This window comes from Oryza glaberrima, chromosome 5 (assembly GCF_000147395.1).
Source record: "Oryza glaberrima chromosome 5, OglaRS2, whole genome shotgun sequence".
NCBI classification, from domain to species: Eukaryota; Viridiplantae; Streptophyta; class Magnoliopsida; order Poales; family Poaceae; genus Oryza; species Oryza glaberrima.
Genome location: NC_068330.1, coordinates 13316655 through 13372967, shown reverse-complemented (window position 1 = coordinate 13372967; position 56313 = coordinate 13316655). Strand labels below are relative to the sequence as shown.

General features: G+C 40.2%; 4 protein-coding genes across 8 annotated transcripts in view; 3 read left to right on the top strand and 1 right to left on the bottom strand.

The window, feature by feature from the left end:
• The first annotated feature begins 11611 nt into the window (after positions 1-11611).
• LOC127775061 (protein NRT1/ PTR FAMILY 5.1) lies at positions 11612-20972 on the top strand. Of its 2 annotated transcripts, none has more exons than XM_052301375.1 (3): positions 11612-11827; positions 11913-12130; positions 19118-20970. In XM_052301375.1, exons 1-3 carry the CDS (start codon positions 11716-11718, stop codon positions 20621-20623), a joined length of 1836 nt encoding a protein of 611 aa, XP_052157335.1. In that variant the 5' UTR covers positions 11612-11715; the 3' UTR covers positions 20624-20970. The 2 variants fall into 2 exon arrangements, with proteins under 2 accessions (XP_052157335.1, XP_052157336.1); XM_052301376.1 differs by having other exon boundaries at positions 11718-11827; positions 11908-12130; positions 19118-20972.
• Positions 20973-29024: 8052 nt separating this feature from the next.
• Positions 29025-31055, bottom strand: LOC127773166 (uncharacterized). The gene has a single exon (XM_052299198.1). The coding sequence runs from the start codon at positions 30987-30989 to the stop codon at positions 30315-30317; it is 675 nt and encodes a 224-aa protein (XP_052155158.1). The 5' UTR covers positions 30990-31055; the 3' UTR covers positions 29025-30314.
• Positions 31056-42534: 11479 nt separating this feature from the next.
• LOC127774187 (phospholipid-transporting ATPase 2-like) lies at positions 42535-47874 on the top strand. The gene is made up of 8 exons (XM_052300460.1): positions 42535-42551; positions 42837-42894; positions 45022-45119; positions 45212-45354; positions 46167-46225; positions 46321-46453; positions 46569-46730; positions 47237-47874. The coding sequence occupies exons 1-8, from the start codon at positions 42535-42537 to the stop codon at positions 47284-47286; spliced, it is 720 nt and encodes a 239-aa protein (XP_052156420.1). The 3' UTR covers positions 47287-47874.
• Positions 47875-51669: 3795 nt separating this feature from the next.
• LOC127775029 (uncharacterized) overlaps positions 51670-56313 on the top strand; it is a 4800-nt gene continuing 156 nt past the window's right edge. Inside the window, exons 1-6 of one of the 4 annotated variants that reach the window (XM_052301332.1) lie at positions 51670-51826; positions 52658-52741; positions 53495-53676; positions 53785-53982; positions 55818-55877; positions 56078-56313. The exon at positions 56078-56313 is cut by the window's right edge and continues 156 nt beyond it. In XM_052301332.1, the coding sequence (XP_052157292.1) occupies positions 52663-52741; positions 53495-53676; positions 53785-53982; positions 55818-55877; positions 56078-56230 (672 nt within the window). In that variant the 5' untranslated portion in view covers positions 51670-51826; positions 52658-52662 and the 3' untranslated portion in view covers positions 56231-56313. The other 3 variants (XM_052301331.1, XM_052301333.1, XM_052301330.1) reach the window with 3 other exon arrangements.

Here is a 56313-nt window from a genome sequence, read left to right as displayed (position 1 = left end):
TTGTCATCAACGCATTCATTTTCCCACTGGAATTCTTCAAGGAGGAGTGGGTTGCATCTCTTTCCTTTAGAGCAAAGCTCTCTAATTTTCTGAAATCTATTTTCCATCTTCCAGTTATAGCTAATATACACCAACTTGTTCAACCTTTTGTGCTCTAATCGGTTCCTTTTTTTTGTATGGATATGCACATAAAAGATAAAACAAAGGAAAATCACACATTGGTAATTGATTAGTAACAAAATGCAAACTTTAGCTAGTACTAGTAGTAGTTGTTGTGTTTCACTTACATGAGCAAATGCACTCCAGTTGCACTCACATGCAAAGACTAATAATCCTTTTTGCAAAACTCTAGAGCTCAAATGCTAGGACACCATATGCACCCCACTAGGGCTTGAGCTCGCAAACTGCTCGAGCTCGATTCAAGCTCGTCTCGAACTCTAAACGAGTCGAGCCCGAACCTACATCCAGGCTGGCAAGCCTCACAGAGCGAGCTTGAATAGCTCGACAAGCTCAGCCACTCACATTTGCTCCAAAAATCCCACATGTTTCTGTGCTGCCACTGAGACTTTTCGCCTGTTCCACCAGCTAGCTCTCACTAACTTCACGTAGTAGGCATACAAACCAAAGCACACTTATCAACAAAGGTTGCATGCTTGGTATAGAGTGCACCTCCATCAATAGTGCACTTATTTCCCGTAAAAGTTGCATTTGTAAACTGCAAAGTATGGTTGCTAGCATGTACTATAGCATATTCTAGTAGTACTACTACTTCAAATATTGGCTTTGTAGTAGCGTGGGACAAGGCTTGACTTCCCACTATATAACATACTCGAAGCTCGGCAAAAGCTCGAAGCTCGAATGAGACGAGCTCAAGCCTGTCTTGAGGCTCAAAGTTTGACGAGGCTCGCCTTGAGCTCGGTTCGAGTCTCTATCAAGCTCAAGCCTAGATTGGTAAGCTCGCTCGAGCTCGGCTTGTTGATAGCCCTACACCCCACCAAAGAACTGAAATACAATAAATATAGTTACCCAAAACAAGGAATAAACATAGTTACCCAAAGCAGACAAAAGGAGAAGGAATAAGGAACTATAGATAATTAGTTATACAAAACACACTAGGAATTTTTTTATCTCTATCTCTTGTTGCCAACGGTTTTGAAAAGCAATCACCTTCTGATATGTCATAATCATTGGCTTGCCTAAGAATATTTCATTTTCATCAATCACCATCTTCCATACAACATCAATGAACATGGACCTCGACCTTGCAACTTTTGCTCCATTTGGTTGTTCCACCTCTTGTCGTAGCACTCTAGTATCTCTTTAAGTAATGTAGGCTTGTCTTTCAAAGCTTCATTTATGCAACGCCTTGCATGATCCATGGCTGCCATGATCTCTAGAGCTATCGGTGTCTCATCTCCATCTGCTATCCTTAGAGCAACAAGAAGTGGTTGTGAAGCTTTCAAACAATTTTCCATTCTGCCCCAAAATGCCATTGAAAGGACAATACTCTTAATTTGTTGGCTTTCATGGGTACTAGAAAAATTGTTAGCATGTTGTTCTTCACTAACAAATAAACTTCTCAGCCCTTGCTTGTGCTCATACATACTGGCCAATGTGAGAAATAAAGTGGCAAAGCGAGTCACAGCCGGTCTCACAAGATCTTCACCTATCTTCTTCATCATTAGATCAAGAACCCTCCCATGCTTGTAGATAAACCGGCACACCTTCTTTGCACAATTGATGCAACTATTGAAGGCCTTTATCTTCCCAATATCCTCCAATAGCAAATCCAAGCAATGTGCAGCACAAGGTGTCCAAAACAAGTGTGGGATCCTCTCCATAAGAAATTTTCCCGCTGCCTTCTAGTTGGATCCATTGTCTGTGACAACCTGAACCACATATTCCTTCGCAATCTTGTCAATTTGCTTCTCTAACAAATTAGCCAACATAGTTTCATTAGCTATCTCACTTGAAGCATCCACTGATCCTATAAAGAAGGTTCATGCTGGACTATTGACAAGAAAGTTGATGAGGTGGCAGTGGCACATGTACGTCCACCCATCGGACATGAGTGTGCAACCATATTCCTTCCAAGCCTCTTCATGACAGCATGTAGAGCAACTTATCTCATATGTTGTTTTACTACCATGATGAGATTGCCTACACCTGTGACGTTTCCTTTGGCTACTTTGAGAAAGTTTTGTTGTCCAATATGGTACTAGCATTTTACCATGGCGTCTCTGGCTCAATTAATAGCTGTTCAATTTGCCTACACCCGTGACATCTTCTTTGGCTAATGGCTACTGTGAGAGTTTTGTTGTCCATTATGTTTCTTTTGTGGCATAGCATTTTACCATGGCATGGCTCAATCAAAAAAGTAGAAATGCTTCATTGTTTCAGGAGAACCCGATGTTCTAATTCTTCTGCATGGTTTGCCTTAGCAAGCTTTGTATTGGCGACGGGACTGTTCTTCTTAAATTTAAATCATCATCATGAAATTGTTTTGCTTCGCTTAGCACATGTACTCATGATTATTACCTTTTAAGCTTTTTTAGCTGTAAAATTGTTTGGGCTGACTGCTGAAAGGCAACAGCAATAGCACATGACACATGAGCCACTGCAACTGGGTCCACTCCATTTGCTCCTTTTAGGCTGTTACGAGAGAGAGAAGGGTGAAACGTGTAAGATAATAACACATGTAAAAAATACTCCTACGGCTAATGGCTTTCCAAATCCCAAATTAACCTGCGTTCACCTGACGCTGGCACGTTTCAGCAACTTGCAAGCTGCAAACCTGTTGTTCTCTGCTGTGATAACCAAACCCAATAAAAAAGGCACCTCTTTTTGGCACTTCCTCAATTATGCTGCCCTATTCGTAGCCCTTTCAAGCAATTGCTCCCTAATTTCATGATATGTAGGTGAACAATACCCAAGACCATATTGACCTATGGACTCAAGCATAATCTCCCAACTTCTTGAGTTAATGGCGTTGAATGGTATACCATTCGCATAAAAAATATCAGCAACATGGTCATCAACAATTGATTTGGCCCTCTTATCCTTCTTTGTGCAGTGCTCAAGATAGGCTGAGAGGTCCTGGAAGTATGCCTATATGCCATTACTTTTGGTTTTTTCGAAAGCATGGAGCTAACTGACTTGGGGTACTTTTGGTGTTGTGGTTTTGGTGGAGCAAAATATTGAAATGGAGTGATGTCAACTTTTCTCTTTGCTTACTTTCCCTTTACCGTAGAACTTCGTTTTTACTGGGAAAACTACCAGGACTTTGACTAGTAGTATATTTTCATTAAAGAGAGAAAATATGAATAAAGTTACAAGGAAAACACAAAAAGATTACAAAGTTTGTAACCAATCAAATACTATTTGTTTTAAAGATACCTTCATTCTACACATATGCAGAAGAACTTCATTCTTGAAAAGGCTTCTCCAAGATTGAAAAGAGGGAGAAATATTCTGAAAAATGAGCTCATTCCTCTACTTCCAAATGTGCCAGGAGGCAATGAAGAGAATTTCCAAGAATCCTTTTCTGGAAAAATTCACCCTTGCTAAGATAATCATTTGAAAGAACTCCAGGTCTTGGTTCTAAACATTTCCCATATGCTGCCAACATCTGCTACTAAACGGGCAGGTAAAGAAGAGGTGGAGTCTAGTTTCCTTGTGTCCACCATTACACAAAACACATGCTAGATTATCATCCTCCTTCGCACAATACCTTCTGTCTAACATATCTCTGGTATTGAGCCTGTCACTAAAAAGGAGGCATGCAAACACCTTAATCTTCATAACACATTTTGTCTTCCATAGCTAAACAAAATGTCTGGGAGGCTGTAAAGGCATAAAGTTGAGCCTGTAGAATCTCTTAGATGTGTAGATGCCTGAATTCCAAATAAAGTTCCAACTATCCCCTTGCACAGACTGCAATTGCAAATGACTCAGTTCTTTTTCCAGAAACAAAAATTCCTCATAGGCCTGAACTAACAAGGGAAGGTAAAAAGAGTCTTCTAGTGGTCTTGAGCACATGCTCTTCAAAAATTCCTCTTTATGAATTGCCATGCTAAACAGACTAGGGAATCTGATGCTCATGATATACCCATTCCAGATATCTTCCCCAAAAAGGGCTAAGGTTCCAGATTAGATGGTGCATTTTGCAATACCTCTAAAAATATCAGTAAGGGAAAGTATGTCTCTCATCCAGAAAGATCCCTTATTCAAGTTCATGTGGGGAACCTTTGCAGAATAGCAGGAATTCCAAACCAGGTCAACCCAGGGCAAGTTGTCACCATTATAGAGCTTGACCAAATGTTTCATAAGAAGAGCTGTGTTCTGGATCTTCAAATTAACCACTCCCAAACCCCCCTTCTCCTTTGGTCTGCATACCATTTCCCAAGAGGCCAAAAACTTTCTTGTGGAGGTGGGTTTATTTCCGCTCCAAAGACAGTTCTTCCTTGCAGTATCAATTGCTTTAACCACTGTGACTGGGAGCTGCAAAGAACACATGTAGAAAGTTGGAATGGAGCATTAGACTGAGTTTATCAGAGTGAGACATCCCCCTTGAGGAAGAAACTTAGAGCTTGCTGTTAGTTTTCTCTCCACTCTATCAACCAAACGGGCAAAATCCACAACTTTAGGTCTTGTTGTTCCATGGGCAAACCAAGATAGGTGTAAGGTAAAGTTCCAATGGAACAACCAAGTAAACTAGCAAGCAGCTCTACATTTTCTGTTGTGAGGTTCAGAGGATATAAACTGGACTTGTTGAAATTGACCTTGAGCCCAGTGGATTGAGCCAAATTATTCAAAAGAGCTTTGAGGCAGAAGATCTCTCTCTGTGAGGCTTTAAGCAGAATCAGTGTATCATCAGCATTTTGGATTATTGGGAAACCTTTACCATCAGATTCATTGATGGGCTTGGACTACAACCCCATACCAAAAGCTTTGTTAACAATTCTCTGAAGCAACTCTGCTCCTAGCACAAACAGCAAAGGGGAGAGGGGGTCTCCCAGTCTTACCCCTCTCTTATAGCTAAAATTGTTTCCAGGAACCCCATTAAGCAGGACTGCAGTACTGGCTGAGGAAAATATCATCTGAACACATTGGAGCCACTGCATTGGAAAGCACATATTCTGCATGACAAAGATGATGGCTAAATGCTCTTTGTATCAAAAGCCTTCTCTAAGTCCAATTTCAGAATTATGATTTCTCTTTATTGCTAACATTGGTGGATATACCCAAAAGACCAGGCCAGACAATCCTGGATTGTCCGTCCTTTAATGAAACCATACTTATTTTCACTTACCAATTTTAAGATCACCCCCTGCAATCTATCAACCAGCAGTTTTGTTATAAATTTTAGGCTGACTCGCATGAGTGAAATAGGCCTAAAATCATTCATTGTTTCAGGAGAACTTTTCTTTGGCACCAGAGTTATGAAGGAACTATTTAATGTCTGCAAGTCAGTGCAGCCAGAGTGAAAATAGAGCAGCCAGCCTATAGTAATCTTGGGCAATAATGTGCCAACATTTTTTTTGAGGAAAAACCCATTAAACCCATCTGGACCAGGAGCTTTATCAGCAGGGATTATTTTAATGAGGCTGTCAATTTCCTCTGTAGAAAAAGGGTCCACAAGACTGTCAAGATTTATCTGAACAGGAAAAAGGTCTCTCAGACCAAGAGCCATTGTGGGATAATTGGACACACCCATTCTGTCTTTGAAGCTTTTATAAAAGAGAGCAGCTCTCTGCTCATGCGAAGAGACCACCTGACCCTCATGGTCCAGAATCTGAGAGATAAAATTGACTCTATATCTTTTAGTTGCAATGGAAGTATTTTCCTCTCCAAGAAACATCCATCTGTTGGTACATCTTTTCTTCCAATAGATTTTCCTAAATTCAAGAAGCTTAATGACTTGGCCCTTAACAATTTTCCTGAAATTCCATTCCTCCACTGATAACAACCTAGCTTCTTCAATAAGATAAAGAAAATCAATGACCCGGTTGCAATTTGTAAGAAGCGAGTTCAATTTAGACAGATTTTTACTCCAATTGAGCAACTTTTTCCTGAGCATTTTAATCTTGAAAGAAATACATTTTGTAGGATCATCAAATCCAGGATCCAAAGCCCAAACCATACTGACTATCTCATAAGAGCCCGCAATATCAAACCAATAGTTTTCAAACCTGAAGATTGGAGAATTAGGAATTTGAGTATCAATCTTAACCACACAAGACACATGGTCTAAAATATTCCTTCTCAGGGGAACCACAATTGTGTTAGGAAAGACAAGGGTCCAAGGGGCTGAAGAGAAGACCCAATCAAGTCTTTCTAGGAGAGGACTTTGCTGCATGCTGCTCTAAGTAAATCTTCTTCCTTTCAGAGGGATTTCTAGCAGGCCCAAAGAGTTGATGATATCATTAAAAATGATAATATCATTCATATCATCTCCAGATTTATTCCTATCCTCCACTGATCTGTAAAATTAAAGTCCCCTAGGAAAAGCCAATTTTGTTGTGCCCCTCTCTGAACATTCTTTAACCAAGTAACAAAGTCATCTCTTGCAAGACCATTACAAGGACCATAAACACAGGTTAGGGACCAAAGTTGGGAGGATTGCCTTGAGATGAAGTCTACAGTCACAGAGAAGTGGTGAACTTCTTTTATGGTTCCCAGAAAAACATTAGAGACCCAGATTATCAGGATACATCCAGAAGCACCAGCAGAAGGTGCAAAAGCAAAAGAGTCAAATCTCTTAGGAACAAATTTTATGACATCAGAAAGAATAAAAGATTATTTTTTTAGTCTCCTGAATACAAGCAACCTGACAGCCATTGCCATCTGTCATCTATTTTTTGCCTCAAAGAGAGTAATTTGGAGTCGGCATTCATACCCCTAATATTCCAACACAGCACATTCCAGGATTTAAAACTGTTACTCATGAGGAGACATCAGAGCAAAAGAAATAGCAGAGCTAATCAAATTAGCATGAGACACAATAGGTCCAAACATGCAGCCATACATAGTAAATAACAGAAAGATGACAGTCATCCAGGTTATATTATAGACGCAAGGAGCAAAGTTCAGATCACAAAACAGACACATGGCTGCCAAAAGATTCATGTAATCTAACATTAAGCATCTTCCATTTCAGGCCTGGGCATCTTCTTTCTTCTCTCACGACCCAGGCTTGATTCAGCTACCTCCTCAGGAGATAGCCCGCACATGTCCAGTTGTCCACTCCCATCTTTTGCAAAACAGAAATGGAGCAATCAGATGGAGAGGAATCAGAATGCAGATCATCATTAAGATTCTCAGAAAAACCTGACTCCTTGATACTACCATCAACAAAAAGTTTTACTATACCTGCAAATTCCTTCAAATTCTTTGCAGATTTGCCTCTTGGCTTACCTATCCCCATCCTGGGATCCACCTTCAGATCTTCGTTGCTCATTTGAAAGCCTTGAGCTTTGCCTTCTATAAGGATTAAAAAATGATGTCTTGCCATCTCTTTTCTTAACATGGGCTTTTGGTAGCTTCAAAACAGGAGGGGCAACACAAACTAAACTTGAGGGAGGTTGAATGTCCAGGGGAACAGCATCTACAATTTCCATTTCTGCATGGGCCTAAGAGCCCTCCTGAGGAGAAGAAACATACTCTATTGGCCACAAAACCCAAACATCATTTTTCTGGACCACTGAGGGTGTGGAATCAAAGATGGACTTCTTTGGTAAAACCAGAGTAGTGAGGGATTTGCTACCTCAAAAGCAGTTGGAACCCTGCTAGCTTGCATGAAAGAGCCATAAAGTCCTTGGCTTTGCAGAGTTTCTCAATCCTATCATTTAGACCGGTCATTGGATAGAAGTATGGGTGCCTAGGGCTTTCATTCCTGGCCAAGACCTCCAATGCCTTCAAAAAATTTTCTACCTGTGGTTCATGAGCTGGCTGTTGGATTTGAGTGTTGTTGTCTACTGTGGGCACTAGAGCCAACCTTTCATCCACATTAACCTCCATTACTTGACCCATTGGGTGGTCCTGCCCCCAAGCTTCCTCAACTGCAATATCAGCAGCTTGCTGCTATTGTACCAAATCATCCCGGTCACCAGGCTGGGCCGGCTGACCCATCTACCAAATGTTATCCTCATCAAGGTCATTAGCATCTACATTATCACCATCCGGATTTGGCTGTGGGCCCGCAAGGGGGCATGTCTTCTTCAGGAGGCATATTTATGAAGTCCCCTTCTAGCAAAAAGACAGATACAGTCCAAGATTCACCACCCCACCCGAGCCAAGCGGGTCATTGTCCTTGAACTTAGCCCTAATGAGAACACGGCCCTTCATTTGATCCCTTTCCAGCCAAAAAGTAAGCTGACCAAAAGAGGCAGTTGCCAGGTTCAGGTGATCCCAATCAATGAAGTCTAGAGGGCAGTCCAAGAATAAAAACCTACCCTCTCTATTGTATTGAGTGGCCCGCCAATTCGGCCCTTGATCATGCCGCACAAAGGTGACAGAACGTATTCCTTTACATTTTTATTATGCAATAATGCTCCCGGACTATAGTGTATAATAAACGTTTCAAAATTTGCTCAATAAATGTGATCACTTTTTCACTCGTATATACATTGAAGGAAACAAATAATTGTTTACAGAAGTTACATATATTCCAAGTAAAATGATCATATACAAGATTTTTTTGGGAAAAAAAGTAATGCTAATCTTCCATCCCTTTATGCATCTGTCTGCGGTCTGCCTCCCATCCATATTACTGCTCGATTGACAGCACATCTGACAACAAAAGGAACAGAAAGATCATAATAAATATGTTGGGCTGTTGGGACTGCTACAAAAATCAATTAGTAAAACGTGAAAGAAAAAATCAATGACTTCAAACTAGGATGAGAGCAGCTTTGTTTTCAGCAAAATGGATCAGAATATCATCTATCAGCAAAATGAACAGAACACCGTAATTAGATGGGACTGGCAAATTGCCCACGGGTAGTACTGACCCTGAAAACGAGAAGCAAAGTAAAGGGATTAGTTTAGCAGCAAAAGGATTAAGGCACATTTTGTTACCACGAGCAGGTAGATTGAGATCGGAGAACACACTTGTGGCAGTGACACCTCATTACCGTTGATCAGAGGGATCATCGATGCACCCAGTTGCGGCAGCACGCGGCGTGGTTGCCTTTCCAGCGGCATGGTGCGTGGACTAAAATCTTGATCCTGCAGGATAGAGACCTTGGATCGGAGGAATTTTTGGATGGGGAGAAAGAACGGATCAGACGAGAAGATACTGTCGGCTAGGTTACACTAGGTCGTTCTGTATATGTAGGTCTTTAGAATCCATGGAACGAGATTTGGGCTTAATTATTTCACGAAGGCCCACGAAAACTAGGTCAACGCGGTGATTTTGTGAACTCTCGGTGATTTTGAGTACTCTCAGCCACTAGCGGCTGTTACCGATGGGGTAAGAGCAAACCTTCGGAGATAAACAAAACCATCGGCCATTACATCCAATACCCGAAGGTAGTGGCATGTACACTCAGTTAGATATAGCACCGTTGCCCACTTGATAGGTTCCTGAGTGGCCTTCGGCTATTCCCTAAGGACTCTCAGACAAAATTACGATTCTTGCAGTGGCAGAGACAAAAGGGGGACTATTCACTAAAGCATCTCTATACACGGCCGAGCGCATTTGAAACATACCGAAAGCATAAGCATGACGGAAGCTATTATGAACCTTAAAGAGTCTCTCATCTAGGATGTGGTCAAGAATCAACATACTTTGTTGTTGATGACTTTTTCAGTTGAAATCATTTAGTATTTGAAAATGTTTTTTGAAGTTGTCATATTTACAAATTCAAATTCAAACTGTTCAAAAAATGTTATATAGAAAAATTACCAAAATAAAAGTTATAGATCTTGATGAGTTATACAACTTTATTGTTGATGAATTTTTCAGTTGAAATCATTTAGTATTTGAAAATGTTGTTTGAAGTTGTCATATTTGCAAATTCAAATTCAAACTATTCAAAAAAATGATATATAGAAAAATGACCAAAATAAAAGTTATAGATATTAATGAGTTATACAACTTTGTTGTTGATGACTTTTTTAGCTTGAAATCATTTAGTATTTCAAAAATGTTGTTTGAAGTTATCATATTTTCAAATTCAAATTCAAACTGTTCAAAAAAAGTTATATAGAAAAATGACCAAACTAAAAGTTGTAAATCTTGATAAGTTATACAACTTTGTTGTTAACAATTTTTCCATTTGAAATCATTTAGTATTTGAAATATTGTTTGAAGTTGTCATATTTTCAAATTCAAATTCAAACGGTTCAAAAAAAAGTTATATAAAAAATGACCAAACTAGAAGTTGTAAATCTTGATAAGTTATACAACTTTGTTGTTGACAATTTTTCCATTTGAAATCATTTACTACCCGAAAAAATATTTTGACTCATAAAATTAATTATTATACTGCAGTTAATTATTTTGCTACAGGTCAACTTACAAATATAAACATTTTATATGAAAAATGGAAAAATACTCATCGGTGACGAACATTAGTTGAAACCCACTAGAGATTATGTCATCTCAATCAAGCATTAGTACAATGTCCGTCACGAATGAGTCATCTATGACAGGCCTAGTGGTTATCTCAATCGGGTCCTAAGTTGGTGCCCGTCACAGATGACCATTATCTATGACGGGCTCCAACTTGGGGCCCGATTTAGATATGGAATGTTATCTCAATCGGGCCTAAATTACGGCCAGTCACTGATAGGTGTCGTCATTCATTACGGGCCTGAGTTTTATGCCCATCTAGCATGTCTGTGCGACCATATCTCTATCGGGCGTTTTTTCGGTCCGATTGAAATGACTTTCTTGTAACGACCCGCTAATTCCAGACATGTTAGAGGCCGTCACAGATGGAAGGGTCTGTAATAGTGCGTGTCCTCTTACTTCTCACTCTCCGTGTATTTTTCCAATAAACAGAGAGTAATGTGGGCTTTCTTTCTGTACATTATAATACACACTAGGGAAGAGGATAAAAACGCTAGACTACGAGCAAACTTCCTCGACGCTGCCACGTCACTGGCAACGAGTAAAATCGACGACGAGCGCTAGCTGACACTCCATGGCCTTTTTGTCTTTGAATTACACTAGTCTCCCAGGCCACCTGAGTATAAAGGCCCACGCAGTGATCAGCCCAACAAGCAGTGGGTTAGCCCATGCCTGGCCCAAAAGTGGAACCTCGCTTTCTTGCACAAAATGAGACAAGCTTTGGTGCTGGGCGATTGGGGAATGGCTCCAACAAATAATGGTAATGCTACTGTACGAGATTGTTACATGGACAGATTATTTGGAGCCTACCATTTTGCTCCCTTACAATATTAATTAAGCTGTATAAGTAGTTTACTACACCACGAGATCGAGGTCCACGTTCCAAATAATGCACGTCTGTATCAGCTTAACCGTGGCCACAAAACCAGAAAATATGATTTTATCCTACGTACAACACCTACTACAGCTATAGGTGTTGGTACGCCTCGGCCTCAGCAGTCAGCCCAGCCACGCGCTATATATATATGTATCTCCTGTTGAATCCTGGTCTCTCACTCTCTCTGCTCCGGCCTAAGCACATTTGGACACACAGGTCGAGTGACAGACTGACGCAGATAGCTAGCTAGAGAGAGATCGAGATGGAAGAAGAAGCCAAGCAGGAGTTCACCAAGGACGGCTCCGTCGACCTCCGTGGCCGGCCCGCCGTCGCCGCTCGCACCGGCCGCTGGAAGGCCTGCTCCTTCCTAGTAGGTAAAAAGCTTTGATCGATCTGCTATATATATAGAGAGAGATATTTGGGTGAGAAATTAAGAAAGAAAATATGCAAGTAGTGCAGGGTACGAGGCGTTCGAGCGGATGGCGTTCTACGGGGTGGCGGCGAACCTGGTGGTGTACCTGACGACGGAGTTGCGGGAGGAGACGGTGTCGTCGGTGCGGAACGTGAACAACTGGACGGGCTCCGTCTGGATGACCCCCATCGCCGGCGCCTACATCGCCGACGCCTTCCTCGGCCGCTTCTGGACCTTCACCGTCTCCTCCATCATCTACCTCACGGTACGTATACCTTCCTTCGATCCATACATGCACCGTATATACCTAGCTAACTTTTCCTTCAGACCAATCGATCCAACAAAACAGCTATATTATCTGGTAGTAGAAGATCAGGTCAATTAATTCCATCTCTACAAAACTGAGAGAAAGTTTGAGGAAATCAGCCTCATAACAAATTGGAACCACTGCTATCCTCATTGGCTCTTGCAAAAGGTAGTAGCGTTTTTTTTAAAAAAAAAAAAACTGTTAAGCACGCACAGGAATGCATTACTAGCGTCCGTCTAGTGGGGGTCGGCGGCTAATGCGAGTTGAGTGCGTGCGTGACAAAATAATGGTCAATCGATCGCACGAGCGAGAGAAGCGCGCGCATGGGCATGGGCGGAGGCGGAGCGAGAGTGCAAAAGGCAGCTTTAGCACGTAGCTTTGGTCGACATCCAAACCCACCTGTTTTTGTCAGTTGGGATGAGGACCGCGACCTGTGCGGAAAAACTGGTCCGCCGCGCTGGGAGAGAGATAGAGAGGGGGAAAAGCAACCGCGAATTATTTGGGGGAATCTTTCGTGTAGCCTTTTCAACGGGAGAGGGGGCCCGATGGATGGACGGAGCCAGTGTGTGTACGCGGAGCATAGCAGCGCAGCGCAGAGCCGTGCGCCGAGGCAGTTTCTCCCCCCAACTCGACCGATGTGGTAGTAGTACGTATGCATGGTGCACGCAGACGCAGACGCAGACGCAGACGCAGACGCAGCCCCGCGTCGTCCGCGCGAGACGTTTTGCGCGCGTGTGTCCGTTATTCTGTTTTGTTTTCGGTTGAGACGTGCGCGACTGATGATTGCGCCTGTGCGCGCGCGTGTGGTTAGTTCCGGTGTGGACGCAGCAAACAGGACACAATCCGGAACAGAAACCTTTGCTCTTGCTGTGTTGTTGGAGCGTTCCCCGTGCACCGTTTGTGGTAGTGAGCAGTCGCGATGAGAAAATCAATTCGTTAGTGTTATAGTTTGCTAATTATATTTAGATCAAAGTGTTATAACATGTTACATATGGATAAACAGTTTTGCTATAGGTTTAGCCTAAAGTCGTCAGTGTCGCCTGAGACATCTGCCCTTCTACCATAGATCCACGCATGGTGGAGTGGCTCTGGGCATCTGGCTCACTTACACGCCTCGACGGCTCCACCTAAGCAGAGGCCATGCCTAGGCGAGGGCTCGGGTGCCCCGACCCGACCTGACCCAACACATCTAAGACTGAGTTTGAATGAGCCTTCCCAATTTGGTTTTGCTAAAATATTGTCTCTAAATTTTTCGCCTTAATTAGTTACAAACGATTTCTGGATTACTTGGTCCCCTTCAAGATTTGTGTTGTGGCAATTTACGGGATATGAACCAAACACAACGTTAGTTTATTAAATTAGGATAACATGTGTGACCGTGGTACATATATATTAACTTGGGTAATTAACAGAGCTATTGTTGCCGGTGACAATCCGTTTATAGCCCAAGAACACAATGCATGTTACTCATTCTCACTGCTCAGTTAAACCAGTTGATTATTTTTTTAACATGAAGTGAGAAGGGAAAAATTAGAGTGTATACTATAGCTACATACTTATAGAATATTCTATAGTTATATTCTACTTACATTATATTTACATACTAGTTATAATATAATTACACTACAACTTAAAAAATAACTAGAGTGTGTAATTTGGGTAAATATACGATAGATTAGATAAACAAGTTTTAGATGATGTGCACATTAATAGTTCATGATTCTCATTTAATGTGGTAGAGAAAGCCTAGCTAATCGATCTTGCAAACAGAGCCTAAGTCCACTTGGCAGTGGAGCCTGGAGCCACACTACACAGTCGCGGACCATGTGAGCGAAATGCGCGACACGTGTGGTCCAACACAACCACAACCCCTACCCTCAATCTATGAACTTACCTTCGCGAGCTCATGTCTAGAACTTTAGATCTAAAAACGTGAATGAGCAGTGGCTAGGAGCCTAGGAGAGCACATTGTCCTTGCTCGATCTTTGCTGCTGCGGGTGCAACCGTGCAAGCGGAGCTTGCGAATCCACTTATCCTCATAACCCATTAATTACTAAATCTTAACATATAAAGGTTCCGTCTTATCATCCACTAATAAGATGTCACGTCATTATCCACTAACAAATATTAAATTTAAACATCATGCAAACATGTTATATTATCTATAATTTTGTAATTTATTAAATTTTAGAGCTTTTAAGATGCAAGCATGTTAAATCATCATTCCACATAATTCACATAATATTTTAATATATATCTTTATTATTTTCTATAATATGCTATATACCTATATATTTCATCCTCACTTAGTTAATGTTATTTCTCTCTTCTCTCATTAAGCCATATCATATCAATTGTTTTTAGTGCATAAATGATTAATCTATGGTCTAAATTATCTCTCTCTTTTTCTCCTCTCATTTATTCATATCACCTCAATTATTTTTAGCCTTTAGCTGATTAATCTATGGTCCAAACTATCTCAATACTTTTGTTCTTTCATAAAGTCATATCACCTTACTTTTACATTTTAATCACCATTCTATATACTATTTAAATTTAAATTATTATAAACCATATTAACTTACGTAAACCTATGTTATCTAGCTATTTTACATATTATTTTTACTTATTGATATCATACTAAACTTATAATATAAATAAATGGGCAGCCGGGCATGCTCACTTTTACTCTTAGATACCGCTGAGCTCATCGATGGCTCGAGCTTTAATTGCCACTAAGCATGTGGTTATCACAAAATCCACATCACCGAAGATGAAGAGCTCGATCAGTCCACCACCACCGGTTGAAACGTTCCACGCTGCCACAGCCTCTTTTGCCTAGCCACCACCGGATCCGTTGTGGAATGAGAGAGAGGCCGGAGGGAAGAGGCCCCGCACCGTTGCGGAGCTTGCCAAATAATGAATAAATTGTGCTACTACCGATGATATAAGAGCTTAGCACATGTTTCTATCTCTAGCTATATATGAATGGCATTCTTTCTACTCAACAAGCAGGAACTGTGCATGATCAACGATTGTGTGAAACAACGTGGGAGAACTGAAGATAATTACGTCCTGATAGTGATTTAGCCTTCTATAATAAATAAAAAAATGAAATCTTTAGTAATATAAATAAATGGACAATCGGGCCTGCTCACTTTTACTCTTAGATGCTGCTGAGCTCATCGATGGCTCGAGCTTTAATTACCACTATGCATGTGGTTATCACAAAATCCACATCACCGAAGACGAAGAGCTCGATCGGCCCACCACCACCGGTTGAAACTTCCATGCTGCCACAGCCTCTTTTGTCTAGCCACCACCGGATCCATTGTGGAATGAGAGAGAAAAGGAAAGAGGTCCGTACCACTGCGGAGCTAGCCAAGTAATAAATAAATTGTGATACTACTGATTGATACAAGAACTTAGCACATGTTTCTATCTCTAGCTATGAATGGTATTCTACTCAACAAGCAGGAACTGCGTACGATCAACGATTGTGTGAAACAACGTGGGAGAACTGAAGATAATTATGTCCTGATAGTGATTTGGCCTTCTGTAATAAATAAAAAAAATGAAAATCTTTAGTAATATAAATAAACGGGCAACCGAGCCTGCTTTTACTCTTAGATGCCGCTGAGCTCATCGATGGCTCGAGCTTTAATTGCCACTAAGCATGTGGTTATCACAAATCCACATCACCTAAGACGAAGAGCTCGATCGGCCCACCACCACGGTTGAAATTTCCACGCTGCCATAGCCGCTTTTGTCTAGCCACCACCGGATCTGTTGTAGAATGAGAGAGAGAGGAGGGAAGAGGCCCGCGCCGCTGCGGAGCTCGCCAGGTAATAAATAAATTGTGCTACTACCGATGATATAATAACTTAGCATAGGTTTCTATCTCTAGCTATGAATGGTATTCTACTCACACTACTACATGATAGATTTTCCTGGACGCCACCCCTTTTGTTTCCAAGCGGTTCGTAAGTAGAACCGCACAGAAAAATGAAAGGACTGGCGTGGGGCTATCGCCCGCACAGGAAAATCGATTTTCCCATGCGGGCCTCCTAATCCGACCCCACGGGATAATCATCATTATCATGTGCAATCGATTTAAGTGGACCGTACGAAAAAATCGATTTTCCTGTGCGGGCTTTTTAAGTGGGCTGCACAGGAAAATACCTCCCTCCTTTCCCTCCCATACACTTCAAATTTTTCGCATCCTCTATCTCTTACTTTTTTTCCCTTTTATTATCTCTCAACTACCCCCTCTCTCTCTACCTTTATCTCTTCCTTTCTCTACCTTATCTCTTCCCAGTCAACTCCCTCCACACCTTCCACTCCTCCCCCCTCCCCTCCTCCCCTTCCCCTTTGTCAGGCTGGCGAGGCGGCGAGCCGGGCGCGGCGACAGCCGGGCGAGGTGGCGGGCCGGCGCGGCGAGCGGGCGAGGCGACGGCTGGTCGCGGTGGCGAACCGGGCGCGGCGACGGCCGGGCGAGGCGGCGGCTGGTCGCAGCGACGAGCGGGCGAGGTGGTGGCCGAGCGAGGCGACGAGCGGGCGCGGCGGCGAGCGGGCGAGGCGACGAGGAAGCGGCGGCGGCTGCTGGCGGAGGCGCCGCGGCAGCTCGGCTCGGCGGCTGCTCGTCCTCACCGCTGCCTTGGGAGGCCCGCCTCAACGACGACGACAATGACGACGACCACGCCGGCTCACCTCGGCGAGCTCATGACAACGATGACGGGCCCGGGGGAGACGGATCCGTCGTCGGTGGGCGCGGTAGAAGCAGATCCGTCACCGGTGAGCTCGGGGGAGGCCGGCGGGCTCGTCAGCTCGCGGTGGCAACGGCCGGATGCGGGCGGGCGGTGATTTTTCGTTTTTTTTTATTATTTTTGGTTCCGTGCGGGTACTTAACCCGACCGTACGGAAAAATGATTATCCCGTGCGGTTGGGCCGTCCGCATTTGAAAATATTCATTTTTCCAGACGCATGGCTCTAGACGGGGGAAACCTCCGCACGGAAAAATCAATTTGACCGCATGGAAAAATAGTTTTTTATAGTGTCAACAAGCAGGAAACTATGTACGGCCAACGATTGTGTGAAACTACTTGGGAGAACCGAAGATAATTATTGTCCTGATAGTGATTTAGCCTTCTGTAATAAATAAATAAAATGAAATCTTTAGTAACTGAAACTCAAGTTTACATCTTCTTCATGAACAATCCTTCTTTTACATGAACATAAATAAGCATCCAATACTTATAAATATCTAGAAAAATAAGGATGTTCTAACTAAGGCCTTATTTAGTACCTAACTTTTTTTTCAAACTTGTAACTTTTCCATCACATCAAAACTTTCCTACTCACACCAACTTCCAACTTTTTTCTTCAAACTTCCAATTTCAGTTAAATTTCTAATTTTAGTGTGAAACTAAACACAGCCTAAATAAATGTGAGGAGGTCGTAAAACACAACAAACTGACTTAAGGAGATGGGGGGAAAAAGATTTAGAGACTATTTTTTTCTTCCGTGCTGTTGCGCATTGTGCATTCCCAGCCAGGTATATTTGCCTGGTTATATATGATGCGTTAATGTATAATCTGACAATTCTCTTCAAAATATTTTTTGAAACACTTTGATAACTTAGGAAGGATAAATGATGTGTGAACGATCTTTTCAAAAAAAAATTGAATTTTTTTAATTTTTAACTTAAAAAACTCTCCCAAAACTTATTTCTAAATCTGAACCTTTAGCCACGTCACCCCAACTTACTGGTTTGTTATATCTATCTGGCTGGCATGGTACCATTCTTTCGCTGTACATCTTAGCTGACATGGCCAAACAAAACAAGCATGCTCACTGCGGGTGGCGTAGCAGTTTCGTCACAGCAGGTAGGGTGGCGTAGGTAAAACTTTTAGATTTTGAAAATAAGTTTAGGGGTTTATTTTCAGAATTAAAAATTAACAAAAGATTCAAATAATAATAAAAATTCGAATGAGGGCTACATAATTAGGTGGGCTCTGCATATACACAGGTTAGATGGGCTATACATGTTGGCTTGGGATTTCATGACATCCAGGCTCCAGCGGGTAAGAATTAACATTTTTGGTAAGATGGGCTATATTTTCACTGAGACAGCCTAAAATAGGGAGACAACTTGTGATAGACGTTGGGCCCTTTTACAATTTTAGGCCCATATGTGCAGAAATGTATTGGATGTGGAGAGAAAAAATGAAAACATGAATATCGTCAAAACGCTAAATTGTGGGGAAAAAAAACCGCGACGTTGTAAAAAAGTCGAACGACACGGGCGAAGGGACGGACAGAAAAACGATGTGACAAAAGAAAAATTATAGATTTTTTAATTAGTTAAGATAAAATATTTCGGGATAGAGTGAATACTTATAATCTTTTAATGTCGATGTTGTAGTTCTAGAAAGTTTCCATTAACTACATTATTGATACTACTAAACAGTCGGACTTTGGATTTGTTCCGATGCTGATAGTTTTTCTATAACCTCTCAAATTTGGCTCACTAATTTCGGCATATACACATCGAAGTCAGAACCATCTTTCACTAGTGTAACTGCAATATAGCCCCGTTTAGTTCACAAATTTTTTTTCCCAAAAACATCACATCGAATTTTTGGACACCTACATAAAGCATTAAATATAGATAAAAACAAAAACTAATTGCATAGTTAGGGAGAAAATTGCGAGACGAATCTTTTGAGCCTAATTAGTCCATGATTAGTCATAAGTGCTATAGTAACCCACGTGTGCTAATGACGGATTAATTAGGCTCAAAAGATTCATCTCGTGGTTTCCAGGCGAGTTATGAAATTAGTTTTCTTATTCGTATCCGAAAACCCCTTCCAACATCCGGTCAAACGTCTCATGTGACACCTAAAAATTTCTATTTCCTCATCTAAACAGCCCGTTAAAATGCAGGGAATGATTCTGACAACGTTGTCCGTCTCCCTCAAGGCGCTGCACCCGCAGTGCACGCCGGACGGCGCCTGCGCGCCGGCGACGCGGTCGCAGGTGGCCTTCTTCTACGCGGCGCTGTACACCATGGCCATCGGCGCCGGCGGCACCAAGCCCAACATCTCCACGTTCGGCGCCGACCAGTTCGACGACTTCGACGCCCGGGAGAGCCGCACCAAGGCCTCCTTCTTCAACTGGTGGATGTTCAGCTCCTTCACCGGCGGCCTCGTCGCCGTGCTCGTCCTCGTCTACGTCCAGGAGAACGTTGGCTGGGGCGTCGGCTACGCCATCCCCACCGCCGGCCTCGCCCTGTCGCTGCTGCTCTTCTACGTCGGCACGCCGTTCTACCGCCACAAGCCTGTCCGCCGGGGCGCCGCCGCCAGCCCCGCGAGGCTCGTCGGGAGGGTGTTCAGGGCGGCGTTCGCGAACCGGAGACGGCAGCTGCACGGTGATCAGCTGCACGAGCACGACGCGGCGTGGTACGCCGCCGCCGGGACGAAGCGGCGGCTGCACCACACGCGGGGCTACAGGTTCTTGGACAAGGCGGCGCTGCCGGCGGCGGCGGCGGAGGCGGAGGCGTGCACGGTGACGGAGGTGGAGGAGGTGAAGCTGATCACGGGGATGATCGTGGTGTGGCTGACGACGCTGGTGCCGTGCACCATCTGGGCGCAGGTGAACACGCTGTTCGTGAAGCAGGGCACCACCCTGGACCGCACCGTCGGCGGCGTCCGCATCCCGGCGGCCTCCCTCGGCAGCTTCATCACCATCTCCATGCTCCTCTCCATCCCGGTCTACGACCGCGTGCTCGTCCCCCTCGCCCGCCGCCGCACCGGCGAACCCCGCGGCATCACGCTCCTGCAGCGCCTCGGCGTCGGGTCGGCGCTCCAGGTGGCGGCGGTGGCGTGCGCCTGCCTCGTGGAGCTCCGCCGCATGCGCGCGATCCGCGCCGCCTCCGCCACGGCCGCCCGCGACACCGTCCCGATGAGCATCTTCTGGATGCTGCCGCAGTACATCCTCATCGGCGTCGGCGACGTGTTCAGCTCCGTCGGCATCCTCGAGTTCTTCTACGAGCAGTCGCCGCAGGGGATGCAGAGCCTCGGCACCACCTTCTTCACCAGCGGCCTCGGCGTCGGAAACTTCCTCAACAGCCTGCTCGTCACCGCCGTCGACCGCGCCACCAGGGGCGGCGGCGCCGGCAAGAGCTGGATCGGCGACAACCTCAACGACTCGCACCTCGACTACTACTACGCCTTCCTGCTGCTGCTCGCGGTGATCAACCTGGCGGTGTTCGTGTGGGTGGCGACGAGGTACGAGTACAAGAAGGAGTACTTGTCGGACGGCGGGGACGTCGTCGCCGGGATGGCGTCGCGGGAGACGGAGATGGCCGGCGGCGGCAAGGGGAAGGTGGTGGAGAGGAGCAAGGTGATCGACGCGCCATTGGTGGTGGTGGAAGAAGTGCGTGCCGTATAATTTGCGGTTCATACTGAGTAACTTGGTATAGAACTATAGATCATCAGCATATACGTACGGAATACACGTAAAACTATATATACGTATATAATGGACCATACATGGGTTGAAATTCGGGTTAAGCAATATGGGAATGTTACATTCCATAATCCCGTCCGGACAGGATCCCTTTTGTCCCCTTGAATATTCAAAGAGGAGCCGTACCTGACCATGTATGTTCCGAGCAGCAGCAGCCTCTGCAGGACACGGTGCCGCTCCAGTGCGCACGCATGGCCGACATGGGCGGCGGCGCAACGCCCATGTCCGCACCGTCGACGCACTGCCCCGCGACCATGAGCTCCTCGTTGGCGGCACCGGCTGCGGTGCCCACACCCGCACCATCGACGCACTGCCCCGCGACCGCGAGCTCCTCGCCAACGGTGCCGGCACTGGCGCAGGGGAGGAGCCCAGCGCGGACGCTGTGCAGATGAGGAAGTAGAGTGCGAAGGTGCCGCCCTCGCCGCCGTCGTCGGCGCGGAGCACGATGAGCACATACTTGGCTAGCTCGTTGAGGTGGCGGAGGATGCGGCCACCGGTGACAAGCTCCGACGTGGCGTGGACGGTGGAAGATGCGGCTGTCGGCGACGAGCTCCGGCGTGGGACGTGGATAACAAGGACGCGGCCACCGGCGACTAGCTCCGGCGTGGGGCGTGGATGACGGAGGACGCAGCCGCCAGCGACGAGCTCCGACGTGGCGCGGACGGTGGAGGATGTGGCCGCCGGCGACGAGCTTCGACGTGGGATGTGGATGATGGGACCACCGGCGACGACGCTTTTGTGCCCGGCTCATGATATCTGGTAGGTATCGTCTGATACCTCGCAAGTATCACCCTCTACGTGGTAAGAATCGCATGATATCTAATAGGTATCATCTGATACCTCACAAGTATCACCTGATACGTGGTAGAATCGCATGATACCTGATAGGTATCACCCGATACCGGTTAGGTATCAGAACCTGATACCTCGCAAGTATCACCCTCTACGTGATAAGAATCGCATGGTACCTGATAGATATCATCTGATACCTTACAAGTATCACCTGATACGTGGTAGAAACGCATAATACCTAATACCTAACCGGTATCATCCCGTTCGAAAAAAGGGATTCCGTTGTATAGCAGCCCCCAAGCTATAATACCCCATCCGTTTTATATTATAAGTAACTTTGATTTTTTTTTTCAGTCAAACATTTTTAAGTTTGACCAAATTTATATAGGGCCTGTTCACTTTGACGCCAAAAAAAACTTACCAAAATTTGGCATTGCCAAAATTTTAGTAGGATTTCTTATATAGTTACCAAAATTTGGTAGCAAACTAAATGTAGACACTTTTTTGACAACATTACCAAAATTTGTTAAGGTTGAAAATGGCATCAAAGTGAACAGGCCCATTGAAAATATAGTAATAGTTTCCAATATAAAATAAATCGTATTATCAAAATATATTCAACACTAACCTAATGAAACTAATTTGGTGTCGTAGATGTTGCTAGTTTTTCTATAAATTTAGTCAAATTTGAAGAGGTTTGACTAGGAAAAAAATTAAAACTGATTTATAATATGAAACATGGGAGTATTTAATAACCTTAATTTGTTTTTACCATTGATGAGGATGGGCTAGTAGAAGTTAGGGATTAATTAGGCAAAGGAGCAGACAGAGGATGAAATGGCGACAAGCCCATCTGAGGAGATTGGGCCGCTTATGACATGGGCTTTCTTATTAAGTTGGGCTGTGAAATGATATAAGTTGGGCTGTGTTTTTATTGTCCTAATTTTGTATGTCTTCGGCTGGAAAAACATATCAGAGTGGCAGACGAAATATCATCAACAGACGAAATATCATCAACACATGTAACCATGAATACCAGTGATTTTGTACAAATGCACATCTTGCCTATGTTTTTGCAACATATGTAACAGAAAACATCAGGCTTTGCTTATGTTTTCAATATCAAAACCTAGATTTTCAGGAATATCTTCACAAACCCCATGTTTTTCTATAGATAATATACATACTCAGTCTCGTAACATGCCAATGGCAAGCAGGGGCGGATCCAACGTAGGTGCAGAGTCCCCCCTACACCCATAAAATCTATGGATACCCCCTAAACCCCCCTTCAATTTTTTCATCATAGTTGATAAGATAGGAGGTGCTAAAGGTCTCATAATAGCATTTTAGCATAAATTTAATATTAAGATTATGTGTTTATATCGGTGTACTCAGTATGTTAAGTCCCCTAACTTTTTGTTTCTGGATCCGCCCCTGATGGCAAGTGTTGCATCGGGCACGTTACTCCATCCGGTCTAAAATACATGAGGTCAACTACTATCTCATGTATTCTCTTCGTTTCTTGATCTTTATTTTTGAAAGTTGTTTAACACAAATTAAGCTTTGGAAAGTAAAGACTATATATAATACTTCTTATCTATTATATACTAAAAGTTCATGAAACTTTCTACAAACGCTCTCAAGTCACCACGTGGCGCTGTAATAAAATAGAGAAAATCCTAGAAATTCTAAGAAAAAAGCAAAACATCTATCCCTTGATTTTCACTTAAATTGGTTGGTCCAATATTATACACCGTTAGATAAAATCAATCTTGAAACAAACTAAATACCATGGGCCCCACCTATCCTCCTCCTGCGCATTGGCAGGTGGAGTATATAACGTACGCTTCCTTCTTTTTTTTTCTTTTTTCTTCTTATTACCATTTATATATATAATGGATATATTTTTTAAATAATCATAATTTTACAAACAAAGAATCTACCATCATATAACTTAAACTGGTGTACTCTTTACTTTGCACTATTATTTTCAAATAATACACTATTTTAAAATAAAATTTACACAATTATATCGTGTACCTATCAAATAAACAATATCTATATTAACTAATTTATACGTGCACTTAAACAGATGGCCCCATTATATAAATCATCGGATCTATTTTTTATTACATTGGCCTATTATTCTCAAGTAATGCACTATTTCAAAATAATGTCTACACCATTATATTGTGTACCCATTAAATTAATAATTTAAAATCTATATTAACTAATTTACACTTACACTATAACTGGTGGACCTATTATTATAATCATCGGATCAATTGTTTGCTAATAAATAAAGCGTCCGAAATTCTCTTTTTGCCCGCTTCACAATGCATGTCTGCACCTTTGCCTTTCGCACGTGTGACAAAGCGTAGTGTCTGAGACATCTAAGGTGATTACAACCGCTGTAGCGCTACCGCTTTGCCACATATCAAATCATATATGGAGATGATTAATTTTGTTAATAACATGAAAAGAAAATTAAAGGTGTGATGCAGCGAGAGAATAATTAAGCACCATGGGTTGTGTTTTTCTCAACACTAATTAGCTCTGTTTAAGTTGAAACCGAGAGTTGATTACATAATAATTATAATTATAATGTATTTGTGTTATGTCGTATTTGCATTTGGTACTATTTGTACGTACAGGTGAAAGGAATCATTATGTTATAAATGTGAGCGCAATATTGATGAATATCAATAGAACTCTTACTACGACAAGGGTGATAAAGGGAGTTTAAGGCTCTCTCTTTTTTCCCAATTCCATATTTGGATTTTTTTTGCACGCTTTCCAAGTTTCTAAATGGTGTCTTCTTTAAACAACATTTTAATTTTTTAGAAGTCAATTCATTCGTTTATACCCTCAAATAGCTATCACATAAATTATATAATTCATCAATTTCATCCTAAACCTTAAGTAGAACATATTTTTTTTCATGCGAGTCATGGTGATCAGTAAATTGATAATCAATGGATCATCAAAGTCGTAAGATGAATATGTAAGAGTTACCCTGAACAATTATAAATAGGTGTCAAAAATTAATTGCTAGCCACAAAATTAATTTCTCTCTACGTGTATATAAACATGGACGAAACTGGAACAAATATTACCATATGTCCCATACATATATATTGCGCAGTTAATATTCTAATTACGTGTGTTAAGTCATTTAAAATTCCTTAAAATGCTCTCAAGCTGCCACGTGGTGCTCTAATAAATTAGGGCAAATGTTAGAAATTCTAAGGAAAAAAAATTAAAGTATCTATTACTTCATTTTCACTTAAATCGGTAGGTCCAATATTATAAACTGTTAGATTAAATTGATCTTAAAACAAACTAAATACTACGAGGTCCCACCTCGGCATAGGTACGCACCTACGTGCGCGGGTACGCACGCTTCTCCTCCCTTTTTTTTTTCATTTTTCTCTTTCTTCTTTTTTTTCCCATGCATACGCTTCCCTCCCTTTATTACTATATCATGCGCCTTCATAAGACGATTTAATCAAAAGAATTTTGAGTATCTTGCACTCACATTTTTCATTTGTGGCCATACTACACGATATGTATATAGATGGACTGTATGATAATTAACTAGCAATAGTTTCTTATTTACTCGAGAAAAAAAACATGATTCAAAAGTCGTAAGTACTTAATCCATCTCCTACTCAAAAGTTGTGAATGGTTTTTTAAGATACCTTAAAAAAAATAGAACCCTTAAATTATTACTCCCTCCGTCCCCTAATACAAGGGATTTTGATATTTTGCTGGCACTGTTTGACCATTCGTCTTATTCAAAAAAATTTACAATTATTATTTATTTTATTTGTGACTTACTTTATTATCCAAAATACTTTAAGCACAACTTTTCGTTTTTTAAATTTGAACATTTTTTTTTGAATAAGACGAGCGGTCAAACAATGTAAGCAAAATATCAAAATCCCTTATATTAGGGGATGGAGGGAGTATAAAATAACATTATCCAAACTTTAGTTTACTAAAGTTTGCCCTAAATCTATGAGACAAAATTTCTGAACAAACAATAATCTTACCTTTCAATAATATAAGTGCCCGCGCATACGCGCGGGCCATCTTCCTAGTTTGAATGAAAGTAGGAGGATGACGAAGATAGAATGGACTGAAATAAAATTTGAATAGGTGTGGTTGATGGGACAAGTAGTAATTTAAGTGACAATTATTGTGGAATAAATTTTAAACTATAAAGAGATAACTATTTTAGGGCAGATGGAGTACATGTCACTTTGATCACAATATTATTTCTATTATAAAAAGGAATTACCGGAGCACCAGGTGGATTGCCATTCTTGAATCCAAACATGGTTGTAACTAGGGCTGTCAGTGAGTTAAGCTTGAGCATGAGCCAAGCCTGTGTAACCGTCGAGCTTCTATATATGCTCGGTTCAAGCTCTTTCAAGCTCAAGTTTGACTACCAAGCTTGGCTTATAATTAAGTTGTATATCGTTTATTTCAATGATAATAAATTTCTTGGAAAAGTTACCTTTTAGTTAATTATATTCATGAAAGAGAAGAAAAATGATGAGATAAATATATGATTGTAATATAAACTATACTTTATTGTGTGAATACATACTAATGATATATTTATCTACACTACTTTATTAAATAAATAATAAAAAATATATTATTACGTTAGAAGCTGGAGTTCAGCTCAGCTCATCTAAAGCTCGAGCCGAACTCGAACCCAACCTAGTACGAGTTGAGCTCGATCAGCTCACGAGCTTCGAGCATTTTTACAACCTTAGGGGTAACAAATCCTTTCTAATTGAGTACTACCTCCGTCTTAAAATAAGTGCAACCACGGGAATCCGTGTCCAATGTTTGACCATTCGTCTTATTTGAAAAATTTATGAGAAAATTAAAATAAGTTAGTCACATATAAAGTATTATTCATGTTTTATCATCTAATAACAATAAAAATATTAATCGTAAAAAAGTTACAAATAAAACGAACGGTCAAACGTGAGATATGAAAAGTGTAAAACTACATTTATTTTGGGACGAAGGGAGTAATTGTGAGCAGATCGTGTGGATTCTTTTTTTTTAAAGGCTGTGTTTAAGTATTAGTCAAATTAATCATCATGCCTATGCTACAAGTTGTGAGTGCACGGAGTTGCGAGGCTCTGTACGTCCAAAGAATGAAAGTATCATGTCTAAATTAAACACCGTCTTAAAGCAAAAGACTTAATCATGGGTGACTCTCTGCTAGCTAGTTGCTATATGCTACACATACATATATGCTCCTGACAACGTCTTATTAAAGTTAAAGACTAATGATGTATATGGTTCTCTTTAATTTGCTAGCTAGGCTAAGCTGTGCCCTAAGCTATATGTGCCTATGTATGCCTAAGATCGGTTATTAACCAAGCAAAGGGCTTATGCATATCTGCAAGTAATTTGAGTTAGCTGAACGTTAACGTTTAGTAGTACTTTGCAAGAACGTAACCTGTAATACAATTGGAGCTGCACAACCACATCCACATCTAGCTAGCCCAAAGTAGTACAGAAACAAGTAATTAATTTGATGGAATATGTCGTGCGTAAATACAAGCGGTTTTATGATCCTAGCTATATCATAATTTCTTTGCATTGTTAATACCTCTTGGTATCTTTAACATGATGAGAAATCAAAATTTACCAAAAAAAAAAAACTACAGTAACCCTTGAGAACTCTTAAAAACCCTTAAAACCCATAAGAAGTCTCTCCTTATCGAGACGCTCTCCAGAAAAATTAATGTGAGTTAACCAATGAGCCTCACTGAGGATCATGGTACCATATATATGGTAGAAAGAGAAATATAGAACACATCACTTAAAAAGTTAAAAACCATTTTCAACTGCACACTTCTAATAAGGTACGGTGTTTTAATTAGTTTTGTCTTAAGTAAAACTCTCTAACTTCAATGAAGCTTATAGAAAACAGCACCGTATCTACATCACCAAATTGGTTTATTAAATTTCACCATGAAATATCTTTGATATGGTGTATCGTTCTAAGAATATACATGTAAATTATTTTTTTATTATGAATTGGTCAAAGAACTTTGACTACCGATAAATACTAAAATATCTTAATAGAGTGATCGAGTACACTTTACTATTTTAGAGAAAAAAACTGAATTGGATCCCTGTTTTTTTTTTCCAAGGAATGGATTAAAGGATTAATATTCATGTTTCCTGAATTGGTTCGAGTATGATTTTTGTAGAACTTTATATATATATAAATTTCTTAGAACACTGTTTTAAATTTATTTTGAACTTTATAGCAGTTGATTCATTCGTTTGCACCTTGAATAATTATATGTAATTCATCTATTCATCCACACTCAGCCATTTGAGACAACTCAACTTTGGATCAAAGCATGTTAGTTTCCATTGAATAATTTCAATTGTTTAACATCAAATTTTTAGCCCACACAAGAAGCATCCATACTTATTGCTAATGGAGGATATGAAAACTTCCCTAAAAAAAAAAACTTCCGATAGAATCGTTTACGGAAACTTCCAAATTGATTGAAAATTCAACTTGAGGAGTTGAGGTCAATAGATTTACGTACTTACATATGCGCTTACTAGAGCTAATGTGACCGAATCTTTTATTTTCAACGTTGTTGGTCAATGGTTTTGGGGGAGACAAATTTTCACCGATCAGATTCAGACCCGGCCGTCTTCTGAATGATAAACAGTACTATACCTTCAGTTATTAACACAGTTTAACAAGCAAGCAGAGATGGTCACACCTCCATTATTAAATGATCGATGAAGTCGTCGTGGTCCCTGTGTTTGATCCATCTCCATTATTTCATTAACTTGCACTGCATTTGAAGCTCTGCAACTGCCGTCCTCTCTCTCTCTGTGATATGATCACATCTCACATGTGACGACCTACCTTGAGGGCGCATCAACAGGGAGATTCCACCAAACAGCTATAATAACTGTCTGATTAGTATGTAAAAACTAATGATCGATTAATCAAAACATGTATCCCGATTGTTATTCTAGCTTGACGGTGATCATTTGACGACGACTATTAGTTCAGTAATTCAGTACTGCTGATTGTTTTCTTGTTTTTTAAACACAATAAAGATGCAAAGAGCGCACCTAAACGTACGCATACTTACCTCTTTGAACGAACACAAGTACACCTTGTATATATGAGTACCTCTGATTTGGTTATCTGGAGTTGATCGAATTTTGGTTCGTCCTACCCCAGGTTCAGACATGCATATGATCTTCTAATTAATCTGAGAAGGTTTTTTCTTTCTTCTAGTGTAATTTTGGAAACTAATATGTGCTAATTTATTGAAGAGGATAGCAATGCATGTGGCAGAAAGTTCATGTGCTTCAATTTGAAGTTTCTGCAACCAAGCATTCAAGTATGCACAGAAGTCAGCTAGCAGTAACCTGCTTTACATGTGAAATAAATAGCAGAGGCAGGGAGAAGTACGTGCTACTGAAAACATGTGTGACACATATGGACAAAGGGTGCATTTCTCTTTTACGTAGGAAATAAGGCGCTTATGAGTCATTATAGATAGCAACCTGATTAAGATCACTGTACTATGTGTAAACTATCAACATATTCTACCCAAGCAGTTGGTTCAATTTGTCTCATGGTACCAAATTCTCATGTCGATCAAACATATGCATCTCGGACGATTTATGATGGATTGCACGGCAATCAAGTGCTTATGTTAGTTTCATGAAATATGATCGAATTCTGATATTTCTTTGATATCTAAATTAGTAAAAAAAAACTAATATTTGTTGCCAATAGGATGAGCCACGTTAGTGAAAAAATTATGACCGTCGGATGCAGTAATAGATCTATACTTTAAGAAAAAGGTGGTGGTGGTGGCAATGGATCTGCCATCCCACGTACTTCCGTTATAAATTTTACAAGTTAAGCTTCAAACTTTTTAATATTAAAAAAGCCAAATCTTAATGGATATCTACATAAAAAATTAAGAGTAAGATGAATATTCTCTATAGCAAAAAGATGGGTAACACATTAATACATTTTCTTTCATATGTAACAAAGAACGGGCATTTAGCTAGTTATTTAAGTACCGTTAGATCTTTTCATCAACAGAAGAACTGTTAGATCCCTTCGAAACAAACTATCAAAACAATACTTCCACAAACTTCTGTAGTTCTATTAACTTATAGTCCATCCACACCCCTAGAGAAAAATGTTCCTACACTTGTCATGTTCCCCCTTCTTCGCGCGTGTATATATATAAATATGAATTAAAAAGTTATGTTCCATATTAAGAGAAATTACGCTAAGAGGAGAAATTTCTTCGAATCAAAGAGAAGAAATATCAAACCATTTGATTTCAGTAATTGGAAGTTATAGAAAAGCTAGATTCAATTGCAGAATGCCACATCAGTATTCGTAAAAAGTTTGTAACAAATACACTTCACACGCATTGTCATTTCCGTATATATGTATCAAACACGTTATTGTTGATTTCTTTCATGAACAAAGCACAACTTCCTCTGAAGTAAACCCTACTACAAGACTAGATCATCGACACATTGGTGCAACATTGGTACATTGTCCATATCCATATTATATAACCGTACAACCATTAATTTCACCTCTTATACTTAGGGAGACACGAGTGGGTCAGTTCGTAAGTACTCGTTGATCCACTCTAATCCAACTAAAAATGTACTCGTTTCTTTTCATATAAGGCGATGGTGTGATGCCGCATGGACATTGCCTCCAAACTTGCAATGAGACATCGCCATGAACAGGAAAAAAAATGTAACCCTAGTTACCTCCAACCACGGACGCCAAGAGCCCGTGCAGTCTCCTGCCGCCGCCGCCGCCGCCGCCGGAGTGCCGCGTCCGGAAGCACAGCGTGGACGTCGGCGAGGCGACCTCGCCGTCGTCGTCGTCGCCCCTCGACGTGGACGAGAACGACGACCGCGGGCTCGCCACCAGCCTCTTCCTCGGGGCGCCGCACTGCACCTGCTCGCCGTCGCTGGCGGCGGCGGCCGTGGCCGAGGCGGAGCTCCTCATAGGGGACGGCATGGTGTGGCTCCGGCGAAGCTTGGGGATGATGCTGTGGACGAAGCTGGCGGCCTGCCTGGAGGAGGAGCAGAGCAGCCTCTTGGACGACGTGGACTTGGCGAGCTTGGCCTTGGCGGCGGCGGCGGAGCCCTTCTTGCTGGTGGTGTAGTAGGACGGCGGCGGCGTGAGCGGCGGCAGGGCGGCGGCGGAGATGGCGTCGTTCTTGGGCGTCCCCGGCGCCGACTCCCAGAGGAACGGCACCGAGCCGGCGGAGGCGACGCCGTAGTAGACGCGGAAGGAAGGGTTGGAGACGGTGGCGTCCGGCGAGTGGAGGAGGCGGCTGGCCATCGTCGTCGTGCTGGTCGCCGACGCCGCCCTCTCCTCCAGCATGGCCGCTCGCAGCGTCTTCTGGCTCGAGCTCTTCGGAAGCATAATGTTCGATCTTCTTCCTCGGCGAGCTACGTACGTTAGGTAGATCGAGACCAGAGAGAGATTGGATTTTGGAGAAAGAGAGTGAGAGATGTGAGCCGCTAGCTAAGCTATGAGGCCTATGACTTTGTGAGATATGTACCAGATTCAGGAGATGGCCTGGTTGTGATTTGTGGCTTTTAGGCTTTTAGCCCTGTGGGGTTTGGCAATTTGAATATGAGAGAGAGATAGCCCGTTTAAAGCAGGTATAATAGCAAGCTATAAATCAGTTATAATATTATACGGAGCAGAGAAGTAAAGAAAAATAATGGGTGTTGGCTCTTATGGAGAGCTAGCTCTTCATATCCTATCTTACTATAAAGTTATCCTCACTAACTCCTTAAGCTTAACATGCAAAGATGCCACATCATCATCCACTAACGAGATGACATATCATCATCCACTAATTAACAAGATTTCACATTATCATCCAGTAATAATCATCACATTTAAACATCATGCGAACATGCTATATCTTTATAGTTTTTATAATTTAAGAGCTTTTCAAATACAAACATGTTAAATTATCATCCAACATAATTCACATAATGTTTCAATGTATATCTTCATGCAAAGATGCCACATCATCATCTACTAACAAGATGCCACATCATCATCCACTAACAATCATCACATTTAAACATCATGTAAACATGCTATATCTTTATAGTTTTTATAATTTAAGAGCTTTTCAAATACAAACATGTTTAATTATCATCCAACATAATTCACATAATGTTTCAATGTATATCTTCATACTAAATTCCCGCAGCAATGCGCGAGGTTTTACCTAGTACCCAAAATAAATACATTAAATATACATGTGAGAGAAATAGAGAAGAAGAAAAACTAGAGATAACCTTAATTATCAGCTAATACTAGATGATGCCCCGCGCTGTGCTGCGGGATATATGTTAAATAATGGAGAGATGATGAAATGATTTGGAAAATTGTATTGGTGGTATACAAACTTGTTAGGTGGGTGAAATTTAGTACATAAACTTGTAAAATGCTCGTTTCAGTAAACGAACTTGTTTAGTCCGTGCGAACGAGGACCGAAATAACTTGACCATGTTAAATTTACGAAGATGATGTTGATTAAGATGTGACGTACATATGTGTAGTGAGTATGCATGCATAAAACATATAATATTTAGAAATTTGGTCTCTACTTTATCCTTTTCATGGAAATAATGAATTTCATATATTTCTAACCCTTATATCATTGCTCTTTTTCTTTATCTTTTTCTACTATCACTATATCCCATTCTATTTTTTATTAAAGAGGTGTATGTCTAATAATAACCATCTGATATATATGTTTACATAATTTCCTAACCAGCCCCTAAATCAGTAAGATTAGCCATGTAGTGTCCTTTTCGCCTTCCTCCGCACGCACCAGACAAGTTCATTCACAAAAACAAGCACTTTATAAGTTCATGCACTAGATTACACCCACCTGGCAAGTTCGTGTACCGACGATGCAATTTACTCTTGAAATATTATGAAATGATTTGAGAATGATGATTTAGCATGTGCATGTTTAGTTTTAGAATGAAGTAAATTGTAGATATAATTACTATATGCTTGCATGTTGAGCTTTGTGTGCTTAATGGGTTGATGTGCAATGCTTGTATGTAGGTTTTAGGAGTGCTAATAAATACTATGCTTGCATATTGAACTTTAGGTTTTTAGTGGGCATTAGCTTTATATAAAGAAAAGATATAGGCTTACGATAAGTAGTTGGCTCTACTATTAAACTTGCTCTTTAAGGAAAAAAATAATGGGAGAGGTAACTGATTAGTGATGAGATAAATAGGTTGAGGGAGGGCATGCATGCAATGTGGTCCAGAGCAAAGAGCACATGAATCCATTAGGGTTGTCTTTGACTTTGGGATTTAATTTATGAAAACCTGGTTGCACTTGGGATGATAAAGATCGATCGATCCTAGCTACTACTATGTCCCTGAAGTTGTTGATTTGTTTAATCGACAAACTTATGTCAATATATAATTTCTCGAGAACATTTTCCCTTTTGTTTGTTCTTAACGCGTTAAGAGATCAAAATGAAACTTAATCATTATTTAGAGTCTCTTTGCTTTTTTTTTTCAGGTTTTCAATCATCCAATGATAAATAATGAGGTACCCACATGCTTGCATCAACAATATAATCAGACGTCAATGCTTGGTCATGTTAACATGTTCCTTTTGTTAGCTGTTGGGGAATTCTCAAGTAACATGACAGTTAGGTCCATGTTAGAATTTGAGTTGGATTCGAAAATTGATACCTAGATCTACATGATATGTGCAACCTGCTGGTGAAGTGGGTTGGTTAAGGTGGAATTTGACTTGCTAGTATAAAAATCAGAAAAATGCAGTTGAATAGTATTCATATATAGAAGTGAGATTCTTCCAAAAGTAAGACGTGTCAGATGCGTAAAGCTAGCACAAGCAAAACAAATTGCTGATGCTGACAATGCGCTAACCTTAAAGTTACTATTATACTACTATACAATCCCTCTTTTTTTTTTTACATCAAAGTCATATGAAAAAAAAGAAGAAGGTAGGGAGTACTATTTTACCGTCTTACTTGCATTTTCTACTAATCTATAAGTAGAATGATTTGTGATGTGACTCATTGATGTTACTTTCAAGTAGAAACTAGGGATATTTTGACAAAATTATTGTAAGATTACGGCCCTGTTTAGATTCTAACTTTTTTCTTCAAACTTTCAATTTTTCTGTCACATTAAACTTTCCTACAAATAAAACTTCTATCTTTTCCATCACATCGTTCCAATTTCTTCAAACTTTTAATTTTAGTGTGGAACTAAACACTAAACACAGCCTACATATTAAACGAAAATATAAAAGTTATCCATGACCACCATAGTACTAGGGACCCTAACATGTATATCTATTGTTTTACGTTAATTCATTGCATACCAAGTCTATATATAGTTTTGTGATAGTGTGAATTTGCGATAATATTTAGTACTCCGAATTGTAGTGTTATTAGAATCAGGTAAAAGTTCATTATATAACCTTGAGCATTCAACTTTCATGAAATAAGTCAGCAAATTAAGTAACCCGAACTTAATTTAAGACGTGACACTATACACTTATAAACTATCAAAATAGTTATGTCACATATCAACCTTTGAATGGAGTATAGAGTATTTTGGGTAATATGGAGATGTAGCCCAAGGCTAAAATAATTTTTGAATTTGGAAAATTACTGAAATGACAATAAAAATCATTGGCCCTAAAGAGTACTTTTACCTAGATTAATTTGGTGCAGCCATGGGTGCATCTACAGTGTTAGCATCGTGTCAGGTGACACCGACAACTTTCAGCAAAACCTATGGTTAAACTGTTTATTCATATATTATAACACTATAGTCTAAATATAATTAGCATACTATGACACCAATAGACATATTATGACACCAACAAATCATTTTTCTAGATCCGATGCTGGATACAGCCAAAATAGAATACAATTGTCCATGACATATAATATATAAAATTAAATACATATTGTATCCTGGATTTAATTATCTTGGTCCTATATACACCAAGGATCAACATCTTCTAAGAACTTTTCAGTTCATGTACTACTAGCTTTTAAATTTGAATTCAAAAACATAAACAAAATCCCTGCATGTTATTTGAATATTTCTAAAATTACTAAATCAGTTTAAAAGGCACCAGAAAAAAAAACTCTTGGTTGCACAGTTCAGCCAGAAAAAAGTGTTGCATTGCATCATAATTAAATTATTTGTTGTCTCTCATTTATACATTTTAGTTTTTTGCCCGTATACCAAATTTATGTAGGTTATAGATGTGAATAGACAAAGTAACCTTGTTTACAAATTTTTGGAAGCCAATTTCTTTTTAAAAATTTGATTTTAATCCTTACAAAATTTCACTACGTCATCTACAATCACTCTAAATTCTAGTGAAAGTAAAAAAAGGTGTGTATGACTTTTAAAAATTCAAGGATGAATTAGTGAATGGTTTTAATATTCACTGTTGATTTTTTTAAAAATTTTCACAGTGTCCAAAATTTCATTATGGACTTTATTTTTTTTCCCTAAAATACTTACAAGTTGTAGTGTATTTCGCGAGTGTTACATATATGATCGTCTTCTATGAACCAAAAGTTCTCCCTTCATGAATAATGAACTCGTGATTCCTTAATTAGTTTGTACTAATTACTCGCTTGAAGTTTGACAAATTTTGATCTTTAGCACATAAATCAGGTCGATTGGTATCAAAAATAGCACAAAAAGTTTTCGATTTCAACTAATTGCATAGATCACTCGTTTTTCTTCGATCGAAAGTACTTTCATCACAACCGTGGTGAGACAGAAAAGGACGAACTTGCCTTTAGTCCTCACTTGACTTGGTTGGGCTGGACTATTCATATTCTTCATCCTCACCATCGTGAGAGAAGGTGACTAGTACAGCGGCTGGCGACTCCTTCCCCTGTACCCAACCCATGATGAACTAATTTGTTGTGTCCTATTCGATCATTGATTTGCAAAAATTAAATTCCAAAGGACACCATCGATTTGCATTGCATATATAGCTCACGTTATGATCTTTAGCAGAGAATTTCTCACTTCTTGTAACAGAGAACTGAACTCTCTATATTATTTGTATCTTTGTCTCCATCTTCAGATCTTCTTACTCAATTCCTTCTGCACGTGGTAACCACTTTGCACTTCCTCTTCGACTTTCTTCTAGGGAAAGAGAGAGAGAAACAAGAATTGCTACGTGCTGGCAATGAGCTGCGGTTCTCCCTGTTCTCCATCTCTGTTTTAGGTTTAGTTAGGGAGGTGGGGGCGTGAGGAAAAAATTGGAGATGGAGGCACATATATGTTAAGAGGTAATTTGGGCCAAGTTATATATCTCGGTTAACTTTAGATGAGATGGAAGTGCTATGGATAGATGGAAAACGAGTGACACTTGGTATCAGTTGAAAGCGAAAATTTTCAGTGCCATTTTTTAATACCGCATTGCTTTCATGCTATGGATGGAAATTTCTAAGTTTGAAGTCAGTATTAATGGCACGACCAACGAATGCAAAATAATGGATATATCACATATCGCTGCATGCCGAAAGTTTAGAGTTTCTGAAAGTTGCATGTCGAAAGTTGGAGACCACGGTTATGCAACTTTTTGCCAATTATGGTTGGAGATTTACAAATAGACTTCAATAATTGTGATCTCCTTACGTTAGGTTGGTTTCTTTGTTTTTCTCTTCGGTGTGTTTTATTCATTTAGATTTACACTATGTTCATGAAAACTACTATGTAATAATTGGCTGTAGCTCTTTTGAGTAAAGTCCGGGATATTATATTCCATTATCTAAAAAATCACATATCACTGCCAACAGTTTGCATATGTAAGGAGTGACAATGGAAATGTTCTTGAGCTTAGACAGAGACTATGTTGTGACCAATCCCTAGTCTCAGTAAATTTATATTGAAAGCTTAATACTCGTTATCAATATTTGCAACCTCATTAAGTCATACTTCCATGATTCATCAAAACACACCCTTGGTGCTTTTTCTGAATGATAACTTATTGAACAAGAGCTTAATTAACCCTCAAAAAATAGCTAGCTTGTAGGAGAGGATTATACACTGTTATGTTATCCTTTACTTATAAAGTTGCCCACCACTAAGTGTAGTGTTATTGTTAATTCTCTCTGATCATGAAGTTATGTGGATCATTCATGTGCCCAAATTTTTTTTCTAGCTTTTCGATCATTCATACATATGGTATACATAAATTGTCTCTGTTCTCTAGATATGCACATCATGTATTTAGTTCTAACTTTTATTACCACACTATGTCAATTGTTTCTACCTTTCGAGCTCTTACATTAGCTTAATATTTCTACCATTAATCCTGCCAGAAGGGCAGCCCATCCCGCTCCAATCGACTAGATTCGGTACTGATGGGTTATTCATCCGTGTTGATTTATACCATAACATAACCCTAACTGTGCACCGATAAGTATACCATAACACAACACTGACTATGCACTGACCAATCTGTGTCGGATGTAGGTCGGGCACTAATGTCTTCTCATCGATCTATATATGCTGGTTGTAGCCTCTACATTGCATGAGCTCGTTTTCTTAGGCTAGAGACCATCATCAGTGTCAGGTTTTATCGAACCGACGACACGGTGGCACTAATGTGATGCTCTGTGGTAGTGACTTGATGATCTATATATGGAGGGTGTAGATTGTGTCAATGAACTCACCTGTTTAGCAAAGCAAATCCACTTTGCACATTATATTTACTCATGTTACACATTTTTTTTCTAGCAATGTGCAGTCTAGTTAAGAATAAGGATCTCACTTTTTTGAGGTGGTTGAGAGAGCGACAACCATTGTGTATAATATCTTGAGGTTTTCTTTGGTAAATATTTTCTTTCTTACCGTGTAATTAATGCATGTTTAAATAAAATTAGATGTACTGCATGTCTGCATTGAGAGTGACATATTAATTTGACAAAAAAAAACCTTTTTTGAAAATAATAGAGTCAACTCCATCTAGTGTGTTGCACTGTCCTCATATATGAATATATGTCATTAATTGTACGTACTGTGTCAGTGTGAGCACTACTCAATTGAAATTGTGTGACGCTAACTTAGATTAGGTGCACCACTTCACACTTTCACAGTGCCTCTTTCTCTGCGGTTGGTGGTGTCTTTATTTCGAGAACATAATAGAGATTGGAAATGTCCGTAGAACAGCAATGTGAACTATAATTAAACTGCAACTTAATAACAAGCACATTTCATGAAGACTTTTGTTTGACAACTATACCTAATTAAGCGTTGTAAGTTGTAATATCATGTTCTTGCTTTTTTTTTGTTCGGTGTGACATCTCAGGGACAACGAAGAGAGGGAAATAAAAGCACCACGAGAACTAATCCATAATATAAAAGAGGTAGTTAGAGAAAAGTATATAGGTTGAGTTCTTCTGTTCATTTTCACAATTCATGTCTTGTTTTTCATGCACACCTATTTCAAACTGCTAAACAATATGTGTTTTTTAAAAAAATTCTATACGAAAGTTGCTTTAAAAAATTATATTAATCTATATTTTAAAAAATTAACTAATATTTAATTAATCATGTGTTAATACATACATCGTTTTGCACCCTCCTCCCAAACACAACCATAGACATGTTCGTAGAAGAATGGATTAATGTGACACGCTTCTCAAACTTCTAAACGATACTCCCTCCATTCCAAATTTATCTACATATTTCATAGGTACACCAATACCAAGAAAAGTTAATAACTCTCTCATACTATATTTACTCTAGCAACAAACTCAATGCATGCAACATCCCCACTATTTCCTAGCCAATAGCAAATCAAGATATTGCATGTGGGTTATAAATACTTGTGTGCATGGATGCATGCATCAAATTCCATTTACTCCAATGCATAAATAACGAATAGACTTAATGAATGAACACAAATAAGTAGATCATTTAGGAATAACCTAAAAAAACTATATTGTCAGGGTTATGGATACCACATACCTAATAGTAGTCGACTAAATCTCGGCAGGACCCACCACATACCATGTCTTATACGGAAACTGACTTCAGATATGGAGAGAGTTCCGGATAAGGAAAGACAACCAGAGTTCTACATGGAAATGACAAGAACTACTCGGATTGTATCCATATTGGTTTCCTTAGTTCTACTTGGACAAGGGGACACCTATGGGTATAAATATAAGGCCCCCTAAGAGGAGAGGGGACACGAGGACCACCTCAATCGACACCCACCATAGACTGGAGGGAACAACAGAAACCACAATCAACACACACCACAATCTACAGAACAACAGAAGCCAACATACGCCAAGACAAGACGCCGGATATCGACTTAAGGGATAAGCACGCTAGTCCCCTACGGTGTCTCCGGATACTGTCAGGAGAGACGAAAGCGCTATCTCTGATCTCGCCGGGCACGGATTCAAGGAGGAAGGCTACCCTGTTGTCGACTACGAGTCAGAACTTCAGACCGCCATGTCAACAACAGTTAGATAGGCCACCCCACATATTGTACTGGTGTGATTATGGTGAATAAAAGCAATACCGGCTTCGGCCAACAGGATGTAGGGTTATTACCTGACAATTCAGGGGCCCGAACCTGTATAAAAATCCTCGTCCCCGTCTCTTTTACTTCAGTCTCGCGTATATCCTAGCACCGACGATCCCCATACTATGCAAATACCAGAATTGCGACATCAAACGTCGACATATATATAGATCAATTTGGAATGGAGGGATTATGATTTTCGTAAAACTATATGAGTTTCTTAAAAAGACTACCCTCGATTCCTCTAATAGTAATCACAAAGTCATTCGGTTATTCAGGAAAGGAAAAAATAGGCCCATAAGATTTTCAGACATGTCAATCATTATCCCAATGTTTTCATACTGCATGGTTAAGGACAAAGATGCAAAAAGATGATTAGATAGTCCTCGAAAGGGCACAAAGAAGATGAGACTTGAAGGAGATTGGAAGATTCTTTTGGAGAGTAGATGATTAATATGTGGTTGGTAGGTCTACACTTCTGCCCTCTTATTTTGCTCTCTCAATCTCGTGTCGTGTGATACTGTTAGCTTCCATGCTGAGGAAACCCGGTGACATGACATGCACTAGTGGAGTAGTACATAGTTCATTAACAGTTCCAAGTAAAGGAAGCTACTGCTTTTCGTACGAAGGTTGGTTGGGGATACAAAGATGCATGTGACATTTACCTATCGAGATCTCTATGCATGACTCTATGGCCTAATGGCCATGTCGGTCAGTCAAGAGGTCAACTTGATTGTTATGTTATCCATGCCCTTATCTATGGCCCAAGTATTAAGTCTTCGGTCTGTACTTGCTCTAGATAATCTTGCATGTGTTATCTACTAATAATGACACTGCAGGATATAATAAGAGAGATGCTTTAACCTATGAAGATGACTTTTACAGATTTACAGTAGAGAGGTAGGCAAATGCAGAGAAAGACAGTGTGCAGTGCATTGTGGTGCCCAGCACAATGCTCCAACCCTCGCCCCAACCAAGGCAGGCAGGCATGTGGGCTTCTGAATTCTACCGAGAACCACAAATGAAAGCTATCATGCTGATTTTTCTTTTTCCTTTTTTCGATTACATTGCAGGAATTTAACAGTTTCACGCCTTGATTTAACAATTTTTGAATGAATCAAGACACAATTCTCGGGTTATCTACGGAGGAAAGCTGAAGTAGCAATTCATTTAATTTGATACTATATCAGACTAGATGCTATAGGCTATGGCACGTTTTTCTGTCGTGCCTTGAACAGAACATTTTTATGCTAATTAATTACGATATATACAGAGTGCTGTGTGCTCTTGACTGCCTCCACATCGGGGAATTATTAACCCGCGCAGAAGGGGCGAGCTTTGCGAAAAATCCCTCCGGTTTGGACGTAATTCGGCCGCAGTCCCCGCGAACAGTACCTGTGAGGTAGTTGTTTACATAAAGGCCCTTAAAAAAAGACGGATATTACATGATAAGGAGGGAAAAATCGCGCGCTGGGACTGCTATGTAAAAATAAAAAGACGAGGGGCTTTTTCGCAAAGCTCCGCCTCTCCTCCTCCCTCTCATCCCGCGCCCTCCCTCTCTCACGCCGCCGCCTCCCCCTCCCGCCGCCGCTGTGCCCGCCGTCGCCGCCTCTCCCTCAGCCATCCTCTTCCTCCGCCGCCGGTCCACTCACCCTAACCCTAGCCGCTGCTGCCCGCCTCCCCTCCTCCCTCTCCCGTCCTCCTCCTCCGCGGCCGGTCCACTCTCCGCCCTTCGCCGCCTCCGCCCCAGTCCACGCCTCGCGTCGCCGCCCCCCACCCCCGTCCTCGGCCCGTCGCGAGCGACCTCCGCCTCCGCCTCGCGTCGCCACGGCCGACCACCGCCTCCGGCCTCCTCCGACGGTCGACGTCCGGATCCGGCCTCCGTGTGGTCAGGGCACGCGGATCTGACCACCCGCGTCCCCTCCTCGCCTCACCCTCTTCCCTCCCTCTCTGACCGCCCCGGTCCATATCCGACTTCGCCGCTGCTCTCCCGGCTTCGGCCGCCGCTGCTCCTGGTGCTGCAGATCGAGGGACGGCTCAAGATGCCGAGCTTCGTGGTGGCACACATCGGTGGCGGTCTGGGCGTATGACATCCATGATGGCAGGGGCTACTGGCCTCGCCGCCCTCGTCGCCGTCCTCAACCTGCCGTCATCGTCACCGTTGTCTTCAACTTGCCGGTCTAGGTAATAGTCTATGCTCAGAGGTTTTTAAATATACATCACAGATACATGTACAGCATTCTGAACGATTCAGTGCTGTTCAAATAATTATATAAAACGGGAATTTTAATACAATATGCTGACAATTAAAATTTTGGATGTCTACCACAATACATCTAGACCACCTTATTGTATCTGCATACTGGATATATAATATTTGCAGGGGAAGAATTTCACATGGTTGAAAGGGTCAATTTAGCAGTGATACATAGTAATTTTCGGTTGAATTGGTTAAGGTGTCGCTTTATATGTTTTCAACTCGCATATAGTTCTTTCATGTTAGTTTTTAAAAAGTTTATTTCTTGTGACATCTCTGTGACTTAAAAATGATCACATGATGACAATGTGTTTGGATGAAAGTAATCATAGAGGCTCATATTTTGGATGACTGCAGCACAGTGAATGTTGTTTCTAGAAGTAATTAAATATTGACTGCAAAAAATGAAACTTTCATTTTGTTATTCAATATCTCTGAAATTCCTGTTCGTCCAATCAGGAAAAGCATGTTGTTGCCTTGTTGGCTGTGTGCATGATTGTGTGTTTGTAGTGTCGAATTCATGTAAAATATGGTCACACTTGCTTTTACATTTTATTGGATAAATAATAGTCTTGCATACAAGTAATCCGATACAATGAGATATGGGGTGCTGTTGGACTTTATACAATGATCGACGCCAATGGGTTGGCGTTGGCGGTGAGGAGCACGGTGACAACGCGCTTGAGTATATGCGTGTGGAAACCAGCGGAAGTTGCAATCAGCGGTGGCGGTAGTGAGGACCACCGCAGCGCATGGTTATTACCATGCTCATTGAGTTATATGGTGGCCTACTCCTCTACCACAGCGGCGGTGTCGGCAACCAGATCTGAGAGGTAAAAAAAATCACTTCTTATGTTGGCTTACCGTCATATTTGAGAGGAAAATGGCAAGATGATGCAGTTCGATTTCACCGGCTTTCCTGCTTGCCGTATTTGTAATCTCAACTTTCATTTCAAGTGATTGTCGGGGCCAAACCTATGGTGGCTCGTCGCTGAGCTGGTGTCGTTCATGGAGGCATCGAGTGGAAAGCGGTGGCCAGAGCGGAAGGACCTAGCGTGTTGCATGTGCGCCAGCCACTGGCGGTGTGAGGCCACGGCAACCGCCATGCTGCTGCTGTCCAGGTATGGCTGCTAACCAATTTCTTCCCTGAAGTAGGTGAGGTGAGCCCGATAGGAACACATAGCACCTATATTGTGATATTTGGAGCTAGGACACATCCAGTCATGTTATTCGATCTGTAGCATCAAGGTTTTAAAAATATCAATTTTGCGGAGGATTTTTGGTCATCAAATTGGAGTTGCTAATATTCTTTGAGACACTGAATTAACTCAATAGTATCATATATATAATTTGGATTTCCCTTCAACTCAAAGCTGGTTGTTGTCTTGTTGTCTGCGTGCATGCAGGGGTGGCTCTTCTGTGGGCGATGAAAAGGGCAGTGGCAACATCAATGTATCGACGAACGTAATGTGCTTGCTGGCCGAGTAGACATGAACACATATCACTAAGAGGGAGTGAAACGGTGTTGACGAGTAGCCTGCTTTTGGGTTAGTTCTTGATCAAGCTAAAATGCACTTCTTTTTCTTCATCGGTATAAAGGGCACCCTTTTTTCCTTGCAACATTTTCATATGCACCCTATATTGGCCACACCACCATCATCCATAGCCAAGTAGTATGCTCATGTGCAAATTCTGCAGGGATCAAATAAATGTCATTTCCCCTGGCCCTATCCATTATTTGGCTATCTCGTGTACTTGATGCAGATTTTTAATTTCTTATTGCTGCCTGAACTATTTCTTTTGGACAGTCAGAGTCTCAATCCTTGCCATCATTAACCGGGAATCTTTTTTTTCCATGATTCTTACTATTTCAGGTGATAGAGACATCTGATTATTATGGGTATTTCGCTACTACCATTGTAGTAGGGTGGTAATAGCAAGAACAACTAGCATTAATCAATGCTAATCCAACATATGTATCATCTCCCAGATTAGAGCTGAACAAGAGCCCAAGAAAAACCTATATGACATCCTTTGGAGCACAGGACTTTTTTCCCTGATTCCTGTGTGAAATGAACTACATCATCTGAAATTCCTGTGTTCCAAAGGACACTGCACATTTTTTTTAACATTGCCTGTTAAGGCCACATGCAATTCCTTACAAATATGTTGGAATGCCAAAACCCGAGTTATTTAATATTAGCCATCTGGCCCAGTGTAAATTATACTTGAAATAGAATAGATGTCCAGCTTTGTATTTTTAGAGTAGTATATGTAATAAAATTGATCCTAGACAGCACTGTCATCCAGCCTCACAAGTACCCTGAATTCATTAAATTACCCTTGCTCCTCAGCCAACCGTAAGCTATTTTATCTTCTGTTAATTTCTTCTTCCAAGGGCAGGGCCAAGGTGATCATGTAGTTATGTTATTGTAAGTTTGTGACATAACTTTATCAAAATAAACCAAAAGAAGCTTTTGTACTCATAAATCTCTCTTCAGTGCTGCATGTAATAATTGTATATAAACAGAGCAGGGGCAGGGTGAAATGTTGTGTAATTTACTATTTGATTTGTAACTTCGGAAACACCCAACCCTAGCCTGCGAAAAGAGAATAAAATTATAGGTTCACTTACAGTTCTGAAAAAAGGTGTCTTTCCACATAATTTGTACATGATTGGATGCAATTATAAATAGCCTTTCTCTTGCATGATGCGGACTTATCTACCTAGACATAATTAAAAGGTGAGTATCTATTGGTCACTGAGCTTGACAACTTTGATGATTGTATTGTACCATTGTTTCAGTTGTAGTGGCCATTGTTCCTGTTAAATGCAAGTTGATACTAATAAATCCATCGAATAGAGGCCTTCATATAATTCAATGTTTAAGAGAAACCAACCGTGGACTGGAGTTCTCAGATTAGTTTATTCAAACCACTTTTTTCTAGCATGCATTTATTTCGTGTCTCATTGCATTGCCTACAATTTTCATTGACTTAGATAGTTAGATTAAAGGAAATATAAGATGAGTTTATTAGATATTTCTTTACAAGTTCCTGTTTGTAATATGTGATTGAACATATATAATTGATGGCCAATGCAACTCCAGTACCTTGTTGACTTCTTTGGCAGCGGGGACCTCCTCTAGATAGCCACCTATTGGGCCCTGTACTTGCCTGGAAGACTTGTTTGAAAAACCTCAAATGCTCACAGCCTGGAGAAATCAGTAAACTATTGAGATAGCATCACTGATGTAGATGTTCGCTATACAATGGTCTCTGTGAAGTGATTGTTGTCGATTATTTGTTAAAGGGACTTGACAAGGGTTTTCTTCACCGCCCACCCCCGCGCCATGCATCATATGGATGAAGCGTGCCAGAATGTGTACACTGAACAAACACATACAATCCCAAAAAAAAAATTTTCCCTTTGTTGGATACTTGGTTTGATTTTAGGCAATCCATTTATCCATGTACAAGAAGTTAGACCAGGCAGTGAAAACAAGCTATTTTGGTGTTCGGTTATGTTCTTGACAGTATTTCCTGCAATCCATGTAATTTTTAAAATGTTTTTTTATGCACTGGTTGTAGGTAACTCTTGATCTGGCTAAAGGTGTATATGCAAAGTTCATTGACTGGGATGAACAAATGTTCGATCGGGAAACATGTATGCCTGCTCATTCAGCTAAGTATGTGACATATTATTTCCATATATGTGAATTTAGATTTTTCATCCAACCTATTTATTTTTTAGTACAGCTTACATAAGTGTCTCTTTCAGCACAGCTATTAGTGAAGACCTTGGACAGGTTGAGTACATTTTGAGTGACAGAACTGGAACACTGACAGAAAACAGAATGATTTTCAGAAGATGTTGCATGAGTGATACTCTATATGGAGAAAACAATGGGGATGCTTTAAAAGGTTATCCACTTATGTTCTAGCTACCAGGAGAAATTCTCTTTTCTCTGGGCTTAGTGTAATACAATGTTATTTGTTTGCACATCTGGTCATGAACTGTCTGACTTTCTTCAGTGGCATGTGAAATGTTGATTCACGAGTGTTGAGTTAAATAGGAATTTGCAAACAGCAACAATAGATGCTCCCCATTTGTTAAGTCCTTACAATGCATTGTAAACTCAATCAACCTTCTGTTTCTGGCTCAGCTTATGTGAAGGTGTCAGGGATAATAAAGGGGGTGTTTGGTTCATTCCCTCACTTTGCCGCACCACACTTTAGTCATGCCACGGTTTCTTAGGTGTGTATTTGTTTCATTCTCACAATTGTGTCGTGCCACACTTCATTAGCCTTAGGTCCCACTTGTCATACTCAGTTTTAGAGCTAACTATACCACACCTGTGGCCAACTATTTTCTAGCCACACTTTTTCTTCATGCCACAATTTGGCTAAGCTTGTGGCATCCCTAGGCATCATCCAAACATCTCCTTAGGTGCCTGGGTTAATCATTTTTTTTGGAGATTTTACCTTCTATAAATGTGCCTGGGTATTAACTCATGTGCTTTTTAAGTAGGTGAATTGTTCATGCATTACATCTAACACACTAATCTTTGCTTCATCCTTTCAGACTATACTGCATGATACCTTTTTTCTAGGTTGCAGGAACTACACAGAATTTTTTCATGGATTTGTTCAATTATATTATCAATATTGATATATCATTTATTGGTCAATATTTTGTTTTGCTCTCTAACTAATTGTTTTTCCTCTCTAATTAGATGCCAGACTTCTAGATGCTGTTTCGTGTAACGATCCTGATATTGTCAAATTTCTCACGGTGATGGCTCTTTGCAGTACAGTTGTTCCTATCAAAAGGGAAGTGGCATCTTCTTCATGTTACAGTACTGTACTTTGAAAATGCCTGCAGTTTAGTTATTCCTTATTCCTAATTTCAGCAATGGTGGTACTATAACATACCAAGCACAATCACAAGACGAGGAAGCTTTGGTCACTGCTGCATCAAAACTAAATATGGTGCTTGTGAGTAAAGACAGCAACACTGCTGGTTGGTATATTTTTGTTAGATTAAGATGATATGACAATGAATTGCTCTAACTAGGTTGCTTTTTCTTATCTCAGACTGATTTTTGCATTCATTTCACTATTTTCTATTTCTACAGAGATTTCTTTCAACGGTTGTAAGTTCTATTATGATTTGTTGGATATTTTGGAGTTTACTTCCGATCGCAAAAGAATGTCTGCTGTGGTAAAGGATGTCCAGAGTGGGAAGATCCTTCTTTCTAAAGGAGCTGATGAAACTATTCTTCCTCGTTGTCATCAAGGTACATGGTATAACAGGGAAAACTGCATTGTGTTTATGTGATATCATGCATGTACACCCCTCCAGAATAATTAATCCATCTCGCTTGAATATAAATACATTCTTAGGTGTCATTTTCTGAATTTAATTATCTCGAGGCTTATATTCTATGCTTTTACTCCATCTCACTATTTCTATGTTTATTGAATCACACTTAGATATGATTCATGTTTGATAGTTCAAATATGGGCTTTTAGACCTTTTTTCCAGTATGTGTATTATATGCATTATGGGTGTATTAAATTCTTTTTATAATATATCTTTTGAAAATTAATATAGTAAGGATAAAATCCCTCATATAATAAACCCTTCTTCGAGGACAACTGCATGCCTACATTTTTTTTTTCCTGGAAGTGCTACTCTGCTGTGATCAATCATATTTGTTTTTACTGGATTGAAGAGTTGAACCGCTTTGGGTTATATTTAATTCCTAATATACTTACTTTTATTCTCTTTTCTTCCATGAAGCTGGTGATGGTAGTCGTTGCTCGAGATCCCTTATTCTACTGCTGTCCTGATCTTGAGGTGCTTATCATGATTTCTGGGATAGTATTTTTCACGTTCAAGCAATATCTAATACCTGTAGCAAATGGGTTGCGGCTTCTCCCTGGTAGATCAATGCTCACCTATCACGCATTGTAGTAGTAAAATTGCTTGAGAAATCGTATTCATGAATTCTCCTTCAAGAAATCTTGTGTTGCTTCAGGATAGATTTTTCAATTGGTCCTTGTCTAAGAAAAATATTTTACAATTGGTGGAGTAATTAATTGTGGGAAACTGACTAGAGATAATCTTTTGCAAGCTATTTGAGAAGGTGTCAGTGAAAATACAATGTTTTGCTTACTGGTAGCCATTTTACTTGGTTTTTGGTAAGAGATACCGGCTGACCCTTCCAATATCCAGGGCACCACACCAATTGGTTGAAAATGGAGGTTTCAAAACCAATGAAAATGGAGGTTTCATTGGGACTCTAGGCTTTGTCTGTATATGTTGGTTTTGTATGTATATGTCGTTCTTAAGTCAAGCACAAATTAGTGAATGATCCTTCGTCCCTAGCCTTGTATAAATATATAGTATATGAAATGTACATATTTTTTAGTACTGTAGCACAGTCATCCGTATTGTTTGTGTAACGAAAATTGTGTACAGGCGGCACGCCATTGGCGCTACCCATCATCTAGGGGTTGTTTGGTTCACTCCCAAACATTGCTAAACCTCCATGCCAAACATAGCTAAATTTGTGGCTTATAAATTGATGGCCACACCTTAGACAACTTTTGGCTAAAAGATGGGTGTATGACATGTGGGCCTTTGAATTGAAAAACTTTGGCATGCCACAACTTTGGAAGTGAAACAAACAAATATCCTAGAAAGTGTGGCAAAGTTTGGCAAAGTGAGGGAGTGAACCAAACAGCCCCCTAGTGACAAGAATCTTTGACACTATGCCAATTTTGACTTTACAACTATGGATCTCACGATTTGCAAGACAGATAAATCGAAGCTCACATTGCACAAACTTATAGAACCAAGTGCTTAAGACCCATTTAGGTCCGTTTGAGGTAGATAAAGATTAAGATTGAGAACATATGTAAAACGAAAAGACGGAGCACAAGATTAATTGAGTTTTAATTATTATAAACTTTTAAAATAAATTTATTTGATATTTTGGAACAACTTCTATATAGAAAGTTTCTACACAAAATATATTGTTTAGTAGTTTGAAAAATGTACTAATGAAAATCGATAACGAATCTGCATCTAAATCAGAAAATAACATGATCTTATATAATGAATTTTAAAATGAGGAAATGAGCTGAACTTCAGTGATGTACAAGAAATTATTTTTGATTTTTGATTGAAAACTAGGACATGAATGTTTTTTTTGTTCTAGATCCTGTTTCAGATTGGAGTGACTTGGATCCACATATTTAGACTTTGTTTATAACTATATTTATACTGCAATATTAGCTACTCCAGCTTAGAAGGATAAAAAACATTTAATAGTTTATAGGGTTTAAGGCTATTTCTAACCCAATAATTAGGATGGTGTCCATAGCATTAATAAATAAACTGTCACCTAGGATGAAAGATGATGTGGTAAGTAATAAATGAGAAAAGATAAGGAAACCAGATCTTGCATGAGACATGGTTTCTACACAATATCCAAGACATCATGTGAGATAAGTAGCATTAAATTTAAGTATGAAAAAGTATTGTTTGCATTGAAAGATTAGTGTCTAGTACTAGTTTCCTGATGATGTAGTTTACGGAAACTATGTCTAGTATCGGGTTGGGAATGGCCTAATTGTTTGATACCATGCACGTACCCCGAAAAACATGCTAGGGTCCCAATTATTGTTTTTCGATAATCCAACGTATTTGAAAATTGGAAATTAGAAACACCAATTTGTACTTGTTCCAAAGTCCCAATTATAGTTTTTTTTATGATTGATTTAATAATTACTAGATTTGGCGTTAATAAATATTAACTTCTATACAAAGGGCAGTCTTCGTTGTAGTATTCTATAGATGTAATAAATCCCAAACCCAAAATTAATAAAAATATCAATTAATAAATATAGTTGTACTTGGTCAGGAGTCTTAATTAGTCATTTCTATGATGTAAAAATTCCGAGTTGAAAATTAATATATCTCAGGTTGGAATCTCAATTGTGATATTTTCATGATTTATTTTTAAAAATATAAATTAGCAATTACTACGCTTATACTGACTGTTTAAATATATAGCATGTGCGGCTGGACGAGTTAATTATAAATGTTTAACATCAAATCATTCTCAAGACATGCGACATTTATACCACTCAATAGAAAAAGAAAAAAAAAAGAAAAAAATGGCATGCGAGATTTATCAGTGAAAACCTGAAAGCCCACCCTTATTGGGCCGGCCTCACGACCAGTTACACCACCCGTCGTCCAGGTTCACAGATAAATTGGGCTGTAAGTTCACTTGACATCCCTCAACTTTACCTCGAGTTTGTTTAGCATCCCTTATTTCTAATACCAGAAATCTTCACCCATCAACTATATAAAATCGTGCAATTTAGGTCCCATAGCAGTGTAGATGTATGGTTTCGCTGACGTGGCATCCTAGTCAGAAAAAAATTAAAAAATGTGGGACCTACATGTCAGCACCCTCTTCTTTATTCTCTTTTCTTCCCCAACCTGGAGGGAGAGGGAGGTGGCCGACGGGACATAGGGGAGAGAGGCAGGCAGCAAGCCTGCCTGGGACTCGGGACAAACTCCACAGCCGGCACCGGCGTGACCAGGCCTCTCGCTACAATTGGTTTTGGTGCCCTTCCGACCAGCAGCATGGTGGAGGATAGCAGCGACCACACCGCTGAGGACCAACTTGCAGAAGAGGAGGGGCACTACATCGATGACGCCCACCACCTCGTCCCAAGCAGCGGCCAAGAGGAGGGATCCAGCGGTCGCGACGTCGTCGTCCCCGGTGACCACAATGGTGAGGACAACTACCCCAATGACCTCATCTCCGACCTTGACCTCGACATACTTGTCGACAGTATAGTCAGCCCCGTCCCTAGTGGCCACCTCAACGCAGATGCCGCTATTATCGTCCCCACCACCGGTGGGCGTTAGGACCTCTACTCCGCTAGCACTACCAATTACCGCCACTACATCACCTCGTCCACGCTTGCAGTAGCTGCCCACGAGGGCGAAAGGATCCGGCTCCCCTGCCCTCGAGAGAGGAGGTGGCTTAATGGGTGGATGCCGCCGACACGCGGATCCAGCTGCTCCTACTCTCAGGAGTGGCAGAGACGCCACTGGACGCGGATCCAGCAGCAGCTCCCATGCGGCGGCCCACCGCCATCGGCACACCGGCTGCTTCTCCCCTTCCCCATCTCCTGCCAATTGCCTCTCCCACCCTTTCCGGGCGACCACGTGGCTTGGGAAGAAAAGAGAAGAAAGAAGAGGGCGACTGTCATGTGGGCCCCATATACCTTTTCTTTTGCTGACTATGATGTCACGTCAGCGAAACCAGACATCTATACTGCCATGGGACCTAAATTACACAGTTTTGTATAGTTTAGGGGTAAAGATTTCTGGTATTGGGGATTAGGGTACAAACTCGACGTAAAGTTGAGGGACAGAAGGTAAACTTATTCCATAAATGGGTGTTTCCAACAAAAGGCCCAACAAGTGGAAAAGCCCACAATCCAATATCCATATTCCTCCCTAGCCTACTAAAGGCCTGCTCTTTTTGCCAAGAGTGGAATTCCACTTTATGCCATCATTTATTATTGTAGTTTCACTTTGATCACTCTTAATTTATTTTTTTATTCTGGACTGGATAACTTTATACTCTCTGTTTCATATTATAAGTGATTTGATTTTTTCTTAGTTAAAGTTTTTTAGGTTTGACCAAATTTATAAAAAAATTAGTAACATGTACGACACCAAATTAGTTTCATTAAATTTAACATTGGATGTATTTTGATAATATGTTTGTTTTATAGCGAAAATATTAGCATATTTGTCTATAAACTTAGTTAAACTTAAATAAGTTTAACTAAGAAAATAATCAAACTGAAATAGGAGGAGTATTTGTTATACTTTGGACCATTTTCGCTCTATTTTATATAACCATGTTTGTCCTATACTCTAACAAAGTATAGCTACTCATAGGTGGAGAATTTGGTAGCGTGTTGGAGCCGATGTCTTCGAGGTCATTGATGTTCTAAAAAAAGCTGTTTTCGATGATGCAAAATAAAATAAACATAAATTTAGCTAGTCCAAAAATGAAAATATTGAATTAGCAATAATCCATAGTGAAACTACAGTTTAGAAAAAAAAAAAAGCACACGGCCCAGTCCAGGCCCAATCAGGAAAAGTCAACGCCTTCCTCCTCTCTCTCTCACCGCAAATCCACCTCCTCTCCTCTCCATGAGCGGCTGAGCCAGGGTCCCTCTGCTCTGCTCTTCTTTGCCTCCTTCCACCGCCGCCGGCGGTGCCCCAACTGCCGCCCTTGACCTCCCGCTGCCGTCTGCCGGCGACCTCCGTCCCTCCCAAAGATACCTCGTACGAATAAAGCAGGTTCTTTGCTCGGCCGAGTTGCTTGTCTCTGTAGTTCTAGTCTTCTGTACTAGGGTTGGAGTTGGATTAGGGGCTCTTGGTGGGCATCTGGTTGGACTACTCCTTAAATAGTCCTACCTTGCTTGCGTTTTCCAGCGATTCCGGGTGGAAATTTTTAATTTTCTTGGCTGCCTTTTTGTGTCATTCTGTGCAAATCGATTTGTTGAGATTTTCTTTTTCCACCTAGTAATAATAGATAGAGAAGCTTATGTTTGTGGGGGGGAGAATAATCTTGTCTGCATGTCAGGTTCTGCAAAGCAAATAAGGGTTGGAAGAGCTGATCTGTGCAGACCATTACTTCTTCAAAATGTTATATGCAATTTTAATTACTCTATTAATGAAGTATGATTGTTCTCACTTTCATTACTCTATTGCTGAAGTATGATTGTTCTCACTAGTGTTAGCTCACACCCTTTATGATTTAGTTTGCACTCTCTGAAGAAAAAAGAGGGGGTGGGCGTCGGTCATATCCAATGCATGACCAGATTAATAGAGCTTTACGTGGATGTTTGAGCATATAACCATGCCTGAGATTTCGCATATCCTCTTTTATTTTGTTTTCTATTTAAAATGGTTGCAAAGTTCGGTTTAAAAAAAAATGGTTGCAAAGTTCAAAATTTACACATGACAGAATGAGTGCCTCTTATACTCATAATAAAGAAGGAATTGATGCCTGTTTGGTATATTGGTTCGAAACGACCGGTGCCAATGCTTCTAAATATGGGCCCAAGAGTTGAATTGCTAGTCCATTTTTTGTTTAATCCATGTATCTAACAGGCAAAATGGGCCCAAGAGTTGTATTTATGTTCATCATCGCTGTAATGCTTTTGGGAGATACAAGCTTGGCCTTTGATAATGCTGGTATGTGGTGGTCTTTTACTGTTTGATTATTTGTCTGCTGTAAGCATTATGCTGCTTACTGTAGTTTCTTCAACTTCCAATGTAATTTTGGTAATATTCTGGAAATGAGGTTACTTAACTAAAGTTAGTGGAGATATGAAACTAGAAATTCAGAATGAATCTTCATGAAAATAATGGCATGCAGCAATTGCTACTGTTCCTTGTTTGGATCAAAATATTACAATCCCTTTGGATGTTTAAGGACAGTAAGTAGGAACTGAAGTTGACGAGCCGAATTATCTGGGTATTGACTACTCCCTCTGTCCCATATTATGGCTACTTATAGCATTCATATTTTGTCCCAAAATATAACTACTTCTCTACCTAATCCCCCATCTCAACCAATCACAATTATCTCACTTAATTTCTTCACCAGCTTCCTCATCTCAACCAAATCACAATCATTTTCTCACCACAACCTTTATCACTCCAAAAAAAACTCCAGAAATAGCTATAATATGGGACGGAGATAGTAGTTAAGATTCTATTCCAGTGGAAGTAGCTGAAAAGTGCATGATTAATTCACTATCCTACTTTTTCAGAGGGAGTTATTATCCAGCAAACAGCGTCAAAATATTTTTTTTCCTCATATCTGGGAGATTATTCTTGACAGACTGACTGATTGCCTATATCATCAAATTTCATATATATATATATATAGATATTTGTCTGTACTTTTAGTTAGCTTCTGATGCTCTACCTTCTTTATTTTAGTTGGTGAAAAGATTTCAAATATGGAAACATCCCTGACAATGAAGGTAGATCCACAACTATGCCAAATTTGTGAGGAGTTTGCCACAGAAGCTCTCTTCTATCTTAATGAGAATGAGACCCAAGTTGAAATCATTGCCACTCTTCACCAAGCTTGTTCAAAATTTCCTTCTTTTAAGTTGGAGGTATTGGCATTTTGCACTAATCTTCAACTTCAAGTCTTCAATCTTCTTTTAAGATAATGTTTAACTTCTAGCTGTGTCAATGCACTAAAAGTCATTTCTGCATGGCAGTGTACAAAATTGGTGGATTACTATGTTTCTCTTTTCTTCACAAAAGTTACTTCTTTAAGCCCAGAAGAATTTTGTGAATCAGTAAGTCTTTGTCACAAAGTGACATTCATTCGTCTCCCAAGACATGAAGATTCTTGCGACCTTTGCCATGAGGTGGTTGATGAGATCCTTACTGATCTTGAAAATCCTGATGTGGAGGTATTTCTTCATTTAATCAATTTATTATTTTTATTCAGTCTATTATTTGCCTATAATCTGTGACCACTGGTTAAATCGATGTGTTTTAAAACTACCAAGGAGACAATTTCAGTGTGTTAATTACTTGCTATCTGACGACATCTGCCATTCCTCTCTTCATGATGTGTTTTTGTACCATGTAGATACTGTGCTTGTCTTGGAGGTTTATATGTACCAAAGTACTGAACTACCAGCCACTCCATCTAGTATTTATCTGTAAAACCATGCAGACAACCATGGTAGGAAAATATGTGGTATGTAGGTACTTATTGTCTGACCCAGAATATATTGACTGGGGATGGAAATATAAACCAAGGCAATTGAAAGCAAATGATGCATCTGTGGTGCTAGGTCCTGAAGAGCCAATACACAATATGTGTGTGTTGGAGATTTAGGGCTCTAGGCCCCTGGTCATGTCAGCCCAGCTCCATGGTGCTAGTTGGTGACAGGAGAAGGCATGTCCTGAGAAGGGCACATGACCAAAAGAGATTCGGATAATGAGAGATAGGTGTCCTAAGAATAGGATCTTTTAAACCAAAGAAGACTTAGAGATAATGAGAAATAGGTCTCCTATGAATGGAATATGTTTAACCAAACTAATAGTAGTATTATCTATTTATCTGAACTAAACAACCTGAAGCTCAAGAAAATTATATTACTATCTAAGTTCAGTTATCTGGCATCTGTTAACAACCATGTGTTGATTCCACCTATACTACCATCTCAATATGATATCCCTCCCTCGGTTATCAGTTTATCCTCAGGATGAAATGATAAAAAAATGACATCAGAAATTGAGGATGTCTTCTCATGAGATATGAGTGCCTCTGTCCATGTTTCCACTGTGTGAGAACCACCTATTAAGGAGTTTGGTGAACCTGACACGTGAAAGTCTAACAGTCTGTTGTTTGGGCATTAAGGGTTTGTGTCATTTCCGATGTTGTTATAGATTTTTGTCTGTCACTTGAGTACATATATCCCATTTGGCCTATTACAATACAACCCAGCATTGCTATGTGCAGACTAGTGACCCAAAGATGATTTAGCTTCAAATATTAGATCTTGTGCTTCTGTGCACTTGTAGTGGCACCTGACCATCATCAGCCTTTTGTAACTTGAAAGTTAACACCAGAGAATTTGTGATTGTAGAACACTCAATTGGTGACCAGCTTGTCAAAAATACCAACACATATATTCTCCAATTATTAGGATCTTTGTTGCATTTTTCCTGGTTGCTGGTGATCCATAACTCCCATAAGCCTCAAAATATGCAACCTCTGGTTGATAATCAGCTCCATCGTCTGCTCTTTAGCTTATCAGCAGCAGCCAAAATTTGATTATATAAAACTTAACTTTAGAGTTGATCTTGACTTTTTTTTCATTTTAGTTTATTTTTTAGCACTGGCTTTTAAGTATCTAAGAACACATATATAAAAGTTTTACCCACAAATGGAATACCTTTTAAAATTCATGTCCATAATGCCATTTGATATTTGTTTAGAAAAAAAATTGCATGAAAAGGTCTGCACTTCCTGACATACCAGTTCTTGCCTATGATTTCTAACTTATTTGATGGTTTCAGTAGTTTAGTCTCTACTTGCCAGGAACTATTACCAGTGGCTTTGTTCTTTATAGTGTAAAAACGTCATCTTTTATGCAACAAAATGCACATTGCAATATTGTTTTATTATTATTTATTCTGGGGACTACTACCATGTGTACTTTGCATCTTTAATTGATATAAGTAGTTTCTAAGAAAAGAAAATTGAAATTTTGCTTTGGTTTACTTTTGGCAGCTTAAGATAATCGAGGTACTTCTGAAAGGATGCAACAATGCAGAAAATTTTGTACAAAAGGTGATCGTCCAGTGCCCCAAACTCTTTTTCCTTTCTAGTTTCAATATCCTTTTCTTTTGAAAATTTTACATTCTGGTTTGACTGAAAAAACTAAGCATGCAAGTATCACATGTAGTTTCTTTGACAAACTCCCCTAAAATGGAGTATCACTTTGATTAATTCAGTATGATTTGTCTGAAATGTGTCTTATTCCAATTCAGTGCAAGAAGTTGATCATCCAAAATGCACCAATCATACTAGAACATATCAAGAAGTTTCTGAAGAAGAGAGATTTCTGCAATTCTATCCATGTATGTGGAGGCAAGATTATTCCTGCTAGAGCAGGAGACCTTGGGGCCCTCTCTGCTGCCTGAATTATCCTGAGCGGTGTACAGTTTCACAACAAAGTTTAAGGGTGTACATGCAAAAAAATCTGCCCAGGCAATGTATAGTACAT

Bases quoted from the DNA above. Each gene is read 5' to 3' on its own strand.
- LOC127775061 (XM_052301375.1), top strand. From the start codon at position 11,716: ATGGAAGAAGAAGCCAAGCAGGAGTTCACCAAGGACGGCTCCGTCGAC. The intron at 11,828-11,912 runs GTAAAAAGCTTT...CAAGTAGTGCAG, and splicing joins GGCCTGCTCCTTCCTAGTAG to GGTACGAGGCGTTCGAGCGG. The intron at 12,131-19,117 runs GTACGTATACCT...GTTAAAATGCAG, and splicing joins CCTCCATCATCTACCTCACG to GGAATGATTCTGACAACGTT.
- LOC127773166 (XM_052299198.1), bottom strand. From the start codon at position 30,989: ATGCTTCCGAAGAGCTCGAGCCAGAAGACGCTGCGAGCGGCCATGCTG.
- LOC127774187 (XM_052300460.1), top strand. The intron at 42,895-45,021 runs GTAATGTGCTTG...CACTGGTTGTAG, and splicing joins ACATCAATGTATCGACGAAC to GTAACTCTTGATCTGGCTAA. The intron at 45,355-46,166 runs GTTATCCACTTA...CTCTCTAATTAG, and splicing joins CAATGGGGATGCTTTAAAAG to ATGCCAGACTTCTAGATGCT.